The 68,412-nt window shown below is 47.7% G+C and overlaps 1 protein-coding gene across 1 annotated transcript; it reads left to right on the top strand.

Moving 5' to 3' along the window:
- Window positions 1-7,670: 7,670 nt before the first annotated feature.
- On the top strand, window positions 7,671-61,541 carry LY86 (lymphocyte antigen 86). Its single transcript, XM_065886228.1, has 5 exons — window positions 7,671-7,797; window positions 36,167-36,253; window positions 37,509-37,637; window positions 57,812-57,864; window positions 61,458-61,541. The coding sequence occupies exons 1-5, from the start codon at window positions 7,671-7,673 to the stop codon at window positions 61,539-61,541; spliced, it is 480 nt and encodes a 159-aa protein (XP_065742300.1).
- Window positions 61,542-68,412: the final 6,871 nt, after the last annotated feature.

Here is a 68,412-nt window from a genome sequence, read left to right as displayed (position 1 = left end):
CTGGAAACGCTGGGTCAGGAGGGAGCAGGGTTGCTATAGAAACAGAGAGAGGGCTGGGGGCAGCAGGGGCTTGGAACGGGAGAGACGAAATCAGGGGCAAGGCCTTATGGACGCATTCAGGACCCCCGAAGGGCTTTGGATCTGAGAGGGGGTAGGAAGGATCCTGGGAGACCCTGAGGCTTCCCGTCCCGGGTGGCAGCGGACGGACATGGGTGGGATGAGCGATCCTCACACAGTCACATGGAAAGCGCTTGGTAATGGACAGACTATTTTTAAGGGACTTCATCTCTGACTCCCTGCTGGGGAGTCTACAATCTTAAGTTTCAAAAGCTCGAACAAAGGAAAGACCAGCTTTTTGAGCAGGAAGTGACAACGCAGGGCTGTGGCTTTTTAACACAATTAAATTCTACGTGAGCAGAGGCCACAGCCATGGAAAGTACTGTTTTGCCTGAAAAGTACAAAGTGATTTTTCCCGCTTTATTCAACAATAACCTTACAATTGGAGCTGACACAGTCAAGCTTCAAAGCAAAAGCAAAGAGCTAAGTTTGTGAATATTAAGTGACTTGCTGCGAAACGGTCTGACCTTTGTTTCAGTGGCATCCGGTGGACACAGGAAAGGGGATGCTTATTAGACCTCTTCGGGGGCTGGTCATCTCACAGGCCACCTTCTGTGGCCTCTTCTCTTCTGAGCTTTCGAGGTCCTGTTTTCCATCGTGACTTCACATTTCTAGTGGGAAGATATTTCTTCTAATGAGAAGGTGTTTACATCCCAGGAAGGTCCATCCGTTTAGTCACTTGCCAGGGGGTGTAGGGCCTGAATTTGGCTGAAGTGAAAAGTCTGCAAACTAGATTACTGAGAAACTCTTGAGCCTGGCACTCAGGGCATCTCCCCGTATATGGTTTCCTCTAAAAACGAAAGTATTAATTAAAAAAAGTTTACCATTTATTAATTATTATTGACTTTTTCAAAGGTAAAGAAACTTACATTCAGAGAGGTTATGTGACTTGCCAATGCCACACAGTAGAGGCAAGATTTCAGTCCAGGCCTATCTGACTACAAAACCTGCTCCCTCTGTACGACTCCAACTTGTCCTCCTCCCCCATAGCTGCAATTCTTCTCTGAGGGAAGCCAAGGTCCAGCCCACTCCTGGAAGCTTCGCAGGTCATGTCTCATCAACTTCCAAGTAGTGGGGATAATTTGCTTCAATATCACTTATAGGGGAAGATAAGCAAGCAGAAAGGCACAGGGGAGAAAGGATAATTTTCTCAGGGGTCAAGAAATTGGGTTCTGGGATCCAACCATCTGACTTTCAACTTGACACTAATACATGTGTGATCTTGGACTAGTTACTAACTATGCCTCTTTTTTCTCATCTGGAGAACAAGGATTAACATAATACAAGCCCAGAATCCCTTAACTAAAATCTTTGGGAACAGATGTATTTTAAAGTTTGGAATTTCTTGATTTTAGAAAGGCAAGAGGATTTATACTTCATAACACCCCCAGTGGGGTCGGGTGCAGGACCCATCACCCAATAAACAGTCACTTTAATATTTCTGCAGTGAAACAAATGAATATTCATATAGTGAGATAAATGAAGACTGTAAATTAAACCTATTAAACTGACGAAATGTTATAGTCTCATCAATTTAGATCAGATTTTCTACCAAAAGGGTTCCAAAAACATATATATTCTTTCCTTTTTCAGGACCTGGGGATTTCAGAGTTGTGGATGGGAGAATCACAAGGTTATACCTACCTTGTAAGGCTGTTGTGAGGATTAAAGAAGTGAGGAAATACGCATATTAAAGTGTTTAGAAGAGTGCCCTGCATATAACGGGTCCAACACACTTGGTTGCTCTTATGTATTCCAGAGGAGAAAAAACACAGGCCACTTCAAAGATTATCATTTGTATGTCAAAATTACCGCTGAATAATAGGGAATAAAAAGGGAACAGAAAGCTCTCCATTGTACCTCTTCAGAAGGATCCTAGGTGGATCCAGCGGCCACTGCCAGGAGAGAGAAATGAAGAAACTCTCCAGGGGTCTGATGCAGAGAACAGGTAAGTTCATTTATTCCAGCTACCACCTGCCAATCCAGCAAAACGTGCTCTCAGATAATTTGGCTTTTATGTGACAAGTACCAATGCCCCCATGACTGGAAGTTTTGGAACCAACCGGAATTCGTGGCACTATTGAAGCCCAGGCCTAGGGCGCCAGCTGCGACAACGAATCAGGAATCTTCTTTATACCACGGAAGAGAGATCCGTCCATTCGTTACCACACTCCTGGTTTCCTCCCGAATGCTTTTCCTTCAGCTTATTAAAATCACTTCGATCTTATCCGAATGAAATCTTGAGAGCATTCTCGACTTGAGCAGAGGTTTAGCTACAAGTTGCTGGTTTGTCCCGTGCTGTAGAGAATTTTTAGGCAACGTGTATCAGTCCTTTCAGACTAGACCTTCCCTCCCTGAATCTCGGAGCAGTTTCTTCTGCCCTAATCAGATACTGCAATTTGCTCTTTTCATCATTGGGAAATTGATCAGATTGACCTACAGAGCCCACCTCCTCCTTGGTCCAGCATAGGTGTTCCTCAAACAAGCAAAATTCATTTCTGTTTGTAGTTTGTCATAGGACTTATAGATCCGTTTAGAAACCAAGTACTTTGCATGTAGTGTCTCCAGGATAATTAAATATTAATAAATGTTGCTTAAACATTAGTAATGATAATAAACGGGGCAATAATAAGGAAATCGGGGAGCGATATTTCAGATAAGCCTGCTACAGTTTGTCTGTTGGAGCAATTATCAGAAAGCCCTGGTGAGCTTCCAATCTGGGGTCTTTTTTTTTTAAGTTAGTGTATATATGCAATAAGTTGAAAATATTTTGGAAAGCTCCGTCCAATTTTCTATGGAAAACCCAAGCAATCTTTCAAGAAGCAAAGTCTCTTTAATAAACAATGATACTAAATAAATCTGTTGATTGTTGTCTCCTCCCACTAGAAAGTACCCTCTGTGATAACCAAGACTTTGTTTTCTGTTTTCCTGGCACTTGCGATCGTAGCTGCCATGCTGGAGTGCTTCGTAAATATTTGCTGAATAAACGAGGGAATGAATCTGAAGCAAGTAGATGAATAGATGCACTTTTCCCTGTTTTCTGTAGAAAGCAGACTGTTTCTATGCTTTTCTATCAGATACAGACATATACTCCATGATATCAAGACTCCAAGGGGTTTTAGCGGGATCTCACACTTTCCTTGGGATGAATGTCCCAGAAGCCTGGGAGACCGTGGAAAGACTCTACTGAAAAGCCTAGCTGGCCGGTACCAACCCTACAAGATGCTCGTGTAGTCCACATAACAAACAGTAGGTGTGAAAATAAAGAGCAAAACCTCAGCTGTTAGCCCTGGAGGGGGTTGGGGGGTGGCGCTAAATGGTGTTACACAGGAGGTAGCACAGCTTCCTGACTTCTACACACGAGGGGAACGGTTTTTCGGTGGCACTCAATCTGGAAGGCAAAAGTGAGAAGAGATCACACCTGTCTCTTCCCTCTGAAACGTGGCAGAAACCCAGGGACAGGCCACAGAGAAAGGGAGCAAAGCGGCAGTGCTATATGAAGGGAAAATGTCACCTAATATCATAAATGTTGGAAGGGCATTAAAGGAGAGCAGCCACAGTTGAACGCAAAAGACGGTGAAGACACATTTGCCTCTATTAGCGAGAGTCCTCTATCAGCAGGGTTGTATAGTCAGGGCTGTCGGCCAGCAGCTGGCACGCGAAAGGTGGATAGAATTGGCCTGAAGCCCCTGCCGTGCACTGCGAAAGTGCAGGGCCCACGCTGGGACTGAACCACTTTCCAAAGGGAGCTGTACTTCCTGGGGAAACACAGCTGAGGCCAACGTGAAACCCTGTCCTTTTCTCAGTACACACACACGCACACACATGCACACACGCCCACGACGCGCACGCACACACATGCACGTGCACACAGGTGTGCACACGTGCATTCCTGGAGTGTGTAAGTCTCCACTGAACCTGTGAGAGTCACAGGGTGGAGAGGGAATCACACAGCAACCCTACAGCAAGCGATTTAGAATCTGTCTGCCCTTAGATGATCTTGGGCTCTCCCGGCTGCTTCCTCCTGCCCGGCAGCAGCGGACTTTCAGCGGCTCACGTCTCCCTCCTTCCCTCCACTCCTTTGTCTCTCCTTTCCCTTGCTCTCTGCAGCATAATCCAGTAACCTGGTGTAATATATATATTTTTTTGCATAGTTCTTTTTTCTAACATCTTTATTGGAGTATAACTGCTTTACAATGGTGTGTTAGTTTCTGCTTTATAACAAAGTGAATCAGTTATACATATACATATGTTCCCATATCTCCTCCCTCTTGCGTCTCCCTCCCTCCCACCCTCCCTATCCCACCCCTCTAGGTGGTCACAAAGCACCGAGCTGATCTCCCTGTGCTGTGCGGCTGCTTCCCACTAGCCATCTATTTCACGTTTGGTAGTGTATATATGTCCATGCCACTCTCTCGCTTTGTCCCAGCTTACCCTTCCCCCTCCCCGTGTCCTCAAGTCCATGCTCTAGCAGGTCTGCGTCTTTATTCCCGTCTTACCCCTCGGTTCTCCATGACCTTTTTTTTTCTTAGATTCCATATATATGTGTAATCTTATCTTCTCCTGTGGAGGCGCTTCACCCTCACTTCCTCATGTCACTGGACTCTTACCCTCAGCCTCCCTTTTATTCTTAAAGCCTCTCCTTAAACATCAGTGTTTTCTTAAGAACACTGTCAGTGACAGCCAGCCTGACGAGAACGTTTCCACCTGGCAAGAAAAGAAAGGCGCCATCCCCAAGCGAACCTCTGTGGAAAGAAAGCAGCTTGAGACACAGAGGAAGAGGATTATTTAAAAGAGTAGAAGAGAAATCTGAACGAGACAGAACAGCACAGCTTCTTCAGCAGGACATGCTCAGGGGCTGGAAGTCAACACCAGAGCCTGATGGTATATTCAGTTCCATTTCCACAGATGTAACCATATTTTAAATAACCATCATAAACCGATCCTAATTTTATTTTAGAGTTAGGGAACAAGACCTTCTCAACTAACTCTTTTGCTGTCTTCATGAAGCTCCTAATTAAAGAACTCCTCAAGACACTACGCGCTAATTGAACTAGGCGAGCAGTAGCTGATGATTTCAGGTCAATCGTGGTTCTCAGTAGCAGAACTCCTTAGAGAAAGTGGCTTATTCCTATTCCTATACAGATGTTCTACAAAATGTTGCCTGTCGTTTAGCAGAAGAACGTTTTATTAAGAACTTAGATGAGCGGCCTATTCCGGGGCTTCCCTGGTGGCGCAGTGGTTGAGAGTCCGCCTGCCGACGCAGGGGACGTGGGTTCGTGCCCCGGTGCGGGAAGATCCCACGTGCCGCAGAGCGGCTGGGCCCGTGAGCCATGGCCGCTGAGCCTGTGCTCCGCAACGGGAGAGGCCCGCGTACCGCAAAAAAAAAAAAAAAAAAAAAAAAGAACTTATTTGATTTTTAAAAATTGTACACTCTGCAACAGGCCAAATCTCATCATCCAGAGCAGAGGTCCTCACACCTGGGGCCCCCAGCCCGGCAGCAGTGGCCTCACCTGGGAACGTGTTAGAAATCAGGTTCTCAGGCCAGACCCCAGACTTCTTAGACTGTGTAATCTGTGTGAATGAGCCTTCCATGTGATGGTGATGCCCTTTCAAGTCTGAGAACCACTCCTCCAGAGCCACCGCGTCACCAGAGTCCATATTTCTAGACGTCAGTGCAACCCCTGAATTACGATTCTTTTCATGGCTAGGTCCTTTGATTTACAAAAATCTGTCGCCCGGCCTTCAAAGGAGGATCTTGTTTCCCTCTTGGGGCCGCTCGTGGTCTCTGCCTGGGTTTCTGCTCCCCGCCCCGCGCTCCGGGGTCCTTCAACTGGTGGGCGGCGCTGCTCTGCGGGGTCGAGGGGCGTGGCCTCAACTGCCCCCCTGGCTGACTGTTCACAGCTGTCTCAACAAGGCGCTCTCAGAAGTCCCTAGGGAAAGCCAGGCTCCACCTTGCTGTCCTGGAATCAGCGGCGCTCTCAGGCTTCCTCCGGAGCCCACGGCCCTCCCCATAAGTTCTCACCCCCTGAGCTCCTGTTCTCAGCCCATCCGCCCTCCCACCCACACAGACTAGATGGGGCTACCTTGTCTCTTCTTACAGCAACTTACCCACCTCTCGGGCGGGGCTCTAATTTCCCCTTGAGTCTCACAAAAGCCAGGGGTCCTTCAGCTGGAGCGTGTGTCAGACCCACGTGATGGGCTTATTAAAGCACATCTGCAGCTCCACCCCAGAGTTCGTGCTCCAGTGGGTCTTCGGTGGAGCCCAAGAACTTGCATTTCTAACAAACTCTTGGTGGAATTCATACTTGTGGTCCAGGAACCGCACTTTGAGAATCGCTATTAAAAGCCAATGTCACTGAACTTAAGAAAATCAATCCCCAAGTGACTATGCCCTGCTCTCTCCCTAGAAATCCAAAGTATCCATCAAGTAAGTCAACTTATTTGTTTGTCTTCACTGATAATTAAATTCCACTTATTACAAAAACAAGTTTGGAAGTGCCTTTAATTCTTATTTAAGCCATGGGCAGAAATCGTGAACTTACCCAGGGCGCTCAGAGAAACGCTTTTCCTCCCGAGGGAAATAGTGTTTTCCGTGGCTTCTAAAATCTGTCGGCCTTGGTCCTGACTCTGGTTCTCTCAAACTACGGTGGAGCTGAGGCTGGGCGTGGGGAATCAGGGTTGAGAAACTTTGCTGTCACAATGCAGGACCACGGAGGAAGGGGGACAGAGAGACAGATTCTTGGCTTTGAAAAGAAAGTGGGACATGACATTAGTAATCCTGCCACTGACCAACACAAGTCTTCAAAGGGAGGCCCTCAACTCCCCGCCCTTCCCCCCCTTCCCACCAAGCTGAGCCCAGAAATAGAACCCAGCTCACTTCTCAGGGCTCTTCTCTCCACCTCGTCTCCAGAGACCACAGCTACTGCCCCCCAGAGCACTGCCCTGTCCTCCCATCTGCACAGTCGCTTCTGAAATCTTAATCCTGGAGCTGAAGCCGGAGAAAAGTGCCAACAAGGCGAAAGCCTAATTCCAGATCCCAAATGTCCTTCTGCAGCCCCCCAAATGCCAAACGCTGCTGGCCGGCCCCAGCCAGGCCCCTGGGCCACAGCCCACATCAGAGGCCCCTGGGAACAGGGGACCCAGTGATGGAAAGCATGTGGAGGCCTGTGGTTTCGCTTTCCTGAGTTCTCTGCCCCACCCGGGGGCAGGGCTGTAAGGAGGGTGGGGCAGGAAAGAGAGCTCTTTGGGGGCCCAGTTGCAAGGTCCTGCATCACTTGCTAGCCCCTCTCTTTGAAAGCAGAAAGTCAAACATTAGCCACCCCGGACCCAGACGAGCCTGACGCGTTGATTCAAGAGCCAAAGGTTCTGGGGAACAGCATTCAGAGGTCTCAGCTAACTGCCTTTTGCTTCTCCGAGTGGTTCCCCAAGGAGCATAAAATTTGAGAAGTGAAACTGAACATGTCCCCCCTTTATGAGAGATGGGGAAGCACCCCGAGGGCCCTTTCTCTTGGGCCAGTTATTCTTCTGTTGGTCACACACAGAACCTCGCCATGCAGGTGCTCATGGCCGCCTTTCTTGTCTGGACTCTGCTGTCTCCCCAGGGCCGTGGCAGGGAAGCCTGGCCTACACACACGGCCTGCAGGGATGAGAGCTTGCAAGTCCTCTACCAGAGCTGCGGTAAGCGCTTTCTGAATGTCCATTTCTGTTCATGGGGAAATTAAGGCCCACAGATGTGAGCTGCTGGAGTGTTCTGTTGGGGTGGGGGAAGGGTGAGGGGGACAGTGGCCAAACAGGTCTGCGAGGACCCCTGGGAGCCCTGGGCAGAAGCAGCGATCGGCCGGGAGAGAGCTTAAGAGTATGGCAAGAGGAACAGAAAAAGACAGTGAGAGTCTAGATACAGCGATTCATTAACATCACAGAGCCCGAAAAAGAACAGACTGACCGGTGAGTCTACCAAATCGTGAAACATCGCCAGTTCAAGATCAGGCCCAGAGCGGCTGGGCCCGTGAGCCATGGCCGCTGAGCCTGCGTGTCCGGAGCCCGTGCTCCGCAACGGGAGAGGCCCACGTACCGCAAAAAAAAAAAAAAAAAAGAACTTATTTGATTTTTTAAAAATGAGATGCTTCTGTCGCCTCCCTCGGTTGTACACCCGGGACACCTTGCCAAGTTACTTCATTTGCAAGTTGAGTGAAAAGGTCATTTACACCGAAGGAGAACACTCCTGTCCTGATGACACTCCCAGAGCTTCTATCACAGCAGCAACATCATTCATTCATTCAACAAACACTTATCTGGCAGCTGCCGATGCCAGGATTTTCTCTAGGGCTGGACATAACAAAAGGGAATGAGCTACGTTACCCTATTTGGCAAATGTAGATACCAACCAAAATTGCAATCTAATGAATAGAATGCTGGGAACTGCCGTGATCAGTGTCGGAACCGAGTCTTTGGAGTGTATATTCATCTACTGGAGCTGTTAGAACACCACAGACTGGGAGGCTTAAACAGCAGAAGTGTATCGTCTCACAGTTCTGGAAGCTGCAAGTCCAAGATCAAGTGTCGGAAGGGTTGGTTACTCCTTAGGCCTCTCTCCTTGGCTTGCAGACGGCCGTCTGCTTCTCCTGTCTTTGCTTGGTCTTTGCTCTGTGCCCACATGTTCCTAGTATGTCTGTGTCTCTTCTTATAAGGACATCAGTCATATTGGATCAGGGCCCACAAGTATGACCTCGTTTAATCTTAGTCACCCTTTGAAGACCCTTACTCCATATACCGCCATATTTTAAGGTACCGAGGGGTAGGACTTCCACATATGGATGGGGTTGGGGAATTCAATCCATAAAGGGGGCCTGAGTGACCAGAAAGCAGCCCAGTCTCAGGATCACAGCTTGAATGAAGATTAGGGGGACTGGCTCATGAAGACAGTGTGAAATAGGCCACTTTGGAGGTGGACAGGGGTCAGGATGCTGTTGGACGGTAGGGGGTGGAACGGAGACGCCCTTTAAGCACCCAAGTCGGCTGCGTGGTAAGCTGAGGAGTAGTGTAGATGTTACACTGAGCAGAAGCCGATCCCTACGGCGGCCACCCGAGGAGCTGCCTCAGAGAGGTCCACATTTCACTCTTTTAAAAAGAAGGAACATCGAACATTGAAATGCACACACACATTTTTTTAGCGTAAAAGAGAAGGAATGGCTGGATGCTGGAAGTGTTGATCCCCGGGCTCCTGCTCTGCCTGCGGGGATGGGATGCTTTCTGCTGGCACCTGTTCATTTCAGATGCAGGACCCGAAGCAAGACTCGAGATGAATGCCCTGCTCAGGATTTGTTTTTCCAATTCGTCCTCCCGTGAATGGTTGCCATGGCTGGTCGATCCCTCAGACCAGCCTGACGCCTGCAGCATTCGTCCAAGCCTGGCAAGCCCCCGCCGTGAGAGACGAGAGGAGCAGATGTATCAGGGAAAGAGTGAGAGCTTCTCACCCACCCGCCCAGGGAAGACTCCTCCCTCTGAAGGGGTGGTGGCGCCGTGGGGTCGAATGCTGAGCACAAACCCTGCTCCTCCGGGCACTCAGCAAAAGGAATGGCGGAGACGCAGTCCTAGTCCAAGAGTGGTGGGAGGATGAGACAAGCACTAGGGTACAGGCTGTGTGTGAAGGGCTGCAACAGAGGCACAGGTCCAGCACCAGGGGACATGATGGCTGGAGAGGGTGAGATTGGGACCTAAACCCATCGGGGAAAGGTCATCAAGCTTGAGTTCAACCTTAAAGGATGATACAAACAGTAATTATAGCATCTCATGTTCATAGAACGTTTATAGGTGCCGGGCACCGCGCTAAGGGCTTTCTAAGGGTTATTCTCATTTACAGATGTGTAAATGGAGGATTAGAGATGTCAGGTAACTTCTCCGAGGCCACAGAGGTAATAGTGGCAGAATCACATCCCCAGTGGCACAGAGGAGGCGTTAGGTAAATATTTGTGGGATTAAAATAAATTGATCCCAGGCCTGTCTGACTCCAGAGCCTACTCTGAATCACCTGCCGTCTAGAATTTTGTCAGAAGGCAAATGGAGTGGAGGTGGGCAGCGGGAAGGAGCATTTCGGCAGAGAACAGCGTGTGTGAAGTTCGGGAAACGTGCCCAGGATTAGAGTTCATGGAGCTGTGGAAGGGATGGGACGTTGGGGAGGGTGAGAGATGAGGTGGGAGATGTGGGCAGAGCCCGGGTGTGATGGGTAATTTTATGTGTCAGTGTGACTGGGCCATGGGATGCCCAGATAGCTGCTTAAACTTCATGTCTGGGTGTGTCTGTGACGGTGTTTCCTGACGAGATTAACACTGGAATCAGGGGACTGAGTAAAGCACATGGTCCGGCCGATGTGAATGGGCCTCAGCCAGCCTGCGAGGGCCTGAGTAGAACACAAAGGCAGAAGAAGGTTGAATTCACTCTCTACCCAACTGCAGACCTGGGGCCCTGATCTCCCACTTGCAGCCCTCCTGGTTGTCAGGCCTTCAAACGACACTGCCAGCCTTCCTGGGGCCCCGGCATGCGGATGGCAGATCGTGAGACTTCTCAGGCTCCATCCTCACGTGAGCCGACACCTTGTAATAACTCTCTTTCTAGAATAGAGGCATATATGTAATTCCATTGGTTCTGTTTCTCTGGAGAGCCCTGACTAATACACCAAGAGACCCAGACAAGGTTGGGCTGTATCCTTTTGGCAATGAGGAAAGGATTGCGTTTTGGCAAGATTCCTCAGGTAAGGGTAGGAGCGTGGATATGAGACTGAAAACTGTTTGAGGCTTCAGGCAGGATTTGTAGCCTAGAGAATCAATCATCCAGGAAAGAAATCATGGGAGCTAAAGAGCAGAATTTCAACAGGCTTCATGTCAGAAGGAACCTTTGGTGTACACTGAGATCAGCAGAGAGGAAAGCAGTGTCCCGGGAGCTCCTCTAGGGATGGGCCTCCCTCCTCTCTTGAGAGCCTTTGAGCTCTCGGGGACTGAATGGCTGCATACCCCTCCGCAGATGGAGATGCCCCCTCCGCAGCTGGATTCACAGCGGGGCCGCCCCTCGAGGCCTTTGCACTGATGACATAGACATAGTATGTGATCCTTCAGTTGTGATGCTAAATCCAGGCCTGGGGGTTAGACATCCCTGGGCACATCAGGGGTCCCGACATGTGCACAGATGTGGGAGGATCAGCTGACAAAGATAAAGGATCTACCGTCTTCTGGGTTTAGCGCAGAAAATCCTTCATTTTTCCTTTCTCTTTTTGTTTTATCATTTTAGTGGGAGGGGGGATTTTCAGCTAGAAACTGTTCTGAATAAGACAACAATCCTCGAGGTGAATGAAAGAATTTCATAAACAGTTATGCGGCTCTGAACACAGACCAGGAAGTGAGCAAAAGTGTCTGAAAAAGCAGAAGTTCTGCTCTGTCCAACCGTTAGTGCCGCAGCAAAGAAGAGAGGGACAGTCTTCATAAAAGCCAAAGGGGGAACACACGCAGTCAGGGGCCTTTCTTTTGTTAAATCATAAGACAATTTCCAGGGCTAGAAAAAGCCCAGGGGCCCCACCCCCATACATGCCCCAAATGTCCACCAATGTGTTTACTGAGGTGCTGCTTCTATCACACAAAGATGTGACGTGTATCACAAAAGTGCACGTGGTCGGAAGATGAACTAGATGGTAGGGGAAGTGGTGGGGTGGGGAGGGGGAGGGGAATAATAAAGCAGGGGGGGGGAGGTCAGGACACTTACAACAGAGGGGGCAGCGGCCTGAGGGATAGGAGCTTGGGGTCAGGAATCATTCCAACCCCTAGGCAATACTCTCTGTTTCCTGTCTTTGATTGTAAAGTGGGTTTCCTTGGTGTTTGGTGGCTTTAAAGGACATGCATTGATTCTTTTAGAGTTTTGGAGGCCAGGAGCCCAAAGTCAGTTTCACTTGGTCAAAGGGCACCCTCACTTGGAATCTCCAGGGGAGGATCCTCTCCTTGCTTTGTCCAGCTTCTGCAGCTGCTTCCCTGCATCCTTTGGCCCACAGCCCCCTCCTGCGTCTTCAAAGCCGGCAGCATTGCACCTGGCCTCAGCTGTCACATTCCTTCCTTCTTCTGTGTCAAGTCTCCCTCAGCCTCCCTCTCGTGAGGACACTTGTGATTAGGATAATCTCACGACCTCAGGATCCTTATAGCTTAATCACTTCTGCAAAGTCTTTTTTGCCACTTAAGGTAACATTTACAGGCTCTGGGGATCGGGGCATGGATATCTTTGGGAACAATTATCCAGCCCACTACAATAGGGCTTATCATTTTATCGGCATCTCAGGGCTGTGTGAGGATTAAGTGAAAAGGACTGTGTGAACAGTGCTGGGCACATACTATGTGCTCAGTAAATCTTTGCTGCTGCTGACTTGTAAGATATTTCACCGTCACAAGAGGTGTATTTGACTCTGAGCTTCCTTGAAGCCAGATCAAACAAGGAAATTACACTGTTTACAAAGTCAAGCCAGTTTTCAAGGAGATGTCCAGCTTTTCCTGACCCTGGAATAAGCTGTGAGAAGCATTTCTCCCTGGAGCAAGTGGCATCTGGAGAACATCTCTACAAGAGATGCCACAGTGACTCACATCCACTGCTTTTTGTGGTGCCCCTCAGTGTAGACCAAGGGCTCATTACCAAAATGAAACTCAGGATCGATTTTGCAAAAGCCCACAGTAGAACCGTCCTTGAATGCAGCACGTGCAGGTCTGGGTTGCTCAAGGGGAATTTGGACACCCATAGGAATGAGTGAGCCGCAGGTGCTCCAGGACCCATCCGTAAATACCATTCTTGTGACCATTGCTGCTGTTATGGGGTTTTTGATAAGGGTTGGAGAGCAGAGATCTAAGTTGTGTTTTCTGGCAAGAGCCTTGAGTGTACACCTCAGTGTTGTCAGTTAACCTGCCTTGACGTCAACCAGGCAGAGAGGAGAGTCATAAAAAGTAAAGGACCTGTGACACATGCCCAAATCACTTCATGTCCCCCTTTTTGGTTTCTCTGATACTCACAGTCAACCTGGCCGTTCACTTGGCTCCTGGGGGTCGTCTAGGGCAAAGGTCAGCAAAGGAAGCCCACAGGCCAAATCCCACCTGCTGCCTGTTTTTGCACAGCCCACGAGCTAAGAATGGTTTTTACATTTTTAAATGGCTAAAAAAAAAAAAAAATCAAAAGAAGAATAATATTTGTGACATGCGAAAATTATATGAAATTCACATTTCTGTGTCCACAAATAAAGTGTTTCGGAGCTGTGCTACAGTGGCAGTGAGGAGTGTGACAGTGACTGAGGGCCCCCACAGCCGAAAATATTAACTATTTGGCCCTTCATCGAAAAAGTTTGCTGCTCCCTAGTCAAGGTCAGAAAGAACCTCTCAAGCTCTTCACCAGATCAGAGCCTCAGGTTCTGGGTCTCCTGGATGATTCTAGCCATAAAGAAACTCCATGGCCAAGTGAACTTGGCACCAAAACCACCACGACTGCAAAGGACTTGTAGGATCCCGTTGAGAGAATCGTCGTTGCCATAACGATCTCCTGCTTCTGAATAACGTTTTACAACTTATAAAGTTCTTCCACTTGTAAGGTCTCGTTCAGTCCTCATGAATAGCCCTAGGAGGTATGAAGGGTGTGTATTTCCATTTTCCAGATATAAAAACAGAAGCACATATATATTAAATATCTTAACAAAGTAACATACCTGAGCCCTTGATACAAACCAACCTAAGTGACTCCATGCCCGGTGACCTAAAGCTGTTATCGCGGAACTCTGATACGGAGTAAAAGCCATGCCAGCTGATCCCAGAAACATAGCGTGGGGACAGGGAGAAGGCCCAGCTGAAAAACGAAGTCTTTGGGTGAAGAGGTGAAAACCCTAAGTACTAGCAAAAGGAGGAGGAAAAAGAGGAGGGCGCAGAGGGAGAGGGAAGGAAGACACAGGGAGAAAGGGGGCTGGGCAGGAGAGAGATTTGTCTTCTGAGTCAAGGGTTGTTTCCCCCTCCCACCCCTCCCCACCAGTCTCCCCTCTCTGCACAAGTTCAGAGCTGGGCCAGTATGGCTCTTCCCAAGTGTCCACCAGGACCTGTAGCAGCCACAGAAGACAAGGAAACCCACATCTATGTTTATCAGCCTTGGGTACCGAGTCCTCTTTTGCGGCAAGGTGTCTGGAAATGACACCTCCCAAATTAAAAGAAGCAAATGAAAGGCCATTCTCCTATGGGTGAGAACAACACATTTTACGGCAGAGCCCTCCTGCGCGGATGTCATGCTCACCTCATGGGGAAACCCTATTTCCCTCACACCTGAGAGCAGCTTCCTCTGTGAAGAAGCTGGGGGAAGCCCCATCTCCGGCAGTAAGTTGAGGGCTGTGGGTGGTACCTGTGGGACAGACCAGCCACCTGGGATGTCCTAGGGTCAGGGGACCATGGCATCTGATCGCTGTGATTCAAACTTGCAGCCAACACCGGCTCTCGCCCCCTGAAGGGATCAGCTTTGTCCACTTCTGCCCAAATCAGTTTCACTTTATCTGACCTCCAAAAAGTCCTTAATGACAAAGTCAAAATCAGGTCACATGCGCCCGAATAAGCCATAAGGAGAGTCACACAGGACAATGCATCAGACTCTAAGAATGTGAAACGACGCTGGCCACATTTCCTTCCGAGCAGAGGGTGAACCGCAATGGCCTGGCTGCAGAGCGGAAGGACTTTGATAAAATATCCTAGGAAAAAAATTGTTTTAAACAGCCTGGAAGGAAAGGGAGGGGGGAAAACCTCCTTTCCTCAAAACCTAATAATTCTTCAGTAAACGGAGCATAAAACAAACAAAAGAAGCAATGACATCAAGAAATAATAATATGAATGGAAAACATCACATGCCACGTAGTCATTTAAAAATACTTTTAAAAATTACACGCAGAAAGCAATTTCTCTGTTTATTTTCCTAGATTAATAGGGATATAAATACCGGGCAATTAAAGAAAAGTAAACAGTCAGAGAACCAAAGATGCAACTTCAAAGGGAAAACTTAGGGCCTGCAGGATTCAACAGCTAGTGGCCTTGAGCAGAGTGGGGCCTTTTTGCCAAACTTAAAGACAGGAAGTTGATTTAAAAAAAAAAAGAATGTCAACATTGAGATGCAGATTTTTAAAAATGGGAACAGGAAAAAGTCAAAACTGGACAGGAGCTGAAGGGGAAACAGCCCAGCCCACAGATGCGCTTCTGCCAGAGACCCTGTGTTCCTCCCTGTTTCCCTCTGGTTGTTACCATTTATGGCCAAGTCTCCAAGGTGGTGTTACTTCTCCTAAGAGCTGTTTAAGAGATGCTGAGTAACTTACTGAATAGGGACCTATGGAGACAAAAGACCCAAGAGTCTGTGAGTGTAAGAGGCTCTTTCCATCCTCAGGCAAAATCGGAGGGGCAGCTTAGCTCGAGTTTGGGGAGGAGCCTCTTTGGAGAGTTAGCGATGAGGGAAGACCATCCTCCAGCTCTGCAGCTATTTTGGTAAAGACTACAACGCAGAGGACACACTGCAAAAGCAGCCGCCAGTGTGAGGTCCTGGGCCGGGCTGCAGACTCAGGCCGGCAGAAGGGGCAGCGCGGGTCCAAAGCAGCTTTTTTCTTAGAGGCCGAGGAAAGCGAAGGAGAGAGTCCCCTTCCCAGCTCCAGCTCTTCTCGCTGGAGCACCTGGCAGAGCCCGGCAGGTACCAGGCTCCCGTCACCCAGGAGCCCCAGGCTGGCAGCGCCCTCAGCATCACTGGTGAGAGCAGTCGGAAGGCACAAAGCAGGGGCGTGCTGGTCAAGCATACAGGTGGGGAGTGGCGGCGGGGGCACCCTCCAAACCTCAACCCTAAACAACAGTTCAGGGAAAAGGATAATTGAAAGAAAAGGGCCACCCACCCAGGAACTGTGTGCCATCTGGCTTAGCGTGCGTTCCTTCTCTGGGATGCCTTGTGAAGTGAGAGCCCAGGCTCCTGATCTAGTATTTCATTCTGGGGTCCTAGAGTAGCCAGGTGAGCATCCCTGGAAGTACTCTGGGGTCTCCCAGGAAACAAGCGCTATAGAATTCGCGCATGCGTCTGGGTGCAGCCGGGGTGATTCCTGCGCAGTGGGCAATGGGCAAGCCTGTGTCTGCTGGCCTCCTTGTGAGGGATCCAAGAAGGCCGAGTTGTGCCTCCGTGCCCTTTTGAAATTCTGCGCCCGTTTCCCCTGCGGTGCCTCTCCGCTTCCGGAACAGAAGGAAGTAGTAACCAGGCCAGGAGGTAATGGCCAGGAGGAAAATGAAAAAGACCCTCAGCCCAGAAAGCACTGCTTCCAAGCACAACTTAACAGTGGGAGATTCACACAGGCTGTCTGGGGACCTAGAGTGAGGTCAATGGGCTCCCTTATTTGAAGCCTGGCATCTCCCCTCTGGCCAGGTGGGAACTGCGCCAGCCCCGGCGACAAATCCAGACGAGAATGATCAGGGTTCCCTCTGCCTGTTCACCATTAGAATCCTTTCCCGTAGCTGGGAACTTTCTTATTCGGAGGGCTTCTCCGTATGTTTCAGTGCTCAATTTCATGCCTCCCGTACTGAATTAAAAATAGCCCTTTAAACAATTAAACTCTACTTGCATAATTAATAAATCAAAACTTTGTAAATTTAACAAATTACTTTTATTGCAGGCATATATCCATGGGTCAGAAATTTTTTAATAGAATTCTCTTAAGCATGTAAACAAATACAGCGGATTTCCTTAAATGCTTTAAAATCTTTAAAGGCAGAGGCAAAGCAAGCAGAAGTTATCGCGGTGATTGTTCCATTTACTATGACCCTTTCCTTAAACTAGTGTCAAAATATCGGTACTATGCGCTTAACTTTATTTCTTTATCATCTTTACATTGATGTTTATTCTCCCCTGTATTCTTATTTTTCTTGGAGTTATAAAAATACTTAGTGCAGTATTTTCCCAGCTGTCTAGTATGTTCCAGACCAAAGATGAATACTCTCACTCAGACCAACCAGGACGCAGGTTTTGAGTCACCAATCAGTTGATCCTAGGCCTGGCGGCACCGGGTCAGCAAGTTGAGGTCTCTGTACTTAAACTTGACCTATTACATCCTGAAGACCTTTTCAGCCCCTTGCTTTCACAGGGTTCCCTGTATCCCGCTGCTCTTTCATCAATTGATGAGTGTTTTGCTGGGTCATTGTGATGCCATCCTGGCATTATTACGCATTAACCCAGCCTGTCAGCATTGCTGGAAACGTACACCTACCACCCTAATGTCAGAAATACAGTGAGAGGGGTCATTTAGAGGAGATGATGGATTTTGTCTGCACAGTTGAGGCTCATCTTTACGACATTTAGCTAACTCATCTTCTTAGAACATAGCACTGGACTGTCTCTCTACTTGTATATTCTGTGTGGTTTCTGGTGCTGACTTGACTCTCGTCCAGCTTTCTATCCAATTTTTATATGAGGCCACTTGAGCTGATCAATCCTTCTGTTCTAATTTTTCCCAAGCACTTCTGTTATATGTATATACATATACTTTTTTTCTGGCTTATTCACAATGCTTTGTCCTTACTACTACCTACTTAAAAGATAGAAAAAAAATTCCGTGGTTCTCTCCACTCTGTCCAAACGGGTGGGGACTCTCTGAGCCTCTAAGAACAAGGCTTCGTGCTCATCCAGTGTTTGGGATGTGACGCAACTCCCTTTTCATCTTTGCTCGGGCTGCCTCACGCAGACAAACCTGTGAAATGATTCTGAAAGAATCGCGAGGGTTGAGGTCTTCAAGAGCCCCAAACAGCAGGCAATGCCTTTCTTCCTATTCCCAGAAACTGCCTGGTATCGCCCCAATCAGCAGAAGCGAGCAGGTCCCCGGTGATCTCCTCCCACCTGCCCCCTCCCGGTCAGAGATGGTCCAACAGGGCACCGCCCCCTGCCCCCCACAGCGTTGGCTTGCCCTCTCTTTCCAGCTCCGTGGCCAGTGTAGAGGACTTTGGTCTGTCCAGTTACAGTTTGCTGTGGCTGTAGAGCTGCTAACGGATAGGAAGGGAGCACACTGCAGCACGGGGGGAGGTTCCTAGAGCCGCTCTTGGTGGAGCCTTACGCTCCGTGAGGCTAAAGGATCTGTTTCTGACCGTGGCCTTGTGGCCGTCTTTTGTGGTCACGGATGTAAGTGGCCTCGAAAGGAGCCGGGCGGCCAGGGACTGTCACATGACCACCTATTTATTTCTCCACCAGCCTGGGGCTCTGCAGGCAGGTGGGGAGGGGTCAGCATTCTTTCAGTCCCCGCCCACAGGCTCAGAGCAGCCGGGGGACCTCTTACTGAACTGGGAAATGTGCTGGCCAGACAGAACCTCAGGGCTTCAGTCCGAGCACCTCCGTGTTCAGAAGAGGAAACTCGGAGCCAGAGAAGCAATGTGTCCCGATCACAGCCACAGAGCAGGGTGGTGGCGGCCCCATCCCAGGACCCTCCTGGGCAGCTCTGCGTCCTGTCCTCTGCATAAACGCCATGATGTGAACTCACCCAATGTCAGGCCAGAGATACTGCGTACACCGCGACCAGATCTTCCCCTTCATACTCACACCCCCGAAGGGCACAGGATCCTCTTTCTAGGCAGCCCTTCTCTTAAGGCGATGTGCCCTCATCCCTCCCTGCCAGGCCCCTACAAAACAAGGGATTTTGTGTATACACAAGAGCTAAGGGGCTCGTTTATAATACTGAGAGGACCATTTAGTTCCATAAATGTCCTAACACTGCAAACTTTACATACAAATGACATAGTTTCATAGAACAGTGAAGGCGAGAGCTCCCCTGGCGTCAGCAGGCTTGGGTCTAGAACCTGCCTGGTGACTGTTCCAGAAGGGTAGTACTGGAGACTCAGTTCTCTGGAGTCTATATTCTAGCCTGACTTATACGGAGCTGATGGAATTCCAGCAGGACGGAGAGTGGATAGGAAGATCGTGTTCCAGGGTGAACAGCTTTTCTGCCTCACACTTGGCTTTGGTTTTAACTAAATGAAAGAACAATTCTTGTGTCAGTGAGTGTGCATGTTTCCCCAAAAAAAAATACCTGAGGAGAAAATTGCCAATGGCTCTCAGTTTACTTGAAGCAGTGGTTGGACAGCAAGTATCAAGTGTCCAATTGTGTCTGAGGTTTTAGAGCTGGGAGCCAAAATAATGAGCAGAAGTGTGTAAACACTGCCTGCTCTCAGGGTCTCAGCGGTGCTGCCTTCCTGGGGGAGCGGACCTTCAGAATTCTGGAAAGCGGTGACAGAGAGAAGACCATAGTTCCCTTCCTGCAAAACTCATCAATTCCTTACATCTCACCCATTCCAGAAGCTATAGGGCTCGACTCAAACGCTCAAATACACTCATGGAAAAGGCAAATTATGAAGGAGGTGGGTCAGTTGTAATTTACAATAGAAAGTTACAGGGACTATAGCTCTCCTCTCATCTCGAAGAGGAAACTACTATTCAGCTCCATCCGATCGCTGTGTGGGATTGTGGGACCTGGGATGTCTAACCTTCTGTTATACTTTTTCAGAAGAAAAGTTCCTAATCTAGAAGGACAACCTCCTAATTTATGAATACGGCAATTAGCCTAAGTGTTTTTTTTTTTAACATCTTTATTGGAGTATAATTGCTTTACAATGGTGTGTTAGTTTCTGCTATATAACAAAATGAATCAGCTATACATATACACACATCCCCATATCTCCTCCCTCTTTTATCTCCCTCCGACCCTCCCTATCCCACCCCTCTAGGTGGTCACAAAGCACTGAGCTGATCTCCCTGTGCTATGCGTCTGCTTCCCACTAGCTATCTGTTTTACATTTGGTAGTGTATATATGTCCATGCCACTCTCTCACTTCGTCCCAGCTTACCCTGCCCCCTCCCCGTGTCCTCAGGTCCACTCTCTATGTCTGCGTCTATATTCCTGTCCTGCCCCTAGGTTCTTCAGAACAGTTTTTGTTTGTTTGTTTGTTTGTTTTTTAGATTCCATATATATGTGTTAGCATACAGTATTTGTTTTTCTCTTTCTGACTTACTTCACTCTGTATGACAGACTCTAGGTCCATCCACCTCACTACAAATAACTTAATTTCATTTCTTTTTATGGCTGAGTAATATTCCATTGTATATGTGCCACATCTTCTTTATCCATTCATCTGTCAATGGACACTTATAGCCTAAGTGTTTTTAAACATTGTGCAGGCCAAAAAACACATCTGAAAGCTAGGAGCAAATCAAGCTCTAGCCATTTATGGCCTCTGCTGTAGAGAGGGGAGACTTTAGTCTGGTTATGCCTTTTTTTTTTTTTTGCTACCTAGACCTGAATGGCTTCCCTTCCTGGACTCAGAGTATCTCTAAAAAACCATCTTACAGTTCAGTTTTAACATCACTACCCTCTGTATCAAAGTGACGTCACCATATGAATCCCCAAGAATGCCAAATATGTAAAAGTTAGGTAACCAGTTACTCAATTTGGAATATTCTTGCTGGCCTAAGAATCAAGTATTCAAGTATGTCCAGTCCGTGCTATTTCCATCATCATCCAAACACCTGGAACTGCCAGTTAGATTTTGACCCAGATCTGTTGAAATGCTTCTTGCCACCTACAAACTTCACTAAAATGTGTATTTCTAAAAAAACGCTAGAAAGCAGGGGGCCTAGAATATAAACTACTCTAAAGATGAAACTATTTCTTTGCATTTGTCTTTGAAACCACAACAATTAGCACCATATACATAGTCAATATTCGTTATAAAGTAGAGGAATAAGGTTAAGTTTAGAGTTTCCTGAGAAATGATCAGTGACACAGGAATTGAGTGCAAATTTATTTAAGAAATGATTCTGGGAAGAACCAGAAGAGAGTGAAAAAGTGAGGCAGGGAAGAAAAGGAAGCCAATCCAGGTAACCACTGTGGGCAACTGAAGCCTGGTCCTTCTGGGGACCCCTGGGAGACCCGTGAAACATGCCTTATGGTGGTCAGGTCTGAAGGGAGAAGAAATTGGGGCATTGGTCTAGCAACTTCTATCTGTCATGGTTGTTCCTGGGTACACTGGCTCCCCAGCACTACTGGCTTGACAGTGTATAGAACAAGCTCACTCCCACACCCAGAGAAAGCCCTCAGGCAGTCATAGGTATCTGCAGGAAGGCTTTGGAGAGAATAAATCCCCTTTGTGCATTGGAACTTCTCATATACACAAAAGCATTCATGAAGAGGACGCTGACAAAAGAGAGACAAAGACAACCCACAAAAAGTGGCCACTGCAGGTGGAATGGGCAAGCTTCTGGTCTCCACATCATGAAAAACTGTCTTGCTATAAAACATCTGGGTACAATGTGACACAAATCTTTTTAAATGCATAGGTAAGCTTGCATGAAAGAACGAGAGGTTTCCGAGAGCCAGAGCTGAAAGAAAGCACAAAAGCAGAGTGGAAAGCCAGCACCGAGGCTATGTCTGTCCTCAGAACAGGTGTTTGACTCCGTGGGCCAGAATGTGGCTTCAATGGCTCTGTGAGAGTCTGGCAAGCATGCCCTGTGCTGTGCAAGATGGAAATCAATCCCATCATGAAACAAGGACCATCAAAGAGTTATAGCCACAATTAAAAGTGGACCAAAAAAACCACATTCTTCAGCAAAATGGAAGACAAAGAAACTTACCTGACTCTGCTTGGCCTCTGGAGAAAGTAACTCTTCCCTGAGAAGCAGTAACTCCAGATCTGATATCACCACTGGTTTGGGGCTCAAACCTCTATATACAAAAATGTATATTCCCTTCGTGACCCAGGAAATCCCAAGCCTAGAAATTAAATCAAAGTGGGTCTTGATTGGGAATACCTGGGACATATTGACAGAAGAAAATGCAAACTTTCTCTGGAGGAATACATACTCTCAATTCAGGTTTCACATGATTTCTGAAGATTGAGCTCACGATCCAAAATTTAAAAACACAAGGAAATAAGCCACCATGAGGGAAAGTCAGCAGAAAAACAAAAAGCAAAATTATAGCCCTATATGTTTTAGATTTGGAAAGTATAAGATACATATGAATATGAAACTGAGAACATGTCATTTGTTTAAAGAAATAAAAGAGGGAATCTAAAACATGAGCAAGGAAAAATACAATGTAAAAAAACACATCTGAAAGATTTGAAAAAGAATCAAAGAGAAACCTTAAAATAAAATATTTAATTGTTGAAATAAAAAAATCATGGCTAGGTTAAAACACAGATTTTAAAATAGCTTAGAGAGAACTAATGAACTGGATGAAAGGTCTGGAGATATGACTCAAAATGTGTCATGGAGAAATCGAGAGATATGAGCTACAGCTATAAAACAAAACAGAGATAATAGGGAAAAGGCAATTTCTGAAGAAAAGTACTGGGATTTCCTGGAATTAATGAAAGACATGAATCTTCAAATTCAGTAAACACAACAATTCCCATGTGGGATCCATAAAAAGAATTCCACAACTAGACCCATCGGAGTAAAACCACAAATTAACAAAGGGAAAAAAAATAACTGGTATAAATATATAGCAAGAGAAATCATGTAGCAAAAAATTATATTTAGACTGATAGAAGATTTTAATATAGCAACAGCAATATACTCAGAGAAAAGAGAAAACAGCAATCGACTTCAACTTCTCTATTTAACTAATTACCACTCAAAAATAAGAGGGAATTAAAGACTTTTTTTGACAAACAAAATCTAGAGTTTGCCACCAAAAGACTCACAGTAATGGAACTTTCTAAGGCAGGGGTCCCCAAGCCCCCAGGCCGTGGACCACTACTGGTCCATAGCCTCTTAGGAACAGGCCCACAAAGCAGGAGGTGAGTGGCGGGTGAGCAAGCGAAGCTTCATCTGCTGCTCCCCATCGCTAGCATTACCGCCTGAACCATCACCCCACCACCACCACTCCCCCCACCCCCACATCCCATCCGTGGAAAAATTGTCTTCCACGAAACCGGTCCCTGGTGCCAAAAAGGTTGGGGGCCACTGTTCTAAGGGATACTTCAGAAAGAAATAAAATGTTCCCAGAAATAAGTTCTGAAATGCAAGATGGAATGGGAGAAAAGAATTAATACATTAAAAGAAACAATGAATGATAATAATATCTAATTTGAAACAGGAATGTATTTGTTTCCTATTGTTGCATAATGAATTACCCTAAAATTTAGCAGTTTAAAACAACAACCATTATTATCCCACAGTTTTTAATGGCTGAATAACTTACATATATATAACTATAATAAAATGTTTATCCACTCATCCATCAATGGACATTTAGGTTGTTTCCGTGTCTTGACTATTGTAAATAATACTGCTGTGAACATGGGGGTGCAGATATCTTTCCAAGTTAATGTTTGTGTTTCCTTTGGATCTATTCCCAGAAGTGGAATTGCTAAATCATATGGTAGTTCTATTTTTAATTTTTTGAGGATCTACCAGATTGAATTTTAAAAATAAGCTCTCTGCTCTTTAAAGAAATGTACCTAAAATACAAATCTACAGTAAACATCACACTTAATGGTGAAACATTGGAAACATTCCCTTTAAAACCAAGAACCAGACAAGAGCACCCACCATCACCAGTTATATTGAACATGACACTGAAGGCCCTCACCAGCACAGTAAATAAAATGTTTAAGGATTTGAAAAGAGGATACAAAATATTACTATATGCATACAATATGACTGTCAACATAGAAAAACCTAATTAAAATTTATTGGAATTAATGGGAGTTGAACTAACAATTTATTTTGAAATCAGTGTATTATATTATTCCAAGAGATAGCTAGCATACGTGGCTTTGGTTAATTCACTTTCACAGATGTAGAATATATCGTTATTTGCATAGACTAAAATTATATACATTCTCCTTTTTTAAAATATTTTTTAAAACTTATTTATTTTATTTATTTATTTTTGGATCTGTTGGGTCTTCGTTGCTGAGCACGGGCTTTCTCTAGCTGAGGTGAGCAGGGGCTACTCTTTGTTGTGGTGCACGGGCTCCTCATTGCGGTGGCTTCTCTTGTTGTGGAGCATGGGCTGTAGGTGCATGGGCTTCAGTAGTTGCAGCACGCAGGCTCGGCAGTTGTGGCTCGTGGGCTCTAGAGCCAGGCTCAGTAGTTGTGGTGCACGGGCTTATTTGCTCTGCGGCATTTCGGATCTTCCCGGAGCAGGGATTGAACCCGTGCCCCCTGCATTGGCAAGCAGATTCTTAAGCACTGTGCCACCAGGGAAGCCCCTATACATTCTCCCTTTAATAAATATTTAGGTTGCCTCTAATTTTTCACAATTACAAATGGTTGTGAGCACCTATTATTTATGTCTCCTTATGTCAGAAAATGCTTCCCAACCCAGGACTTTTCTTTCCATTTCTCTGAGGCTTAGTTAAGCCTAGGCAAAGGTATGTAGAAGAATTTCTCTAGTTTAACCAGTTTTGTCTAGTAATGTTTCCATACAATTACAGTTTTTAAATGCTATGTTCTGAAAACACATGAACAGATGGCAAAAAAAAAAAGGCTGAACGATATCCAAATGGTTCCAATGATGGCGTGAAGGAGATGGGTGAGGTGTTGAGTCAGGTCTGCTTGAAACTTTGCAGTGATCAGCTCACATGCTGCACTGAACTTGTGTGCAGGTCATTGGGGCAGGTAGTCTGTGGTTATTCAGTAAGTGCGTGACTCATTTATTAATCTGAAGTCAGGTTTCCATCTTATTTTTCATGTCAGTTTGCAATGTTCCAACAGAATTCTTTTTATATTTTTAGCAAAAGTATTTTTAATCCTCTAAACAGGAGGAAACTAATAGGATTGTGTTGATTCAGGAAGCAGAGAAATGAGTCCTTTTCTTAATTAGGAATTTATTTTGCTGGCAGAGGATCCAAACTAAAGGCAGCTGGTTCTTTTCTCCTCCAGTATCGACCAGTGAGTGCTTGTAGACCTATGTCATTCCTGTCACGGGATTCTGTTCCTGGGTGGTCCATGCCACACAATGAGAAACATCCTTCTCCTTCCCATCAGGGAGAGCTCTACTGCAAAGCTGGGACATCCAGCAGATTCATTCTGGCTCCATCTCCTAATGTGAGACATGCAAGAATAAGTGGTGAACGAGTTCTGGGAATTTGGAATCCTGCTTCCCGGATTTCAGTACAAGACATCCTGGTGGAAACTCTCATTGGGTACCGACTCCACCTTCTCAGTAAATCTCCAGGGTGTTTTTAGGAAGAGTCGATTAAATGCTCTGGAGATACTGTGCCTCTTATTCTCTCATGAAGGATGCATCTGTGATCCCCCTTGAACACTTCCTCTCCCTTTCAGTGCCTTCTGTTGGGCACTCATGCTCATTCCATATCAGGGTGGTCAATTCAGAAACAGTGTCACTCTCTGGACCCTCTTCTGACTGCTAACAGTGAAGAGGAGGGTCTTTACACGTGTTATGGACTGTATTGTCTCCCCAAAAGTCATATGTTGAAGCTCTAAACCTCAATGTGGTGGTATTTGGAGGAGGGGTGTTTGGGAGGTAATTAGGGTTAGATGAGGTCATGAGGGTGGGGCCCTGTGTTGGAATTAGTGACCTTCTAAGAGGAAGAGACCAGAGAGGTCTCTCTCTCTGTCTCTGCCATATGAGGACACATGGAGAAGTCAGCATACCAGGAAGAGGGCTCCTACCAGGAGGCAAATCAGCCAGAATCCTGATCTTGGACTCCCCAGCTTCCAGAACTGTGAGAAATTAAGCCACCCAGCCTGTGGTATTTTGTTGTGACAGCCTGACAAACTAAGACAAACCATCAGCTCCGTCAGTAGGCTTGCCTCCTAGGAAAAGTGTACATTGATGTTTCCTCCTGTGACTCTGATGGGGGGTTGGAGGCAGCAGTGGACACTTTGTTAGCCAGTGTGGGAAGAGCAGGACTCAAGGGGGAAGAAGTATATAGTAAGTTGCTCTCACACTAGAAAGCGCTGGGGAAACAAGTCATAAGAATTAGCACTTGTTCTGCAGGCCTCCATGTGACGGCATGACAAGAACTTCCTCAGGGGTCCTGAACACAGCGCTGGGAAGGAAGGGGGGCTATGGAAGGAAACCCCCATCACGGCTGGTCATCCAAGCCGCCCTCCACCAGATGGACACTAACAACAGTTAGCCACTGCTGCGTGTGCATCTCACAGCTTCTAGGAGTTGATCATTCCTGAGAACTTCCACCTCACGTCATGGAGGGAGTTTTGCCTGAACCTTGAAGGCTGAGTGGGCAAAAAAGTTGTCAACCCCCTGTAGTTGTTGACTACAGCCCCTTTCCCGATTCCTCCCAGGGAACAAGCTTCTTGGGCAAGTGTTTCTCTTAAGAGGGCAGGCCTACTAGGCTGGAGGGAATGTAATATGCACGGCCACTGTGGAAAACTGGCTGTTTCTTATAAAACCAAACATACGCTTACCATATAACCCAGCAACCCCAGTCCTGGGTATTTATCCCAGAGAAATGAAGACCGTGTTCATACAAAAACTTGTATGTGAAAGCTTTATTTCTAATAGTCCCAAACTGGCCATATGTCCTTCAACAGGTGAATAGTTAAACAAGCTGTGAAACGTCCACACTACAGAAAACAACTCAGCCACAAAAACGAATGAGACACACAACCACCTGGATGGGTCTCCAGGACACCATGGAGAATGAAAAAAATCCAATCTCAAAAGGTCGCATATGAGGTGATCATTTTGTAATGTATAAAAATATTGAGTCACTATGCTGTATACCTGAAACTAATATAATAAGTCCACTATACTTCAATTTAAAATATATATATATATATATATATATATATATATATATATATATATGACAAGTTAAGAAGCAAGCGTACATATTGTATGGTTCCATTTGGATAACATTCTCAAGATGAGAAAATGATACTGCTGGAGCAGTGATTCATGGTTTCTGGGGTGTAGGGAAGGGGAGGTGGGGTAGGGAGTGCCTGTCAAAGGCCAGCATGAGGAGCATTCTCTGTGTCTGTATCTTGATTGCGGTGGTAGTAGTTGAAGGAGTGAATAACAACACCGTTACTAAGCTTGTGTTTAACCTGCAAAGGGGCCAGGCCAGGTAGTGTGGAGTGAGAGCATGGGAGATACGCCTTGCATGCAGAAGACAGTTTGACTCTATGTTGACTATAAAATGAGAGATTTAGAGTACACGTGTATCTTTTATTGAGTTTGTGTTTGGACCATGTAGTATCGTAATTAGGTGATGGAAGTGTTGTGCTCCAGATGAAAGCAGCAGCCTGTTCTGGTTTGTCTTTGTATCCCCAAGGCCTAGTGTTCTTCCTGCCATGTGTCAGGTACTCAGTAAAATGAACGAGAGGCTAAGTTGCAGTTCCCATTCTCCAGCCACTAAGAGGCACTGTCACCTGTAAGACAGGTTCAAGTTTGCTCGTACGCTCATGTTAAGATTTTTTGTGGCACCATGATACCCCCTTGGTAACACGCAATAAAACTGCGCATTTAGTGTTGATTGTCAATCTACACTTGAGATGCAAAAGATCGATCTTAATAGCTTCAAATGGGTCGTTATTTTCCCTGAGACATTTGGCAAGGTGTTTTGGATGAAACCTCATCCTCATTGCCATTTCTCTCTTTTTGGTCTCTAATGTGTATACTATCATACAAAAACCATCTCCCCCTAAGCTCGTGGAAGCCAAACACAGGTTACTCCTGGGGAGTGGAATTCAGAGGCCAAAAGAGGATGCAGTTCACACCCCTTCTCCATCAATACTGAGTTCCAGTGAATCCAAAGCAGACAAGGTGAGGGATCCAGGATTTTGAATTTGGCAGCCCAAACCTACCTTCACACTCAAAAATGCATTCACCAGGCTTACCAGGCGGCCTGCGGGGTGTAGGAATTCTTGCCCTCTGTACAGCTACAAGCAGGAGCTGTTCCACTGTGACGGTGTTCATGCATTTTGGTCGTGTTTGATATCAGGAACCATGTTTAAGCATTTTCAAACACCCACTCTACCTGTTCAAGCTGAAGAAACAAAAAGCCAGATTGTATACCCAACTTTGGCCAGGTGAGTCAATTCCCAATGAAATGCTGACCAAGGAGACTGGAATGGGGCAGAGCTACTATTATTTGAAATATAATAGCCCATCGGGGAGCTTTGCCGTGCTATTCTATAGTAATAAGATTTGACAGGTGGAGGAAAAAGGAGAGATCAGGAAATAACAGAACAACTAGCTAGAATACATTTACCACCTTGTAAGTCATTTCTTTCTCTTCAGTGGCAGGGAAGGAGGATGAGGGAACGGGGGAAGAAACACACCACAACGCATCAAGGACAGAAAAGAGGATATTAATTTTCTGTTGCCATGGTAATGGATTTCCAGCAATGGCTTCTCACCGAAGACTCCCCCCCCCCATCCATATTTTTTAGGGATCCACAATGACCCTTGAATGTTATCCTAGGAATCACACAAGAAAATTAAACCCCCGCCATGAAAATACTGCCATGTAAGAAAGGAAACTTTCAGATCCATGCACAACCAGGCCTGTACTGTAAACAGTACAAGCTTGCAGAGCTGGTAATCACCCAACCTAAAAGAAGAAGTCAAAAGCAACGTCTGTTTGTTTAGTTTTATTTGCAAAAGAATTCTGAAAGATAGTAGAGGTACATCTGCTAATATTTGGCCTGGGACTAGATTTTCAACCACACTCAGAAACTCCACCCTAAGTGCCAAGGCAAATACCCTGGTTATTATGATGATAATATGTACTAACACCTTTCCAAAGAGCCTTCCAAGTGTGGGGAAAATCAATCACTGGCTTCAAAACTCAGGCTTCCCAAGTGATCGCTGGCACCCATCACAGATGGACGTGAAAGCCCAGCTTCCCTCCTGGTGTCATCAAACTGCCCAACCTTCTCTCCTTTTCATCTATTTGTCCAACCAGCTGAGACTTGTGGGCGTGTCCAGTACTAGATGCTGGTTATGTAAGGATGGATAAATAAGACAGAATTCCTAACCTCCACAGCTTATACCCTAGTGTCATCTACCTATGCGAGATACAAACCAGCAAGAGTTCCCGCACTTCATGATGATAAAGATATGATGAAGATGTACAGAGCGAGCCATGCATGAGAGACCTTAGGAAGGACAGATCAGGAAACTCCAGGGCATCCTGGGGAGGAGAGTGGTCGAGCTGGATTGTGAAGATACAACAGGCAGGAGAGAGACAAACAAGGTTTTCCTATATGAGATCCAGCCCTCTCTCACTTACTGGAAATTGTCCAAATTTTCATGCTGCAGATAGAGGTAAACAGTTTCAAAAGGTAGAGAATAAAGCGAGAGCCATTTATCCTGCAACTCTGAGTTAGCACCTGCGCTGGAGATACATGAGGTCAGACGCAATGAGAAGGGGAGAGTAATCAAAAATATAAGAGGATATAACAAAATGATATATAAGAGAAAACTCCCACCCTCTTGGGCCTGACCTTGGTTGAGGAGGCAGGACAGTATCATATAAGATCGTGTGTATGTAGTATGAATACTAGGTAGTCTACACTAAGTAACTGGCATAGATCTAAGTTCGTAGGGGCAGAGAGAAAGAAGCTGGGGGAACAAGGCAACATTTCCCAGAGAGGCCAGGATTTGGACAGAAAGGAGAGAACTGATCGCAGGCAATGAAAGCACAGGTCAGATCCTGTCACGCCCTTCCTCTAGAACCATCGATGGCTCCCCAGGCACAGTTTCTGGCTCACTCTCTATGCTTCCCTGGGACGAGGACAGCCCTATCTATAATACTTCTAAAAACTAAGTTGGCTTTTTCTCACCCTCAGCCCCTCTTATATGAGCCAGTTTCTTAAGATAAATCTCTCGATAGACAGATATATTATATTTCTATATATGTACATGATAAATACCCTCTATGTGTTATATCTGTGTCTATGTCTAGCTAGGTAGCTAGATATCATCTCTATATATCCTATTGCTTCTGCTTCTCTGAAAAACTGTAATATATCGGGTTTTATTAAAGAGCAAGAAGCTATCCAGTGCTATTTTATTAACCAACAGAAGCAGACCAGCTTTGCTCACATTCTGTTTGCCCACGTTTTTCTTCTCTCCATAAACCATTAGAGTCAATTTCACCAGTGCATCCGAGCGATGTGCTGACAGTAAGCCCCTCCCCTGTCTCTGTTGTCCTTCTCTACCCTCCCCAAGCCATGCCTCTATTGGAAACGTGCTATAAAACATGCCGTGGAATATCGAACTCCCCTGGATCAGCCTGTTTTCTGCCAACAGCACACGGAGGAAGCGATATCAGCTCCTAAAGTCATGGGTTAAGGGATGGGTGGGTTAAGGGATGTTAGAAGAAAGTCACTGCTCTGGATCTCAGGATGTAGCCCACCTAAGTGCTGGAGGGGAGCACAGAGAAAGAGGGAAGGAGTGGGAGGGAGAAAGAGAGAAAGAAGGAGAAAGAGAGAGAGGCTACCTTCACGCAGCAGGAAGGTCGTGGACAGCCTTGGATGGACTTGGACGTGAACGTGGGGAAGGCTAGTGGAGGGGAGGCTGGAGGGGTGTCAGCTCTTTTTCAGGGTGACACTGCTGTCGGAATTCCACCCTCCCCCCCACGGGAGCAGGAAAGCCAATGCTTCACCCACTTTGCAACAACATTTAAAACCTAAGCAACAGAATTCCACACATGTGCACACGCGTGAACAAGTGTGAGTAAAACTAGTAAAATCTGAAAGAGCCCTGTGGGTTGTGCCAACATTGGTCTCTTTGTTTTGATACTGTACTATGCGTAAGATGTCACCGTGGCGGGGAAGCTGGGTGAAGGGTACCTGAAACTTCTATCTTTTTGCAACTTCCTGTGAAAATATAATGATTTCAAAATACAAAAATTTTGTAAAAGCCTCAAGCAGAGGTATGAAATCGGAAAATGAGACTAGCAGCATGAGAGACGGCCCCCCGTCCTCTGTCCTTCAAACCATGAAACCAGCAGCACAGAGGATGGACACAGGGCACAGAGCAACAACCACGGACTCGAGGACCTAGGGATGCGTGGCTCGCCCGAGACACACCGGCTCCTGGCCCCACCAGGCCCTGGGCCCCGCCATCCTCGGGGAGGAACTGCACTTCCAGAGGCTGAGTTTTGTCGTCTTCTCCCTGATTCCAGTTGAGAGCCCAACGCTGGCCAGAAACACCCCAGGCCAGCTCATCCTCTCCTGGACAACTGCCCAGGGCCAGCCCTGCCAGGGAGAGCACAGGCAAGGAACAGAACTCAAGGCCCAAGAATGGCTCTGAAGCTGAGATGTGTAAAGAACTTGCACATGCTAAAGCTTACCCCTTTATCTAAGTCTATGCTACTCCACGAAGGAGCGTGAAACAGTTCCAGCATGCATTTGACTGCCCTTAGCAGGAATGCAGATGCCGCTGGCTGCTTCCCCAGCCTCTCTCCCCACCCACCGAGGGATCTCCTGTCAGCCGTTTGGAGGAGTCTGCCTTCCAGGCACACCTGCCCCTGGTGTGTGCGGACAGCAGGGCAGGTTGCGGCACATCGGCCTCGCCCACTGTAACTGCGGGCCTCTCTTAGGCAGAAGTCACACATGAGGACAGAACAGACAGAAAGGGGGTATAGCTTAGAGGCAAAGGAAAAAATATTTTCCATGAACAGGTCATATATTTTCCTATGAAGCTTTGCCTCTTTCCTCAGTCCATTCACTGCTATACAGTGAAGTGTCTGGAAGAAACATTTTTTTTTTTTAATTAATTTTATTTATTTATTTTTGGCTGCGTTGGGTCTTCCTTGCTGCGTGCGTGCTTTCTCTAGTTGTGGCGAGTGGGGGCTACTCTTTGTTGCGGTGCATGGGCTTCTCATTGCGGTGGCTTCTCTCGTTGTGGAGCACGGGCTCTAGACGCACGGGCTCCGTAGTCGTCGTTCACAGGCTCCAGAGCACAGGCTCAGTAGTTGTGGCACACGGGCTTCGTTGCTCTGCGGCATGTGGGAACCTCCCGGACCAGGGCTCGAACCCGCGTCCCCCGCATCGGCAGGCGGACTCCCAACCACTGCGCCACCAGGGACGCCCTGGAAGAAACATTTATCTCTGCCCTCGAGGCCCAGGAACGCCAGCTCTCATGAACTTTCCCATTTTATCCTTTCAGAGGATCCACATTCGGATAATCCAATGTATATGTGGTCAAACTTACCTGAGGCAAGTGTCCGAGGAAAAATCCCCCCACCCTTGCCCCCAGTCAATTCTTACACTGTATAAGGAGAACTCCTCTAAAAATGCAACCCACTGTCTTGAATTTTGGTAGGTGATTCTGAGGCATTTGTCTGGCAATTGAGAACAATTCTTTAAAGCAATCGCTCTCCACCAGGCGAGTTTGTCCCCCAGGGGATATTTGGCAATGTCTGTAACCTATTTGGGCTGGAATTGGGGCTGGGATGTTACTGGTTTCTAGTGGGTAGAGGTGTTGCTGCACAGGACAGCCACCCCCCAAAAAAGATTTCTGACCCAAAATGTCAATAGTGACAAGGTTGAGAAATCTGGCTTTAAAGTTCTGCACAAGTTGATTACAGATAACCTCTATTATTCATTCAACAAACCACTACTTGGAACCTAGTATAATCTTAAGATATTATGCTGGGCCCTGAAGCAGGGGAGCCTGCCTTGAAGCATCTAGTATAGGTTTACAGGAAAATATAATGTAGTGTAAAGCAGCGGTCCCCAGTGTTTTTGGCACCAGGGACTGGTTTCGTGGAAGACGGTTTTTCCACAGACAAGGGGTGGGGGGTTTGGGGGTGTAGGGGTGGTGCACGCGGTAATGGGAGCCATGGGGAGCACCAGATGAAGCTTCGCTTACTTGCCCGCCGCTCACCTCGTGCCGTGTGGCCCCGGTTCTTAACAGACCTCGGACGCTATCGGTCCAGAGCCCATGGGTTGGGGACCCCTGGTATAGAGCATGCCAAGCGCCAGGGTGAAAATACAAGTCAAAAGAGGAAAGGCTATAAGTGTGTGAGGCTGGGATTGGGGGGATGGGAGGAATGGATGTCATTTTCCCCGAGACAACTGCAAAGTGCATACTCCCTCCCAAATATAAAATCCACTCTTAAATATAAAATTTGCTCTCAAATATAAAATTGAAATAACTGCTAGAAAAGAGCACCAAAGCCCTAAGCACTTTTTAAGCAATCTATCTTTCTGTTTTTATACTCACATCCTCGGAGAGAAGCAATCCGCTGCTTCCTTTTTAACTTTGTTTCTTATTAAGATTATTTTCCTAACAAGAATATTTTTCCAGTGCCAGGGAGATGTTTTATTTCCTTCTCCTGCCCTTAGTTTATTCTCTCCATCTATACATTTAAAGTTTTGAGAAGCACAGTGTAATTGTTCACCTGCTAATTAGCTAAGCGACACGCGTTAGCCTCTTTTACCTTCCGCAGATCGCCACTTAAATTTGCTCACAATTTTGAGGATGCACGTTCCCAAACGTCTGTTAGCTTGGCCTCTTTTTCGATACCGAGGGCCAAATGTGTAGCAGAAACAATTGTCTCCTTACCCCCTGGTCCCATTTTCCAAGACGAAAGAAACCCTGGGATGACACGAAGATGCCGGTGAAGAAGTAAACTAAGCATAAGAGAAAATGGCTTTTATCCCTCCAGAAAACTAGTGACCAGATCATAGGGGGGTTCATCAAACGAAAGTGCACCTAGATTAGATTCGCAAGGCTGAATAGCCTAGTGATCATTTCCACGGCAGATATCACAGACAGTTATATGTCCTCCAGGTCAGCGATGTGGATGATTAAACGGTCTGGAACGCTCCCATCGACAATGTGAGCTCATATTTAAGCTGAAATTGAAGCCAGTTATGAAACAGAACCGCTAGATGCCATATGTCTGCATGCAAATGCCATATGTCTGCATGCAAATGTTCCAGGCAATCTTACTAATCAGAAACTTAACATACGTCTTCAAGGCTCTACTTTGTGAGTGCCTCTGTTCAGTACTGGGGGGCAACTTCTTATTTATTCGTTTTTAAGTCTGGGTTTGAACCTTGACTCTGCCACTTGCTAGTTCTTGAACCTAGGTAAGTCAGCACCACCTCTCTGAGTCTTTATTTCCCCACCTGTGAAATAAGGACAGTCACGCCTACCTCTCTCTAATGTCGTTCATTCTATCAGTCTAGGTCCAGTCAGGAACTCAGAGACCCTGTCAGTCATCTCCACGGAGAAACTTTAATACAGAGTGTTGGTTAAGCAGTTGTTAGAGAACCAGAAAAGCAGAAGGAAGCAGTGAGGAAGCAACTGCCCCCAGAGGGCTATGAGCAGAGGACGGAGGTTAGGGTTGTTAGAACCTGGAAGCTTGAAAGAAGGGCCTGAGGTGCTGAGACGCTGCCAGCTGGGGAAGGGGCGATGGCCTCCGAGGTACCATCATCACAGGAGCTTGGAGCCAGTAGAGCTGAGCCTCAGCTGATTCCAAGAAGGTGCAAGGCAAAATAAATAAAGTGTAGTATAAAGTAAAAAAAAAAAGAGAGAGAGAGAGAGAGAGGGACACTGGAACCAACAGCCACTGCCAGGGTGACAGGCCATCGCCGGGCGACACGCTCAAGCATCAGCAAGTGGGTAAGAAGGAGCAAGTCCTTCTCCCGCTCAGCCCCAGTCTGACCTCTGGCACATCTCTGGCAGGTGGCAAAGGAGAAACGTGGTTGAAGAGCGCCCCCAGCTTCACACAGCAGAGCCCTGAAGGGTGGACTTGAAGCTGAGGTAGCTTCATACGTGGCCCATTCATCCACTCACGTGTGCATTTATGGAGTGCTTACTATGTGTCCGACTGCAAGGCTCTGTGCTAGGCACTGGGGAGTCTGAAGAATTAAGTCGATAGCTCATAAAGTGCACAGTTCAGTGACCCACATAACATAGACTCTCAGTTAAAATCAGTCGTCCTCTCTGGGGCCCAGTGGGAAACATGAAGGAAAAGGACATGGAAAGCAAAACGATACAAACAAAACAAACACTGGCTCTTGCCTCTAAGAGCTCTGTGTTTAGGTTAATTATTGTGGGACAAGTCAAAGAGCAAAGTACAAAGTAATACGTGCTTGTATACTTTAAAAAGTATTTCGAAAAAAAAAAAAAAATTGGGGCTTCCGTGGTGGCGCAGTGGTTGAGAGTCCTCCTGCCGATGCAGGGGACACGGGTTCGTGCCCCGGTCCGGGAAGATCCCACATGCCGCGGAGCGGCTGGGCCCGTGAGCCATGGCCGCTGAGCCTGCGCGTCCGGAGCCTGTGCTCCGCAACGGGAGAAGCCACAACAGTGAGAGGCCCGCGTACCGCAAAAAAAAAAAAGAAGTATTTCGGATACAGGAAGGAAGGAAGGGAGGAAGGAAGGACAGGTATTGAGGACATGGGGAGGGGGAAGGGGAAGCTGGGACGAAGTGAGAGCGTGGCATGGACGTATCTATACTACCAAACGTAAAATAGATAGCTAGCGGGAAGCAGCCGCATAGCACAGCGAGATCAGCTCGGTGCTCTGTGACCACCTAGAGGGGTGGGATAGGGAGGGTGGGAGGGAGGGAGACGCAAGAGGGAAGAGATATGGGGACATATGTATACGTATAGCTGATTCTCTGTTATACAGCAGAAACTAACACACCATTGTAAGGCAATTATCCTCCAATAAAGATGTTAAAATAAATAAATAATAATAATTTTAAAAAGAAGAAGAATTGCTGTACATTTTGTAATTTTTTTTTTTTTTTTTTTTTTTTTTTTTTGCGATACGCGGGTCTCTCACTGTTGTGGCCTCTCCCGTTGCGGAGCACAGGCTCTGGACGCGCAGGCTCAGCGGCCATGGCTCACGGGCCCAGCCGCTGCCGCGGCATGTGGGATCTTCCCGGACCGGGGCACGAACCCATGTCCCCTGCATCGGCAGGCGGACTCTCAACCACTGCGCCACCAGGGAAGCCCTGCTGTACATTTTGAATGCGAGCTTGCAGCATTCAGTGCAGTGAGTGCCCTCACACCTAATCTGTTGTTTTCTTCTTGGCAGACGCGTTACAAGATTTTGGCTTGTCTGTTGACCAGTGTCTCAAACAACTAAAACCAAATACCCACATCAGATTTGGAATCATTCTGAGTAAGTAAAAATTATTGACATAACATAAAACATTACACAACCTCTTCGCGGCCCCGACGCCCAGGTGCCCGTGTTTACTGTGGCGGCTGTGGTGACACCACTGCTCCCATCACTCTCTGGAATGAACTCTAGTGCCATTTTCGTTTTCATTTCTCTCTCTGGGTAATATCCAGATAGAGCAGAACTCTCACTTCATGCTGTGCTTTTGTACCAAAAAGACCCTAGGCACTCATTTGGGTATTACAAGCCCCTGCAATCAGTATATGAAACAAAATAAAGAAAATATTTTGAGCCTAAATATTGGTGTCTGCTTGAGAGACCTTTTTTGCTTAGTTATCTCAGCCCCAAACAAGCCACAACCAGCAGCATGGTTTATCTTTGCATTATTTCATTCCCCAAATAGCTCTTGTAAGTTCTTAAACCTTGACACAGGCAAAGACATGGAATATCTTCTCCCTGCACCCCAATCCATGAGCCAGAATGCTTTCTGATTGTTTATTTTTACGTGGTCGTGTCATTACCGTTGGTCATTACATTGCTATAGCTGCTAGTGTATCTCCTTTCTAACACAGATTCATCAAAACCAGGGCAGAAGGAGTTAATAAACTGAGCATGTGGGATCACTCCAGAGAAACGGAGGGAACATTCCGGAGGCCAAGAACTCTCATGCATCTTCATATTTCCAGACCCTGCACAGCCTCTGGGCTCTATACCAGCAGCTCCATGGATGCTTTAGGGAGAGACAGAGAGGAAAGAGGAATAGAAGGAGGAGTGAGTGAAACATAAAAGGGAGGGATGGAGAAAAGGGCAGAAAGTCGGGAGCCAGCTCTGCAGAGCAGCCGGAAGCTTCCTGTGTGACAACGGGACAATGTCTGCCTGCCATCAGCGGTGAGGGTAGGCAGGCTGGACCACAGCCCACGGCTCTCAGGGGAGGCACCTGGGACTACGTAGCTGAGAAGCTGTGGAAGCCAGGCCCCCGGCCGCCACATTCAGGGGCCATGGCATCAGGCCAGGGGAGCAGGTCAGCTACCTGCTCCAAGCAGATGAAGTTCGTGAAAGGGCCGCATTTCATCCCCAGGGCTGTCCCAGTAGCGTTGCCCCCCTGCTGTTTTACCAAAAAAGAAAACTGTTCCCCATACAGCGCAGATTTCTGGAAAAGAAAGGTCCTTTGGCTCACGCTTTTATGAATTTTGAACACCGTGATGCACAGCAAAACCCACACTAACAGGAAAGCTGGTCTTCCCTTTCCCTTCAGGGGAGGATATCAAGGAGCTGTTTCTGGACATCGCTCTCTTCAGTAAAGGCCTGTCCATTCTGAACTTCTCCTACCCCATCTGTGAAGTGGATCTACCCAAGTTTTCTTTCTGCGGAAGAAGGAAAGGAGGTAGGTGTCTGGCTGGCCGAGGCCCAGAGGGAGGTGGACAGGAGCTCACGGTGGAGGTCAGGACACCAGGCCGGCGTCTGGGTCTCCCCCCTCACCTGTGGACGAGCTTAACCTCACGTATCATCACGTGTTGTATAAAAACGACCACACGGCCCATCCCACAGGGCCTGCCTTACGGGGGAGTGTGAACAGCAGATGAAATGTGCCTATCGGGTGTTTACAGAGAGAAACTTGTCACTGTCAGTGGTGGCACCTTGTGAAAAATGACTAGCGACAGAAAGAACCAGTAGCTTCCCCAAATCCACTGAGATTCAGTGTTTCCAGGCTTCTCGTCAGCGATCCCTTTAGTGGCAGGGTCTCCTCGATATATGCTGGCGGGATAAAATGAAGCTTTCCAAATGTCCCTGTTGAACTGTGGTCATTCCCTTTGAGCCAATGGCCAATAGAGACATTAGGTATCTTGATTCAAAATATATTGAACAGAAGCGTGAAACCCGCTGTATTTTCTCCAATTCACCAACCCCCAACCCTCTGCTAGCCGTACCCCACTCTGGCCTGTCCCCCGCCACGTCCTCCTTTGTCCTCACCACCGTCTTCACTGAGGCCCTGAGATGCCTCTGTATTTAACTAAAACTTGGGTCTGACCTGTGACTGACCTTCCCCGGAAGCTGCTCTCGTCCCCCTTCCCGGGGCCTCCTTCCCGTCCCCGTCGGCCAAGGGGGAGCAGACCCTTAATCCCACAGCCCACAAACACCTGCGTCTCTATTTCCACATTCACGCAAACTAGAGAGAAAACAGCCAGTTATGCTTTCTGAACAAACAATCGAGAAGAATTGGGGTCCCCTTCGCATCCTAAGGGACGCAGACAAGGGAGGTTTGTGCAAGAAGATGGGGGAATTTAGGGCGCGCAGGCTGGAAGGAGCAGGCTGGACTTGGCTGTGATGTGGAGGCGGCAAGCCTCAGCTCAGCCCTCCCTCGCGACCCTCCTCTCTGCTCCCCGAAGTGCGGGACTCATAACTCAGTTCTAGCACCTGCCATGTTGGCCTCCAATCGCTCACTCTCATTTGTCATCCCCCATAGACTTCCTGTGGATGGGGTGCTACCGTCTCCATCTTCTTATTCCCAGGATATTGAATGCACTGATACATAGGGAGTGCTAAGGACAGCACATATACAGAGGGAAATAGCTAATGCAATATTAAGCACTGGTACCACACACTGTTCTAAGAGCTTTTCATCCAGTGAGTCATTTACTTCCTACCCCACCCTCAAGAGTTAGTATTATTAATACTCTACAGATGCAGAAAACAAGGCACAGAGTTTTAGGACCTTGTGCCGTCACAGAGCTGGTGAGGGACCCATGGCTTCAACCTGGACAGGCTGGCTCCAGAGCCATAATCTTGGCTTCTAAGGAATGAATGAGCAAAAGAACAAACAATGAAATGTATGAATGTGCCTTTTGACCAGGAGTTTATTTAAAATTTTTTATTTAAGAACTCTTTCTGGCCAGTGATCTGACTTTGTTTCGAATCAGGACATTTTAAAATTCTTAACTAACCTACCAAAGAATGGTTAGTCAGTTTTCCTTTTTCAACTTACTGGAAATATTTCTGATTAATCGGGTGCATTGATGTACTTCCCCAGCACGGTGAACTCTTCATGAGTTGGCCCCTATTTAACTTTTTCTACCTGCCCTTGGCCATGCCTGTACCAAACTCCTCACCCTACAGTCAGTCTCCTTCCCATTTCCTTCCTTCCTTCCTTCTTTCAACACTAAGTCCCTACTCCATGCCAAGCACTTTGGGGAGCCTGCAGATGAACCAAAAATAGTTTCTGCCTTCAAAGACATTCATGACAGTCTGAAGGGATTGGAGAGTCACAAGACAACTCTTCCAAGTTGCATTCAAGAGGTATAAAATGCCAAGGAAACTGGATGGGTAGAGGTCATTCCCAATGGATTCAACCTGTTGGAACAGGGCAATCTGGGAAATTTAATACAAAATTACTTTCCTGATTGCCTTAGGTTCTTTGAAAGCCAGTTAGAGGCTATATATAATATAGCATAAAATGCTGATGGTCTGCAAGCATTCCTGATTTTACAGAACGTTTTGGAGGACCTCAAAGCATCTTGAACTGATAACTAAATAATAACCCCCCTGAGAAAGATTGACGTCTTCATAAGCTGATACCTCTAGCCAGCGTCTACTGTCCTATCTCCTGTCTTTGGCTTATCTTTCCAGTGTTCTTCCCAAATAAGTATCCTTGAACCCAAATGTATGATATGCATTCTTCCAAGCATACTGGCATAGTGGTATGCTTGGAAGTACTGCCAGCTTAGTAAGAAAGGACACATACTGGGCTGTCCTTCACTCCTCCTTCCTTCTACTCCCTGGATAAAGTCTCCCCATCTCCCTCCTGGATGACAGAAATGGCTTCTAATTGGTTTCCCTCCCTCCCTACTGCCGCCAGCATGGTTTTCTCAAATACCGATCTGATCACGTCTCCCCTCTTCCCAAAAGACTCCAAGAGTCCCCATCTCTACAGAACAAAGTCTAAGCTCTTTAGTGACCAAAGTTCATCACACATTTGACTTTAGCCTGTTTCTAGACACATGCTGTCCCACGAGGACGCACCCTTAGCGCCAGCTTTATCGTAAGTCATTTGCCACTGTCCGACCACACCCTGTGTTTTCACTCACATGACGTTGCTCTGATGGTCCCCTTGGCCTCGAATATCTGTTCTCCCTTTGTCTTCTGCCCAGACCTCACTCAAGGATCATCTCCTCTGGGAAACATTCCTCCAGCCCCCAACCTGGTGAAATGCTCCCTCTGGATCCTCCTGGAGAATCACATTCTTACTTATCTCAGTTGAAGTTATACTATATAGTGTGTGTGCGTGTGAGCCTTCCTTGAAGGAAGACACTTCAAACTGTGATCTCCCTGAAGGAAGGGGGAAGCTTTCTTGCTCCTTTCTATCTCTGCAGACCTGACAAAGAGAGCCTGGCACCGAATAAAGATACAATAAATAATTGAGTTTGCCTATGATGGATGAAATGCAAGTTTACCAGCCCACTTCAGAAGTGACCATCTGACGATGTTTACGCATACCACAGGCAAAAAGCATGTCAAACCCTAGTAAATATCTTGGTCCTCCAAGTTTAAGAAAACTGAACCAGTTTTTCCTCCGTGAATGGTTTTAATAAGTTTAATAAAACAAGAGATATTATTCCCCAAAACTGAGGTAGTCCAACTCAGTTCAGCAGCTTGAAAGGCTGGTGTTTATGTTATCTGAACACTGGGCAGCCCTGCGGCCATTTATTGGCTTTCTTGCTGTGGGGTTAATAATTGCACCGGGGGGCTGAGAAGCCAAACTTGCGGAATCGCCAGGAAGTTTGATCAGAAAAGCGATACACAAATGCGGCATAAACAAATGCTTAGGTAAATCACATAAGCCAAGAAAGAGTAAAATCTTACATTCAGAGGCTTCTTGGGTTATTAAATTTTTTTAACCCACCCACAAGCCTACTGCAGGAACGATTCTATTGAAAAGAAGTGATTCGAAAAGGGGACAAAACGGCACCGATGAGCAGCGAGGTCACTTCCAGCTCAAACACCAGTGGTGGCTGGTGATGTGTTAAGGAGAAAGCTGAGTGCCTCCGGGGTTGCAGGTCCTTCTCAGCAGAGCGGTGACAAGACTTGTTGTCCCCACCACAGGCCACACAGTACGTACGGTATCAGCCGCAGTTGAGGGATGTTTCCACGGCATTACGATGCATTCCTCTGCACCCAGCCGGCTGTTCCCCAAGCCAGATAACACTGCAGAATGGGTCAGGCTTAATAAGACCGTATGAATAAAACGCCGTTGCCTTTTCTTCTGCATCTTCCTCAGCTAGCTCTAAGGCAAAAGCACATGGGATTCGAAGAGCCAAGGATGCTCTTTTGACATTCCCATCTAGGGTGTGATGGATAATTTGGGGGCAACAGCCTATAGGTCCAATTATAGGGAATGGGCTGAATTCAGCCAATTTTTCAGCCAAACAAAGGTACAATCTGCTGTGCTTTTAAATGATGCTGTAGGAGATTATGAAGGTACATAAAAAGATACTCATAAAAATATTGTTAAGTGACAAAGAAGCTGCCATAAAAGAGTACCCACTATTGGATTTTGTTTTTATTAAAATGTATGTAAGTGTATATACACCAAAAAACTCTGAAACAGTATACACTTAGGTGTTAATCGTGATTACCTCTAAATGGTGGCCCTGCAGAACTTTATTTTCATCTTTTTGGAAATCTCTTTCGTTAGTATAATAAATTTACAAGGTTGCTCTTTTAAATATTAGTTGATCTGTGTAGGACAGACTAGAGAGGATGAATTCTCTCCCCTCCGGATAGTAAATGAGAGTTTTCAAAAAAGAATCATAATCTACTTAACACTCAATGATATTTGGAGTTACACAGAATCCGAATCAAAGTGTTGGATCATCCCGTATCCATTCTGTACTCTTTCCCTGTGTTCCCACAGCCCCCTTTACTGGCTGTAGGTTCATTTAGCAGGAACCAAACTTGGCCCCTGTTTTACTTCCTACTCTACTTCCTGCTCCTTTCTCTCCTCCTGGCATCAGGTCATATAGATCCATTTGCTTTGCTTGGTCTTGATGCTTTCAAACTGGCTCCATCAATGTTTACGACTGAATTGGGATTAAATTGAATGTCCCTAGAGACCACACCTAATTACTATCCCTGAGGAGGGAAGCTGCAGTAAACTTCTTTTTTTGTTTTTTAACATCTTTATTGGAGTATAATTGCCTTACAATGGTGTGTTAGTTTATAACAAAGTGAATCAGTTATACATATACATATGTCCCCATATCTCTTCCCTCTTGCGTCTCCCTCCCTCCTACCCTCCCTATCCCACCCCTCTAGGTGGTCGCAAAGCACGGAGCTGATCTCCCTGTGCTATGCGGCTGCTTCCCACTAGCTAGCTATTTCACGTTTGGTAGTGTATATACGGCCACGCCACTCTCTCGCTTTGTCCCAGCTTACCCTTGCCCCTCCCCATATCCTCAAGTCCATTCTCTAGTAGGTCTGTGTCTCATGTTATAAGACTAATGCCGGTAGAATCTCCATGTGGTTAGATAGTGTGTCCCTGCGTGTATGCACGTGTGCATGTGTGTGCCCACGTACGCACAGGATATATAAGATCATACACTAGGAGACCTTCAGGGTAAGGGCTCTTCTTTGACACTTGACGGCTGTGATTGACATGGAGGCAACATGATGAGAGGACTTGACATCGTACATGTGTCAGAATCCCAGAGAAGAGAGCAATCCCGTGAGAACTGCTGACGCACGGTGCACCCATCCCTGTACCCGTGCAACAACCGCTTTCCAGAAGGAGCAAAAGTCTATTATGAGATACACGCAACAGATATTGACGTACCTCACTTCGTGCAATGTATAGGCTACGGGCAAACATTAGTTGTGGACTTAATTTTAAATGCACCGGGAAAGCTTGGAATTAAAATAAACACGATAGTGACACGTTTTGCAAGCTGCTAAGTCAAGAAATAATTGCTCCCTAGTTTATCTTTTGTGTAAAATCCAAGCTTACCTACATTCAGTGTTTGTCCAAAGTGGGGAATACGTCATAATTAGATGAATTTCAATATACGGAAGAGAAGATCCCCTGAGAACAGTTTTTCAGGTCTGACATGACATTGCCCGCAAGGCAGATACTATTCCTGACGGCAGCTAAGGGATGCTGCTGCAAGTCTCACTGATTTCACACCTATGAATAGATGAAGGTGAAATCTTAGTGGGCGCTCATGCCAGCCACCTGTCTTCTCTGCCTCTGAAAAACCTGGGCATTTCTTGTCTGTCCTGGTTCACACTGAGCATGTGAGCCCGGCCATCGCCCGAGACCATCAATTACAGAGGCTTCTCAATCCGACAGTCACTAGAGTTCAGTCCTAACAGCTCTGTCTAGATCAGCAATTCACGTTTCATCAGCTAGAGTTCCATTGCCCTTGCTGTCTCTGTTTCTAAGTGCTCTTTTTCTCGGGTCTAAGAAATGGAAGAAACTTGAAAATTGCCTCAACTTGGAAAAATTCCCACAAACGCCTTCTGCAAAATGCCTCCTACCTTGCACCTATAGAAAAAAAAACAGGACAAAACACCTTCCAGGCAAGTGCTACCTTGAAGAAGCTCCACCGTTTATCCATGCCAATGGCCCAAAAGCCTCTATCAAGCACACCGCAGCCTTACCTCCGGCCTCAATTTTCAAATGTTCTGCATTCACAGCACACGTTATTAATAAATGCAGGCCCCAGGAATGCAGTCACTGATTTCTGCTCTAAAAGAAGGGGAATAAGTGGCTTCACCTGAGGCCTCAGTTTCAGAATACATCTTCTCTGGGGTAGCATCGCCTGCCTGTTTGCTCATCTTCGATTTCTGGGCCATTGTAGACCTCTTGCTTCTCCAAGTTGCTTTGCTTCAGGCTTTCTGCTCTGCTGGTCCTTGGGATTTTTCCTCAGTCTCTCCCCATCCCAGCTTCTGGGCCTGTCCTTCACCCACCACTGGTCAGAGCCCAGATGACAGTGTGGCCTACGTGGGAACTCGTGTGTCTTGGTTCCGTTTCCTCTGGATGAGTCGACAGACCCCCGGAGGGAGTGATGCTTCTTTGCCACCTGGGAATCACACAGGTTCTCTGCCGTCATCACCCTCACTGTCATGTTAGAGCTGCAGGCAGCATGCCGCCAAAGCCAATATTATTTCGTAAGGATTTCCTGCTGCCTGCCTCACCCCTGGAGAGCAGGCAGCTTAGCCCGGTCCAGTGGTTCTCAAACTCGAACCTGCCTCAGCATCACTTGGAGGGTTTCTTCAACCACAACTTGCTGGACCCACCCACAGTGTCCCCTTCAGCACCTCCGGGGAGGAGCCTGAGAATTTTCCAAGTCCCCAGATGAGGTTGATGATGCTGGTCTAGGGACCACACCTTGGGAACCACTAGCCTGGTTCCGAATAAGCACAGGGTTGGAAGCCACACTTACATAGTGACGAACCGTTACTGTCCCTTATGGTTACACGACTTCAGGCAAAACTACACTGAGCCTTGGTTTCTGCATCTGACAACACGGAGGTACAAGTGACTTCCCGGGATTGTTGTAAGGATAGAATTGGACAATATATACAAAGCCCTTAGGATAGAGTCTGGCATACAGGCCGCGCTCAGTAAGTGATAAATGGCAGCGACTTGCTGCAGCTGTCGTGGGATTTCTCAAGCAAGGGCTCTGAGCCCCTGAAGTCGTCATTCTCAGAGTGGAAGTCTGCATTTTAACAAGGCCTGGGGAGGCAGCAGAGCCTTGGAGGCTTAGAAGTTCAGGACCTTTTTCCTCAGAGGTAGCAGGAGCCTGACTTCGGTCCAAGCTGTGTATTCTCTGGTGGCTGACGAAGCAGAGCCTACGCAGCCCCCTTTCGCCTGAGGAGAGCGGCCTGTCTGCATTTCTCATGGAACTGGAAAGTTGACGTGCCAGCAGTTTAGCCTTCAGCCTTTCTTCTCTTCGTGGTTCACTCTTTGTCTGCATGCTTCAGGCAGCTGCGCATTTCCTGCCTGTGACGACCAGGCAGCTGCTGCTGCTGCAAGTTCACGGAGAATCAGCAAAAACGGTGGTTTATTATTGCATTGGCAGAAAATGCCCACCCTTGAACTGCCCAAAACAAAACTAACAATAGAAACAATGGTCACCCTAGAGAGGGTGCCCGCAATGACCAAGCAAAAAAAAAAAAGACTTTTTTTACTGAGAGAAGAAAGAAAGAGAGAAAGAGAAAGAAAGAAAGAAAGAAAGAAAGAAAGGAAAGAAGGAAGGAAGGAAGGAAGAGAGAGAGAGAGAAAGAAAGAAAGAAAAAGAAAGAAAGAAAGAAAGGAAAGAAGGAAGGAAGGAAGGAAGAGAGAGAGAGAGAGAAAGAAAGGAAAGAAGGAAGGAAGGAAGGAAGAGAGAGAGAGAGAAAGAAAGAAAGACAGAAAGAAAGAAAGAAAGAAAAAGAAAGAAAGGAAGAAAAAGAAAGAAAGAAAGGAAAGAAGGAAGGGAGAGAGAGAGAAAAAGAAAGAAAGAGAAAGAAAAAGAAAGACAGAAAGAAAAAGAAAGACAGAAAGAAAGAAAGAAAGAAAGAAAGAAAGAAAAGAAGGAAGGAAGGAAGGAAGAGAGAGAGAGAGAAAGAAAGAAAGAGAAAGAAAGAAAGAAAGAAAGAAAGGAAAGAAGGAAGGAAGGAAGGAAGAGAGAGAGAGAGAGAAAGAAAGGAAAGAAGGAAGGAAGGAAGGAAGAGAGAGAGAGAAAGAAAGAAAGAGAAAGAAAGAAAGAAAGAAAAAGAAAGAAAGAAAGGAAAGAAGGAAGGAAGGAAGGAAGAGAGAGAGAGAGAAAGAAAGGAAAGAAGGAAGGAAGGAAGAGAGAGAGAGAAAGAAAGAAAGACAGAAAGAAAGAAAGAAAGAAAAAGAAAGAAAGGAAGAAAAAGAAAGAAAGAAAGGAAAGAAGGAAGGGAGAGAGAGAGAAAAAGAAAGAAAGAGAAAGAAAAAGAAAGACAGAAAGAAAGAAAGAAAAAGAAAGACAGAAAGAAAGAAAGAAAAAGAAAGAAAGGAAAGAAGGAAGGAAGGAAGGAAGAGAGAGAGAGAAAGAAAGACAGACAGACAGAAAGAAAGACAGAAAGGAAGACAGAAAGAAAGACAGAAAGAAAGAAAGAAAGAAAGAAAAAGAAAGAAAGACAGAAAGAAAGAAAGAAAGAAAGAAAGAAAGAAAGAAAGGAAAGAAGGAAGGAAGGAAGGAAGAGAGAGAGAGAGAGAAGAAAGAAAGCAAGAGAAAGAAAGACAGAAAGAAAGACAGAAAGAAAGACAGACAGAAAGAAAGAAAAAGAAAAAGAAAGAAAGAAAGGAAGGAAGGAAGAGAGAGAAAGAAAGAAAGGAAGGAAGGAAGGGAGGGAGGGAGGGAGAGAGAGAGAGAAAGAAAGAAAGAAAGAAAGAAAGAAAGAAAGAAAGAAAGAAAGAAAGAGAAAGAAAAAGAAAGAAAGTGAGAAAAAAGAAAGAAAACATATTGCCTGTTAAGCATATGGCCTGTTAAGGAATCCTGTAGCCCTGGGAGCTTTCCCTCCATCTTCAAATTCATGCCTTTTTGTAAATGAGCCAAGAATGTGTCGAACTTGTCCTTTGACATCCATCAATTCTTCATTTTTGTTGAGCCCAGAATATTGAGGCTAATGATGACTTAGGACCAAAGAATTGTTAATTCTCCAAAGACAACATGGGATCCTTTACAAATTCTCGGCCTCTTGTGGAATTTCATAAATCTGATTCAGTGACTTACACTTCCGTGCAATAATCATTTAAGAAGCTAGTTGAGAAGGCCAACTCCCAGCTCCCCTGTATCACTCCAAAACTTGGACCCCATGGGTTGCTGGTAACAAAGAGCCTGGGAGCTCTGAGACCCCCAGTCTGAGGAAGGCCACACTCTGTGATGTCTATTTCATCATTTCCAGTCACACTGCTGTTTCCTGTGGCTGCCACAGGTGTCTGAAGATCAACTCAACTTCTCTTCTCTCTCCTCCCACCACCATCTTCTTCATTTCCATTTCTGGGAATCTAATCAGCCTACCGATGCACAATTTGTATTTTGAGAGTCATAGTAAATGCTTATCCACAGAAATCCAGAACTAGCTTGGTAGGGAAAAAACTTTAAATCCTCCTTCCCTTCTTACTGCCAGATGTTACAGGTCTCACAGAGGAAACCTGGGCAGCAAAGACAAAAAATCCTTGTAGGAGAAATGAAGTTGGGGAAAATCGTTTCACCTCCTGGGCCACCGTGACATAATCATTAGCCCTGTCCAGTACAGTAACCACTAGTCTCACGTGGCTTTTTTTTTTTTTTTTTTGCTGTACGCGGACCTCTCACTGTTGTGGCCTCTCCCGTTGCGGAGCACAGGCTCTGGACGTGCAGGCTCAGCGGCCATGGCTCACGGGCCCAGCCGCTCCGCGGCATGTGGGATCTTCCCGGACCGGGGCACGAACCCGCGTCCCCTGCATCGGCAGGCGGACTCACAACAGCTGCGCCACCAGGGAAGCCCTGAGTGGCTACTGAGCATCAGAAATGTGGCCCGTCCAAGGTGAGACGTGCTCTAAGTGCAGAGTATACACCAGATTTTGAAGACTTTGTAGAAAAAAGGATTTAAAATATCTCATCAATACTTTTATATTGGTTGTACATTGAATTATAATATTTTTAATATTCAGGTTAATATACATGCATTATTAAATTAATTTCACTTGTTTCTGTTTCCTTTTTTCAAATACAAATGTGGCTCACATTATATTTCTATTAGACAGTGCTGACCTAAAACTGTACTGTCCATATGTGGATAGCGGCTGCCACATTTAATGCTGCAGATATAGAACAGTCGCATCTTTGCGGAATGCTATACTGAACATCACTGACCTGGCAGTTTCTATATGGCTCTAAATTTTTTTAACCATCTGTCCTGAGTTCAGCTGTATGAATTTATGCTAGAAATTTCACTCTCTAGTCCAGCCATAGGCCCGGGTACCGTCTCTTTTGCTGAAATCCTAGATTATGCTGGTGTCCTGGTTCCAAAGGGCCCTTTGCTGGGACCCCAAATCCAAACAAGCCACCACTCTTGGCCCCTCTCTGAGTCCAAGATCAGTGTATTCGTTTCCTACTGCTGCTGTGACAAATCACTGCACTGCTGTGACCTCAGTAACTTGCAACACAAATGTATTCTTTTACAGTTCTGGACATCAGAAGTCTGAAATCAGGGTCGGCAGAACTGTGCTCCTTCTGACGGCTTCCGGGGAAAATCCATTTCCTTGACGTTTTTAGTTTCTAGCGGCAGCTGGCATTCTTTGGCTTGTAGCCTCATCACTCCTCTCTGCTTCATCCTCACGTCACCTTCTCCCTCTGAGCTCCCCCCTCTTATGAGGACCCTTATGGTTGCACCGGACTCACTCAGATCATCCAGGATGATCTCCCATCTCAAAATCCTTGACATGATTGCATCTGCAAGGTGCCTTTTGCCTTGTAAGGTAGTATTTACAGGTGCTGGGAATTAGCACATGGACATCTTTGGTGGGGCGGGGGGAGGGCATCAGTAGCCTGTACCATCTCCAAATGGAAAACCAGTACAGCTTGTCCGACCTCTGCATACCATGACCATGTGAAGAGGCCAAATAACTGTGCATAATCCAAGGAAAACTCATACTCTGTATGTTTTCAATGAAAAATGCCCTCCTAGAAGTCACAGTTCTGAGAATTTCACAGATCATACAGCTGCTCGTGTAGCTGGGGCAAGATACGGGTTTCTTGGTTAGGGGATCCTATCACTGCTCAGAAAAGGTTTGCCTTATTGGGCTGTTCTTGTCGCCCTTTCCCAGACCCCATAAAGCTCCCACCTGCCATATCACCTGCCCAGAGGAGAAACTATTTGGCTAGAAGTCAGTGACAAGACCCATGTGTGGGAACATTTCTCTAAAGGGAGTAAGATGGACAACAAGCCCTGATAGGAGTTTGTCATTGAGAAGAGGTAGCGTGATATTAGGGTAAAAAGGGCGGGGTGACAAGCTGGAGAGGTGGAATGGCAGGACCATGAATGAGTAAGCCCTGGAAGGATGCTCATCTTATAGTTTTATACATGATCCATTGCAAGTACACAGTGAATGTCTCCAAGTATAAATAACAGTAGGTTTCTCTAGTAGTAAAAGGTCATGCAGGGCTTCCCTGGTGGCGCAGTGGTTGAGAGGCCGCCTGTCGATGCAGGGGACACGGGTTCGTGTCCCGGGCCGGGAGGATCCCACATGCCGCAGAGCGGCTGGGCCCGTGAGCCATGGCCGCTGAGCCTGCGTGTCCGGAGCCTGTGCTCCGCAATGGGAGAGGCCACAGCAGTGAGAGGCCTGCGTACCGCAAAAAAAAAAAGGTCATACATAAGATCTCACAAGCCTGTTTGAATGGACAGGGAAAGAAATCAAAGTAGTCAGCATGGGCAAAACTAAGGTAACTTGTGTAGGAGCCCAAACTCTGATTAGATAGTCACGAGCTCCAAAGTACCACTGTGATTCTGACAAGGACAAGCTACGATTCCTGGAACAGGCTGACCCTCCATGCAGCCAAAGGGGCCAACAACTGGCTGGACATCTCGTGATATGCTGGGGATGAAACTGATCATGTTCTAACCACTGAGCCCTCAGTAGCAGCAGAAATGATCCTCCCAACGAAAGGGTCATCTGACATGCCAAGGAATCCCAAAGCTCTCAACTCCAGGTTTTTAAAGTTTACTTTATATATTACAGGCTACACCACTGGGCGGACTACTCAGTGACAATACAACTCCATCCAGCTGAATGAAGGGGAAAAAGCCCGCGAGGCTGGCCATGCGCCTCTCCCCTCCTTTCTCTGCTCCCTCTTCCCTCAGACTTGCTGGCGCCCTCCCAGCCGCACCCACATCCAGCTCACCCTCTTCCGGGCACAGCTGCGGTCGTCACCTCTCTCTCCGCCCTATCCTCTGGAAGGGTGATGCTGGAGTCGTCACAGGAACGATCCAGGGCATCCATCCTCCTTCCTGTTCTTTGGGGCTAAAGTCAGAGAACAGGTTCCAGGGGCTTCAGATTTACATTCTAGGCTGCGTGGCTCCATCACCAGAAACAGGTCCAAATACACTGGCAGCCAGGTTTCCAGGACCACCTCTAGCTCCTACATGGCCTTCATACAAACTGGGAAAAGTGTACCTTCTGCCAGGAAGCGTCTCAGTTTGGGGTCCCTCCCCGCCCACAGCAAAGCCAGAGACAAGGACTCGGAGGGTAGTTTATTGGATAGTGATGTCAGGAAGCAGGGTGAGAGGGGAGTGAGACGGACTCGGGGCAGGAGGAAAAGCCAGGGAGCGATGTGTCAGGGACCTGATTACCAGCGTGGCGTAGGGTCGGCCCACTGGACCCTTGGGGAACCGAGATGTGTGTCTCAGAATCATCCCTCTGAAGGTCAGAAGGCTGCGGGCATTCATCCCTGGATTCCAATCCTCCCTGGTTGAGGGCATCCTCGGGGGGACACGGTCCTGCACCGCCCGGTCGCCCTCCGTGGGCTGCTGAGCCGCAGGAAAGTGGGAAGCCCTTGACCTGGGAGGATGTCGGAGAGCGTGGTGGCTGCCACCTGGGCTAAGGGACGTGGCCCGGGACACCGGGAGTCTCCGCTCCCACTCACATCCCCTGTGGCCCCGTCTGCTCTACTGCACCGGTGTAGCTGCAGGATCGCTCTTGAGATGGTGCAGGCATGCTCACAGCACGGAAGTCCTCCTCTGACCTCCCCTCAGGGGGGACCTGCCGAGGCTCTAGAGGGTAACAGGCTGCATGGCCCAGGAGACAGAGAAGCTGACCAATCAGGACACACCAAAAATATATAATAAAAAAATCAGATCTGGGCCTGGACTTAGCCTGGGGCTACCTGCCCACCCCTGCTCGGAATCCACTGAAACCTTGATAGAACCTCAAGGCTTTGGGGCCGCACAGGGGTTCAATCTACAGCCACATCCACCCCAGAGGCAGTGAACACTCCTCTGTGTCCCCACCCCAGGCAGGTTCTTTATTAATTTAAATGAGGGCCCTACCCAGCAACTAGCTCAGCACTGCCCGGTGGGACCAGAGATGCTGACACACCCTCTGGGGTCGGAGACCGAAGGAAGCAGGGCCGGTCAGAGCTCGGGAGCTGACGATGTGGTTCACAAGGGGCTGCATCTGGTGCCTTTAAGGAAATGCCCAAAGGCAGAGAGGAACGACAAGTGTAGAGTGTACTCAGAGTAAAGCGCTCACTCCCTCTCCAGAGACGAGGCTCTTGGTCCGCCTGGAACCTCCCTCTTCACCCTGGGACCACTGCCCACAGCAGCCCTTGTTCACGGTTCCTGGACCCCATGACGCCGCCCACTCACTGGACGGCAGGATGTGGGCTGTGTCCTCCTAGTTCAACGCTGCCCCCCAGTCCCTGGGGGCCAAACGGGAGTAAATGAATAAAGGATCCATGTAAAAAAGTCTTTGCTCTGAATATACAATTGGCCTATTTTTGATAAATTGTAACTCGAAGTATTTTTACACTGTCAAGAACCTTAATGATGCTTAAATATTGATGACATTTTGTAATAAGTTTGAAAGACCGCAGGGAATTCCCGTAAGATACTAGCAAGGGCTGGGAAATGGTGAGACTCCATCTAACGAAATCCACACAATCAACAAGCACTTCCTTCCAGGCCAGGATCTGCCCTGGTTGCTGAGCAGCTCCCAGCCTCATATCAGTCTGATCCACACTCTTTGGGACCTTTAGTTTCCACATTTTAAAATCCATTTCCTCTCTAAAAAAACACTGTGTGCCAATCACACAAAGACCTGGGTCCCCGGAAAAGCTGACCGGCAGAAATGACTTCAAGTATTCAGAGGCAGAAGGGTGAAGTTCTTTGACTCACTGCAATTAAAAACTGATCAAAGGCTTCCCTGGTGGCGCAGTGGTTGAGAGTTCGCCTGCCGATGCAGGGGACACGGGTTCGTGCCCCGGTCCGGGAAGATCCCACGTGCCGCGGAGCGGCTGGGCCCGTGAGCCATGGCCGCTGAGCCTGCGCGTCCGGAGCCTGTGCTCCACAATGGGAGAGGCCACAGCAGTGAGAGGCCCGTGTACCGCAAAAAAAAGAAAAAAAAAAAAAACTGATCAAGATTCCTAAATAAGGAAAGGAAGAAGTGGGTACAGACATACTGGGGCTCTTTTTATCGTATTGGAGTGTGAGGATGTTAATTAAAGGAATCTCCGAATCAGAGATGATCTGAAAAAGGAAGGTGTTGTTTCATCCGGTTAAAAAAAAAACAGATAGTTTCATGAGTTACTTGCAGCAACTCTCAGGAACTTCGTGGGTCCCCAGAAAAGCTCCAGTTGAAACTGTAAAGTGAAGAGGATCTAGTTCATGACACTCTTTCATCCCAGTAAAGGACCTTAATAGCGAAGCACAAATGAGCAATTCTTAGAGCATTAAATGAGCAAAACAAAATGCTAGGTATCATTTGACCGGTGTTCTTCTAAGAACAGCACTCATACATTTTTTAAAACAGAAGTTTAAAAAAAAAACAAAAAAGATACCAGCAGAACTTAGCAGTTGTGCACATGGGCTCAGGAAGAAGGTTCCCAAACCCAGCCTCGGTGTGTTTCTCAGCATCCCCTACGCAAGCCGTCACACTTCACTCTCCTTCACATCCAGTGAATAATTGCACAACGAACAACTGCTGTCTCTACCCTTACTGGGCACCCCAGTCTTCTCCGTGAGCTGACACACAAGTTCCGAGTCCTCTCAGTGCCTTGCAGGTGAGGTGTTCCTATTTCTACTTTGCAAGTGCAGAAGGTGAGTCGCCATCTTAAAAGCAAATCACCCATCAACACTTAGTGAGTAGGAAAGCTGGGCCCTGAACCCGTCTATCAGCCTCCAGGGTCAAGCAGTTGGCACTGTGTCACCTCAGAACACTAAAGAGAAGAATGAAGTGGGTACAAGACGTGTCCGAGGGAATCCAGCCAGACCTGACACGGATGGACACACTCACTCCCGTCCTGGGACCCTGCTCCTGAGTCGGCTGTGTCCCATTCTCCAAGGGCCAGCATGAGGGATTTTAACCGGTTCCTGCCCCTAGCAACCATGGTCCCTGAGCTGCAGGCAGCAAAACCCTAGTCCAGCCAACAAAAGCCAAGGGATTTTCTTGGAAGGCTACCTAGGAGTCACAGAATCAGCGGGAAGGCTGCAAGTGGACAGCTCTAGACTGAAATGAAGCGAAGCATCTCTTGCCCGAGCAGATGGGTCCCCAGTCCCTTCGACCCTCTGCTCAGATCGTCCTGACTCGGGTCAGAGTGTACACCAGGGAAGAGATAATAGATCATGTCCTAAAAAGAAACCACGTACTGGCAGCTGGACCCCTGTGTCGCACAACCCCAGGGGCAGCGTGGATCCTAACGTGAACGGTGTGCCCTGGGGCTGCAGACCCTCCGGCCCTACGGATGAAACCCGGCAGCCCCGCTGAGCTCTCTGCTCTCTTAGGTTCACCGCCCACACCCTCTGCTCACCCCTCACACAGTTAACTCTGTAGCTAGTCATTGTCTCTTCCCCAGTCGCACTGGAAGATTCCTGAGGATATGATTCAGGACCTCAGCATTTCTATTTCTAATACCACATGGTACAGAGCGGCAGTTTCCAATAAGCCTCTTGCTTATATCCACAAACAAATATGTTTCCTTTTAACAACGAATGGAGCAGTACATCTCGAGCAATGAAATAGGGATGTCTTGCCCCCCACCAGGTTTGCGTGTCATCCCTGCAAGGTACCAGGAAGTGACCGTGGGAAGGAAGGGTAGGACATGGGCATTGAACAGAAGCCAAAGGCTATGCTAAGCACAGGTCTTGTGGTAGAAGTTCAGGTCTCGGGTTGCCCTCAGGCCCCTGACATGGTTCCACGTGGGCAGCTGCTAGCCACGCTGCCCCTGCCCCTGCCCCTTAACTGGGGAGAGCTTGGTCTGTCTCCAAATACTAACTGAGCAGCCATTAAGCACCAGGTGCTGGGCGAGGCAGGAAATCACCGTGCCATAAAGGAGCCCGGCACCCAACACCATCAATAAACCGATACGCGTCTGTTCTCCTGCCTCCTCCCCCACCATCCCTCCACCTTGGCTGCTCTGAGTGGCTCCTTCCCCAATCCTGTCTTCTCTGTCAGCACGTGCCAGGCCTGGACCCTTCCAGCAGAAGGAGGATTACAATAGCGTGATTAAGAATGAAGTTGGTTGGCAAACCGCATCCTGGCTCTGGGTCTGCTCATTTGATGGCCTCATTCATTAACCATATATTGTACCCCAGCCGTGTGTTGGGCTCTGGGCAGTGTACAGGGAGCCGTGCAAACCAGGAGACACAGAGGTCCGGACCGGAGAAGGAAACAGCCCTGTAAACAATTGAGTAGAGTTCTGGGTGCTCAGTGGTTCAGGTGGTTCACATAACATTCTCGTCTACTGTGGCATCAGCACCTAGCAGAGCACCTGGCCTCTTTTAAATGGACGCCAGTAGTGTGGGTTGGCGGATGAACTAGGCAAGTCCTAGTTGAGCGTTTACCACGCGCCCGTCCCTCTTCGAACTCTGTTGCAAGAGTCTCACGTGTGCTAAATGTGCACGACACATGGGGCGGGTATTATTATCACCCCATTTCCTGATAAGGAAACTGAGGCACAGAGATGTTACGTAATCCGTCTACTTGGCAAGAAAAAGAGTCAAGAGTCAAGCCCAGCCCGGATAGTATGGCCCCAGAGTCTGTGCCACTCTGCTCACCGTATGCTAAGTGCACGGTGCTGGGGGATCACAGAGGAGACGGCCACCGTCTGAGGTTTCAGTATTCAACACTGACACGAACCCACCCAGCACCACGATGTCTCAGCCCCTGGACCCCCTCACCTCCAACACCCAAGCCCCCCTTTCCGCCTCAGCACTCTCTCCCACGTGAGCCCTGCACGTGGTCACTGCAGCAAGGGCGCCATTTCTGAAATCTCGCCGTCAAGCCGTCCTCCCTGTGGCTTCACCACATCCTTCAGCTCAGGTACGCTAGGTCGTGGATCGCAGTGATGGAAACTCCATGCAGCCGACTCCACCGCAGATTTTACTATCGATCAACCCCTCCCGCCTTCATCGTCTCCCGCACCCTCCTCAGATTCCGTGGTCTGTTATCATCGACTTCTCTGCATCTCTTCCCAACAGCCTTGCCTTCCTCTCCTTACATTTGTCCAGCAAGACCCCAACTCAGCCATCTACCCCCTCTACCCTTGATCAGAGCTACTGAATGTTGCTGAGAAAATACGCATCTGGGCTGACTGCAGTCTCTTGAAATTTATGCCACAGATCTCAAAACAAAACCCAGAAAACAACAAACAAATGCAACACTGCCTAGCAATCCTGTCGTTTTTCAAGTAACTTTCTTCCGCACCGTCCACATTCCTCCACCTCTTTGCCCATGACCTTCACTAAGAAACAGAAGTAATCAGACAGGAGCCTGCCATTGGTCCACTGGCCAATCTACAGATCTGCCTACATCTGAACCTGTTCTGCTCTGTTTTCTCTCCTATAAACACGGGAACAACCTTTGTGCTCCTCTCAGGGGCAAACCTCTCCCCTCCCGCCTTCTGAAACACTCATCCTTTCCATTATTTCCTCTCTTCTGCGTCTTCAATCTCTCTCAAGATCATTAACTTCAAATGACAAATATGGTACGGTGTCTCCATCTTAGAGAAACAACCTTCTTAACCCACACCCTCCTCCAGTTTCCATTCATTTTTTTCTGCTTCTCTCACCTCCGTATTGGTCTTCAACTCACCCCATTTGGGCGTTTGTTCTCACTTCTCCAGTGTTTCTGTCAAGGTCACCAAATGACCTCCATGTCGCCAAGTCCACCGCACATTTCTGTCCTTATCTTACGTAAACTCTCAGCTGCATTCAACATGGTTGACTGTACCCTCCCTTTTGAAAACCATCCATCTCCTGGCTTCTCTGCCCCCTCCACTCCCTGGTTGCCCTGCACTCCATGGCCATTCCTTCTTAGTCTCCTTGGCTGTCCTCCCCTCTTCTCCCTAACTCCTGAATGTTGGAGGGACCCAGGAGTGGTCCTGGCCCTTCCCCCTTCCCTGCCTGTTAAGTCTGTATTCTTAGGGGAGGTCTCATCCTCACCCTGACTCCAGTAGGTCCTGGCTCTATCCCTGACCTCTTCCCCCATATTCCAAAGTCATGTGACCAACTGCTTTCAAGGACCCTTAATAACCACCTCCCAGAAATAGGAGTTAGTTAACACACTAACTAACTCTTTAGTTAACACACACACACACACACACACACACACACTCCTTCTTCTCGAGCCTCCCCCATCTCAGTGAATGGTACCCCATCTACCCAGATGCTCAGTCCCAAACCCTCCCGATATCATCCTGATTCCATTAGTTTTTCTCCAACTCCCCCCTACCACCATGCTTCACCAACCCATCACTCTCCTCGGCCACTAAACAGCCTCCACTCTAGGCCTCTCCACACAGCGGAATGATCTCTTCAAAGCATAGATTAGGTATCTTCACTTGACTTTTTGCCACCTGGCTCCTCACTGCGCCCTCAAGGTCCTGGAACATCTGCCTCCCCTCAGTCTTTCCAATCTCTTCCCAGCATGGACCCCTGCGTTCACTCTGCTTTGGTAAATCCATCTGCCTTCCATCCTTCCACATTCTCAAACTCTTTTCCACATCAGGGCCTTTGTCCCTATTCCGCGGCGCTGCAGTGCTCTTCATCCAGCTCTTTAAATAAATGCTGTATTTAAAATAGATAACCACCAACAAGGAGCTACTGTACAGAACAGGGAACTCAGCTCAATATTCTGTAATAACCTAAACGGGAAAAGAATTTGAAAAAGAAGAGACACGTGTGTATGTGTAACTGAATCGCTTTGCTGTCCACCTGAAGCTAACACACAACGTTGTTACTCAACTGTGCTCCGGTGTCAAATAAAAGTTTTCAAATGATAATAATAATAATCGCCTCACTCTCCTCCCTCAGGGAGATCGTATCATGCAACGTCGTCTCCTTAGCGATGCCTTCCCGGACCAGCCACCTTCTCAAAACATGGCATCTCCCAGTTTGTAACTTTAGTAAATATTTATTGAGGGCTTTCCAGACATCGTTATCAGGCCTCTATGTTGATTAACTCTCCTCATTCCTCTCAGCTCTGTTATTCTATTATACCCATCTTAAAAACGAGGAAACGGAGCCCAAAGCGATCAGAACTGTCTAAGGTCAATGAGAAGTTGTCTTAGGATGTAACCTTGAGCATCCCAGGGCCAGCCTGGCCTCCTAACCGTCCCTCCATCTGCCTCCCTCCCATGACCTGCGTGTCTCCTTCTCGCGCTTTTTACAGTCTGGATGCTATCTCCTTTAGTGATTTATGTACCGTCAGTCTCCTCATTAGCATATAAACAACGTTTGCACAGAGACATTTGTCTTCATCAGTGGATCCCCAGAGCACAGCAATCACAGATAATAGAGCAAATCATTCTTGTTTTCAATGACTGAATGACCTTATGTGTGTTTTGTCTGTTTCTCCAGAGCAGATTTCTTATGCCGGCCCTGTCTTTAATCCTGGATTTGAAATTCCTGAGGTAAGCTCTTGGTTTTCTGTTTTGTTTTGTTCCTTAATTACTGTATCTAGCAGTTTCTTAAAGAAGGAGACGCAGAGGAGGTGGAGGAGCGAATTAAACTAAAAACTTAAAGCTTTTGTTGGCCCGTCACGAAGAAAGCCCTTTCTCCGTGAAGCGGCTACCTCGTCGTGGGCACTTACTAATGCTTGACGCACAGGTTTCGGCATTTTGGTGTTTAACACTTTTGTCCTGTGGGGCAGCCCCTGTGTAGACAGCTCCCGTGGGGAGGGATCCTGGGGCCCTGTCCTGCGGGTTGGCCTTGTCTGGGGAGCCTCCACATGGCTAGAGCTGTGAGGCAAGGGCGGCAGCCACAGACGGGCTGTTCGTTCAGAGAAAGTAAGAAACACACAGCCCGGAAAACATAAAGCTCCCCAGTTACTGTTCTCGCACAGGATTCACGAGCTACCACCCAGTAGATAAGATGACCGCGTCCTGCACATTCACTACTGAGGTTCCCAGCTACGAGTAGATTTTCCCTCTAATTCCTTTTCATTCAGTATATTCTGTGGCTTTAAGAAACAGCTGCACTCCAGCAGATCCGACATAGCGATCCATTCACAACACACTACCCCTGAGAGCATCCTTCAGAAACACATCAAAAGAATCACAAAAACGTAACCATTTTCATTTTTTGGTCTTCAACTTCATCCTTTGCATCTTCCGAAACCTCATACGACTCTAGAAAAGAATCTCCTTCTCCATAAAGAATCTCTTGAACTCGTTTCGTTTCCCTGTATGTCTCCTTTCTGTCCCAGCCTCTGGGTTCCTCAGTCTCAAGCCACCAAGTCTCCAGACTATGTTGGACTTTCACTAGTTCTCCTCTGGCAGTTGGGAAGCGTCCAGCCTTCCAGAGTTTTCTCCTCAGACCTTTCAGCATAATATGACAGTTGCGCAAACTCTCTTCCCGTCTAGGATGTGAGACAATTTCTCTCACGTAGTTTTTTGCCTTAAATCTTTGCCATTTGAATTCTTTTTCTTCCTCCATTTTCCTTTGGACCCTCCCCACACCTCCACTGGAGATGGACTTAAAATTTGCAAACAATTAACTTTAGTCTTGCATTATTAACTTTAAAGAAAAAAAGGTTACTCAGCAATTGCTGTGAAACAGAGGCGAGAGAACTTAAAGTCACAGGATCACTTTGAAAGAAAAGGTAGCAGAGATGTAAAAAGCTTTATTGCTACCACCTGGGATGCGTGAGAGAGCGCATTACCTGTGTCCCTCAACAACAAACGGTACTCCTCGGGGGCATTGCCCGACGTGAAACTGAGACAAGGCCAGGTCACCTGGCCCCTGGCCTCCTTGTTCAAGCATCCACAGATGCCCTCTGCCCAGCCCTCCTACCTCTTCCCCTTCTGGGGCCTGGGCCTGGGGAGCAGAAACCCGGCCAGCCCTGACCCCGCCCCAGCCAGGCCTGACAGGGGACAGAAGAGTGGACACATGCGATCAGTCACGTAGGCAGCAGAGGCAGCTGGAGGCCTTAATCCCCAACTTGAGCTCCCACGCTGGCCCAAGACCAGCCCGGCGCCCCTGGCTGACAGCCAGCCTGCAAGGCTCAGAGACTTTGCTCCCTAATATGGGACAGAAATGGTGTGAAGACGTTTGGTTTTAAAAGACCTGCCCCAGATCCCGCCTCTTCCCGCCAAATCCCCCAGAGATGGGCTTTGTGCTAATTCTACTCCCGCTTGGCCGAAAACTTTTCCACTCGGCAGTCAGTCTTCAGTGTCTTGGTATAATCTTCTTTTTGACACAACCAGCCCCTTGGCCCCGATGGAAGTGCTGCCTGCAGTGGGCATCTGTCTATGGCTGCCGCTTTCTGACTTAGCATTTAGAGGCCCTTTGGGCTTCCAACTTGGATGCCAACTGGCAGGTACGGCCTGAACTGTGTAAGTGCAAAGGGTGCAACTACACACTCCTACCTGACAAATCCAGCGCTCTTCAAACAGCAGAAAGACCCCTGCTCTCTCTGCATCATCCTTTCCTCCTGCCCACAGGTGGGCCCTGTTGCCTAAATACTCTCGCCCCTTAAAGCAGAGTATGTATGTCTTGTAATTCGTAAGAATTCATAAGAATTCGTAAGAATTTGTAATTCGTAAGAATTCATTCAAATTCTACTTCTTTCACTAGGCTTAGAAAGCGATGGGGAAAATTCAGTTGGTTTTCAATAACTTTGCGTGGTGTGTACTTAAGTGCCCAGGGACAGTTAAAAGTAGCTGATGGTGATAACAATGATGGCGACGATGAAACGCCATCAGACGCAAGCGTGAGCTGGTCTTTACTCGGAACTAATTCTCTAACTTTTACACTCGGATGTAAACTCCTAACACTGCTTCTGAAATCACAGCTGCTGATATCTGAGCAGACTCAGGGAGCCCAGACTGTCAGAGAATCTTCAAGGTGAAGGGTGCCGGAAGACACCCTCAGCAGCCCTCACGCCTGAGACACCATCAGTGCTGGGGAACCCACTCACTCCTGGGCCTCTGCTAATTGCTAGAAAGCGCCTCTCTCGTAGCCCGAGACCTTTCATGCAACATCTACCCGGTGGTCTGATCTGTTCCTTCCCTTCCTCGGGTGACAGAGAGTCTGCAGGTTGGCCCTGCCACGTGGCTTGCAGGGCCGGGTGGAGCTTCAGCCACGAGCACGGCACACGTGGCTCAGGCCTGGGTTCCTTCTGCAGCTCCACACGGCCTGGCTGGCATTCCCTGACCACAGAGGGGGTCCTCTGCTGTGCGCTGTCGCCAGAAAGGAACCCTAAAAGGCAGAAATACTTTCTCTAGCGGAGCGTTTGGGTTTCATGCCGTTGGATTTTGCCCCCCCAGCTGCCTCCCTCTTCTCAGGAAACACCACTTTATCCCTCCTGTTGCTCAGGCCAGAGTCCTCGGGGTCACCCCTGACCCCTCTCTTTCCCACCCACGTGGGTTTCCTCAGCCAATCCTATCGGCTCTTCTTTCGGAATCCATCCAGAATCCCGCCCCTCTCCCCATCTCCACCACCTGCTCCAAACCTTCGCCACCTGCTACCCGGTCTTACTGCTTCCTACCCGCATCCCCGGCTTTTCTCCCCACGGCAGCCAGAGGGACCCCGCGGACAGGCACATCGGGACAGGCCACGCCTCAGGTGGAAGCCATTGCCAGCCTCTTCCAGTCTCCTCCTGTGGGCCTCTCCCCTCGAGCCCATCGGGCCCTCACTTTCCGCAGTCGGCATGGCGTGCTTCCGTACCACCTTCATGTCCTCACCCCAACGTCACCTCCTCAGGGGACCTGCCTCGACCACCATCCTCCCTAAAGCTGCAAACCAGCACACGCCAGCCCAGCGCAGCACCCCCGTGGGAGCTCCATCGGGAACACGAAACCCCTCAGGCTTAGCCATTCATCATGGACACCACCTGTCTCTCCCAGCCAGCCCGGGAGCCGCAGCGGGTGGGAACGGTCTGTGTGGTTCGACTTTATCCCCGGTGCGTAGAGCAGAGGCTGCACGTAGAAGGGCTCCACAACCCCTTGCCGAAAGGTGATGGTTCTGGGCTCACACACCTCCTGCTTTCCCCGTATCCCTTCAGGGAGAGTACCAAGTTCTGCTAGAGCTATACAACCAAGACCACTCCACCGTGGCCTGCGCCAACGCCACCATCCTTTGTTCCTGAGCATCTTGACGCGTGGCGAGCTGTCCCGCGGGAACCGCAGCTTCCCACGCTCGCCCTGCCATGAGGAAGGACCAGTGGACGACAGAGCAAGCCTCTGGGGACGCGCAGGTGCTGGTTTCAGCCCCAGGACCACAGGTCCCCAGGCTCCGCGGATGTAATGAGGCCCCCTGAAACATCTGCTTCTCAGGAGCTCCTGGGGGTCCTCCAGCAGTCTTGAGGGGCCGTCCCTCTTCCCTAAGTGCTCACCTGACATCACTCCCCTTTTTTCAGCTCCTGGGGGCCCTTCCTTGGTTGCCCAAAATAAAGAAACCGGCACCACAATTGTGCTTCCTGGTTTGTTAAAGAATCTTGGTACAATCCTGTAGCTCTAACATAAGTTCCTCTGCACACAGAGCCAGGGGCTGCCACAGCATCAGTGATGCTGAGAGATTCAGGACAGTGGCGGCCCAGTGGCAATGACAGCACTGGGGAGTGAGCCGTTCCTTCTCCTGGGGAAGCCCAGAAGCCGACGAAACCGCACAAGCAATACATCACGGTCTCCCCTGAACAAACCTCATTATCCTGAATCGCGGCTGTCCCGGCCCCAGCGCACCATGGCCCTTGTGAATGTGTTCGTTGATTCACTCAGCAAGTCACGGCCGGTCACCCACATGCTGGGCCCTGTGCTCAGCACTTAGGCTACTCCAGGGAGAAAGACAGACACTGTCCCCGCCCTCATGGAGCCTGCAGTCCCCTGGAATATTAAAAAACCACATGTCCACCAGGGGCCACATCGTGCATGTACAGAGACACCTCCTTTGATCCCCCCTGTAAATGACGAGGTGGCCTGTATGTTGCCAGAGCCGTTTGGTGTCCCTGGTGTCTCCTGTCCCCGGATGTGCAGCATCCCTGGGGGCTCCACCTCCCCTTCCACATCCTGTGCTCCCCCCACCTCTCTCCTTCCAGCATCCCTGGGCTCCACATCTGGCCCCCTTGCTCCTGTAGAGGGGTCGAAGTCGGGAGACTGGGTTGACCTCCTCAGTTGATAAAAGTGCCACTGTGTTAGAGATTAAAAGAGAAAAGAAATGCATAGTTTAAAAATCTTCGTTGCTATTAATTACTGTCTGTACATAGTTGAACTACCCGGAATAGCAGGCCATAAGAGCCTGGTGAACCAAAACCTTAAAAGCAGCATCTGAGGTTTTCTGGGTTGTGGAGAGAGAAAATTATAGCAGTGTCCTCGCCTACGCCCAAAATGCTCCAGAGAAGAGCCCCGCTATGGCCATGCCAGGCTTGGGGGCAAACCTCTGAGCACACACAGCGGACACTGTTGTGTACCCAGACGGCAAACTGGATTGCTGGTCCTTCCCCATCCCCTCTGGTGAGACATTTCCCGCTCCCTTTCCAGAAACATCCCTACATCCAGTTAAGGGCCCTGAGTGGCTCCCGAGTACTCACATGTTCCCATGGCTCAGGACGGCTGTCACAGCCTTCCACAGACAGGGGCAGGGAACAGGGAACAAGCAGATCGAGCTGTTCCCTTTCCTGTCCTTCACTCTCTTCTTAAAATTCATTGAGTGTGTGTATGTGTGTGTGTGTGTGTGTGTGTGTGTGTGAGAGAGAGAGAGAGAGACAGAGAGACAGAGAGACAGAGACAGAGACAGAGAGAGTGAGAGAGAAAGAGAGGAGAGAGGGAGAGACGAAGGGAGAAAGAGGCTTAGTTAAACAGAGATTTCCACACATGCACAGGCAGACCCTAGCCTCGACTGAGTACACAGAAGCACACAGCCGCTGCACTAAGGGTGTAATTTGAGGGGGGAAAAGAGTGTTTCTCTGCCTCCAAAATCTGTCTGTCCTTAGCGTGGGCCTTACATTTCACTGAGTTTCACTCCTGCAAGTTGAGAAAGCTTTTCACTGTTTATAACTCTCCTATTAAAAAATACAAACAGTCCTGGTAGGAGAAACGCCAGAATCATTATCAAAACTCCAGCAGAACAGAATAACGAAGATGAAGTTTGGAAGTGTCATCCCAGGAAGAGGGAGGTGTTGAGGGGCAGTGGGCAGCCCAGGGCAAAAGCCCTCTTAGCTGGTCACCCACGTGTGCCTGGGTCGGGGGAGGGGGGAGGGTGACCTGCCAAAGAACTTCGTTACTTCTCATCTTCTCATAAATGATTTGCCACTGTTTCAAAATCAACATCAAGTATTCTATAAACTTCTCCTGAATAAACTTCCCTGAAAAAAAAAATCGGTTTTATTCAAGATTATGCTATGCCTCCAAACCAAAGAACTCTCGTGGAAATCAGCCAGCGCCAGTCATTCTGGCGTCCGTAGGCCCTTCCTTATATTTTAAGGGAATGTGTGTGTGTGTGTGTGTATTTTTTAAGGGAACGCCAATGCCCAAGGAAAGCTTTGCCAAGCGAGGTCCAGGCAGGCAGCTGAAGATCCGTTTGGCCACTGTGATCGCCCCACTCGGAACGTTCGGCTGTAAAGAACGGAGACCAGCTCTGTCTGGTTACACACGCAGCTCAGGTCTGACTGCTAAGTCCCAGGTGGTTCAGGTATCAGCTGTGGTTTGCTACACAGGTGCAACTGTCACCAGCACTTCACCTCTACTTCTCCGAAGTTCCTTCACCTCTGGCCTCCGTGAATATTGGCTTCACCCTCAGACAGTCTTTCCTGCAATGGCAAATAGTTTCACGCTTGTCCAAAGTACCAAGGAGAGAGACCTTTCTCCCGAAGTCCTGCATTCACCCTGATTTCACTGGCTTGGGTCACATGACCACTCCTGGCCAATCACTTTGGCCCCGTGCTGACTGGCTTGCCTAGATCACATGACCCACAACCAGAGCTGGATTGGCATTAGTCCCACTGGAACCACACCGTTCCTTAAGTGGACACTAGGGAAGTTGGAAAGGGTAAAGGGAGGAAAGGGGGAGAGGCTAGTAGTGGAGGGTGCGTCTAGAATTAGACAGGCCGGCTTTTCAGCTGTTAACTGGGCGAGTGCCTCAGATTCTCTAAGCCTCTGTTTCCTCATCCGTACGTGTCAACAATAATAGCACCTGCCTTACAGAAATACCCTGAGAATTAAATGAGAGAACAGTGCCAGGCACATAACTCAATGAATGTGAGTCGTTACTCTGTTCAGGGGCTGCCTTAGTCTGTTCGGTGTGCTATAATAAAAACACCATAAGCTGGGTGGCTTACAAACAACAGACATTTATTTCTCACATTTTTCTCAGTTATTTCTGGATGCTGGAAAGACCAAGACCAAGTTGCCAGCAAATTCAGCGTCTGGTGAGGGGCCGCTTCCTGGATCACAGACAGCTGTCTTCCTGCTGTGTCTTCACGCGGTGGGAGGGGTGAGGAAAAGCTCTCCGCGGTCCCTTTTATAAAGACACTAATCACCTCCCAAAGACCCACCACCAATACCATCACACTGGGGGTAAGAATTTCAACATATGAATTGGGTGGCGGGGGACACAAACATTCAGTCTATAGCAGGTGGGTATTCACCTTGGAGCTGAAGCCCTGTTTCCTAATTTCCCTCTCCAATCCCTCCGACATCATCACGGCCAAACTGTCTTTGAGCCTTGACCTCACCCATAAGCCCACATTCCTTTTTAAGTCCTGAAATGGTTCCTTGGCACCTTGATTTCTTCAAAGCGTAGCTGGTTTAAGTAGACCTGGGATGTTCACTGAGCTACATGAACTCTGAAAAGAATTCAAGGGAAACATTAAGGTACAAGTTTCCCCTGAAACAGAAACTTTATAACCAGGCCAAAAAAAAAAGGCCTAGGAAAGAAAATGTGTGTAATTTTTAATTAAACTTGTTTCCTGTTTTAAAAAAAAAAAAAAGATACACATTCAGGATGTGAAGAACTAAACTTAACAACTGCAAATTACATCTGCCTTCAGAAAAAAATCACCCAAAATAGCCAGGAAGAGAACGAAAAAGGCCACATCCTGATTTTGACCCGGACTTGTTAGGGAGGGAAAGTTTATCATGCCAGCAGTTCAATTTCAGATTTGAATCAGCTACAATTTTCTCAGTCAACTTTCTCAGACGAGTTCTTCTGTCTAGTTTCCCGATCATTTTATCTGGCAAGCAGGGGTTCCAGAGGAATTGGGAAAGAGCTACTTTACATCTAGTGTGTAAATAACTTCAGTTGTTCCATTGGAGCTGAAGCCTTCAGCTGCCTTCAAATGCACGAGCCTGAATTTTCTTTCTCCTCTAACCCAGCTTTCCTTTAAAATGCGTGACAAAACCAAATTCCTTCCTGCAGTATCTTGGTCTCCTCACTCCTGAGGAAAAGCGTATAAGCATCGATGTTATTTCTTCCTCCAGCTGATATTTTTATGGACTCCCTGAAACCCAAGCCAGGATGGAAAGAAAGAAAACATCCAGGCCATGCAAGCCTGTATCATTTTATTTGGTTTTCCCTCCGTTTCTTCTACTCAGAAATAGTGGAAGAAAACTGGAGAAGGGGCCAGAGAATGTTATGGAAATGGTCAAAGGGATACAGCGAGGTTTCCACACAGAGATAGACTAAAAAGGTTAAAATGTGTGAGTATAGAAAAATAACATCTGAGAAGGCAGAATAATAACAACTGTTTAAAAGCCAACAGTTAATTGAGCATTTGCTATGTTCCAGCATTGAGCTGGGTATTTTACCTGTATCTCAGTTCTTAATCTCAACAACAGCCCATGGGGGATAATCCAAGGACCCACCTTATAGAAGAGGAAGCCGTGGTTAGTAAAGTGAGGAAACAGACACACCCCTGCTTCTTCAGGCTCGTGAGCTCAGGGAGCTGGGATTCAAATGTGTCCGACTCCATCCTAGCTCTCACCAGCTGACGCTACCTTGGCTGTTTGGCTGGAGGCCATATAATTAGAAGCACTGTGTGTTATAGCCTTGCAGTTTCTTTCAAGTCAAGCAGCAAACAGGCTGAGAATAAAAGGTAGAGACTAAAAAAGTGTTAGATTAATTCACTGATGGGAGCACAGAAAAAAAAGAGCAGGCTCAGCTGTGGTTGCCTAGCTGTCAACCCTGGTGGTTCACTCCCGGGGATGGGGACACATTATATTTCTGCTATAATTGGGCAAGGAACTCAGTGTCAGACAAAATAAAGTATATAAGGAAAGATGCTTTCGCCCAAGCCCAGGCATTTCCTCTCAATACTTAGTTGTGATCCCTGAAACTCAACCACTCAGCAGGTATTTACTGAGGCCAACTGTGCACCCAGATCTCACCCTAGCCTGTGCCCCTGCTGGAGTCCCCCTGTCACCCTCCTGAGCAGGTTGTCAGCATCCCTCGCTGGAGAGAGGTTATTCTCTTCACCAAGCGTGGCCTCTTCACCCCTTTTCACATGTGACTCACGTTGCCTGAGTCCCCTTCGGTGGCAGCAGGTGTGGGGCTGACCTGGTGGATGAGGGCTCTGTGCAGGGTTCCATGGGGATGGGATGGATGAAGGAAGGAGGGGGAGGGGAGGGGAGGGGATGCCAGCCTGAGAAGGGCCTCCGGACAAGGAGGCAGCATTAAAACCAAACAAAGGCTGCCGGCGGAAGCAGAGACGTGAGGGGCAGGGAGCAGCCGTTCTGAGGGTGGAAGCAGATCGGGGCACACACGGGGCCACAGCGGTCTCTATGTGGACCAGAAGCCGAAGTTCGCGACGGGGCAGCCGAGAGCCGCCGGGCACTCAGTGGCCATCGGCTTCTTCCCAGGTTTACTTCTCCCAGCCAGACGCACTAACACTCGAGTCATGACTTTCCCCATGGCAGGATCACGTGTTTGTGATCTCTCGTCCTGTCTTAGTCCATTCTGCTGCTGTAACAAAGACATCACGGAGCAGGGAGCTGAGGAACCACAGAAATTCACCTCTCACGGTTCCGGAGGCTGCAAGTCCTAGGTGTGGGCAGATTCCGAGTCTGGTGAGGGTCCCTTCCTGGTTCCTAGTTCATAGACAGATGGCCAGACAGATGGTCTTCCCACTGTGCCCTCAGTGGCCGAAGGGGCGGGAGCTCTCTGGGGCCTCTTCGGTAAGCACCGTAACCCCACCCACGGGGAATCCACCCTCATGACCTAACCACCTCCCAAAGCCCCCGGGAGGCAACACCATCACTGCAGAGGGACAGTTTCAACATCAGAGTTTTGGAGGGATGCAAACATTCAGACCTAACACCTCCCTTATGTTTTTCCTTTCCCCACTTCATTTTTGGTAATGAAATGGAAGGAATTGAAAGCTTAACATAGACACTCCTCTACTGAAAATGATCCCAACCACCAAAGAGAAAGAATAGTTATGTGATGTGATAGAAGCGCTACATATCACTTCGAAAGCAATCAGATTACAATATATAAATGTATCAATGTAATGCCTTATATGTCTTAAACATACACAATGTTATATGTCACTATATTTGACTTTTTTTAGAAAAGAACGGAAGGAATAAACTCCTGTATTGGTTACCTGTCCATGTCTGCCGCTCTTAGTAATGACCCCCTCTGCCAACCTGGGAGACAAACGTCACATCTGGAGTCATTTAGAAGAGAAAGGTACTTTTCACCCCTGTCTCGCTCCCTGGCCACAATTTTTCCTAACCGTATCGGATTTTCCCTTTGTTGCCTCCGAAGGTACCAGACTATTCGTTTGTCTGAGTTGAGTTTTTTCCCTTCACTTTCACACCCTGAGGCCTATCTGTCTATAGTTGTTTGGTTTTTGTTCAATTTTTTAATCGGATCTCATTGTTCACTATTTTATGTGTTCTGACTTCAATATTTCACGGCCACATTCAGGATTCCAGAACCTTGGGCTCAGGAACAAGCCACTGAGGTTCATCCCTGGGAGCCGAGTGGCGCCTGTTCCACTCAGAGAGTTCGTTCCCAGACCCTGG

The sequence above is a fragment of the Phocoena phocoena genome, chromosome 10, assembly GCF_963924675.1.
Source record: "Phocoena phocoena chromosome 10, mPhoPho1.1, whole genome shotgun sequence".
Classification (NCBI taxonomy): domain Eukaryota; kingdom Metazoa; phylum Chordata; class Mammalia; order Artiodactyla; family Phocoenidae; genus Phocoena; species Phocoena phocoena.
The sequence above is the reverse complement of the archived record's forward strand: the minus strand, read 5'-3'. Positions and strand labels throughout refer to the sequence as shown.

What these genes read in the sequence shown, in the direction of transcription:
- LY86 (XM_065886228.1), top strand. Translation starts at nt 7,671, where the DNA reads ATGCAGGTGCTCATGGCCGCCTTTCTTGTCTGGACTCTGCTGTCTCCC. An exon ending in CTGCGGAAGAAGGAAAGGAG is followed by an intron (nt 37,638 to 57,811) that starts GTAGGTGTCTGG and finishes CTGTTTCTCCAG; the next exon opens with AGCAGATTTCTTATGCCGGC. An exon ending in CTGGATTTGAAATTCCTGAG is followed by an intron (nt 57,865 to 61,457) that starts GTAAGCTCTTGG and finishes GTATCCCTTCAG; the next exon opens with GGAGAGTACCAAGTTCTGCT.